General features: G+C 38.0%; 1 protein-coding gene and 1 pseudogene across 1 annotated transcript; both read left to right on the top strand.

Annotated features, from left to right (window-relative positions):
* Positions 1-47,964: 47,964 nt before the first annotated feature.
* Positions 47,965-49,398, top strand: LOC139736115 (paraneoplastic antigen Ma3-like; annotated as a pseudogene).
* A 407-nt stretch (positions 49,399-49,805) lies between these two features.
* On the top strand, positions 49,806-50,828 carry LOC139736114 (uncharacterized). Its single transcript, XM_071646844.1, has one exon. The coding sequence runs from the start codon at positions 49,806-49,808 to the stop codon at positions 50,826-50,828; it is 1,023 nt and encodes a 340-aa protein (XP_071502945.1).
* The last annotated feature ends 21,261 nt before the right edge of the window (positions 50,829-72,089 follow it).

Raw genomic sequence — 72,089 nt, 5'->3', positions numbered from 1 at the left:
ACATCTTAATTAGACCTAGACTCTACATTACCATTGTATTCACATCCGTTGGTGATGTACACGACCCTGTACTTTTCCTTTTCTTTTCTGAGACAGTCCAGTTCTTCGCTACTACATGGCACCAGTCATCTGAAAGAAAAGAAATAAATTAAGAACTTTTGATTAAAATCAAACATCATGGCACAAGATACAACTTTAATTTTGAGAAGAAAAAAAAATCAGCCAACAAAACTGAAGTTGAAATTATTTTGCTCTATTTATATTAAACATAAAACAAAATGGTAGGCCTATGCAGGATCAAAGAATGTCAAAAAATGCTGCTGTTCGTATTTGATGCATATTCAAATTGTCTCTTCATTTACACATTTTACTGATGCAAGATATTATGTTTAGCACTTGGTATGTCTCATGTAGAAATTGAATTATCATTCACATGAATATAAATCTACATGTATTTGTAAACAAGGCATTGCATTGAAATAGCTGAATACTACTACATGTACCTGCATTTGGGAAACAGTCTATGACAATAAAACCTGTTTCTTATCAGAGACTGTAACATCTTAATTAGACCTAGACTCTACATTATCATTCAGCTTTTAAAGGTATTAACCATTCACCTATAAAACACTGGCATTGTCATGTGCATCATATTTCTTTGATACTGCACATATTTTCATGAAGTCTGCACAAGAATGCAAATGAAACACGTCTGCTGTGTGGTATTTATGAGAAAAAAAATCACTAACCCGGAAGTCCTTGGCCTTAGGAATAACACGTGGCGAGTTAGTAGGAATTGACGTTAAAATAGAATAAGAATAGATCTACTAAATAGGCCTTTGCCTCATGAATGTCTGGTCTAATTATAGACTAAGTGAAGTCTAGACCTTTCACTTTTAAGTTACCAGTGGTTCTCAAAATTTATATTATAGATCTAGACTACATCTAGATCTAGACATCTAATACTATTAGATCTTGGCAACTTTTGTCTTTGTGACACGAAATTAACACGTCACGGATGATATTGCGGCGATATCCAACAGGATGACAGTACCACTATTACTGACTCAGTAAGTTGACATAGATAACTAACATCAACTTGTTAACGTACGTTAGAGATGGCACCATATACAATAACCGGTGACACTGACACTGACAGATCTAACGACTACGTTTAGACTAACGTTAAAGAGTTAGACTCGCCATCTCAGTAAGTCGGCCAAAGACAAAGTCAATACAGGGCTAAGTCAGTGTTACTGTTATGTTAGGCCTAACAAATGTTAACGGTTACTCGGTTAGGTTAGGTTTACCAGGACTCAAGAGTCCTGGTTAAATCAGTCGAGGGACATTTCTTAGAAGTCCTTCGATTCCAAGAATAAAAAGGGTGAAAGAACAAAGGGAAAAAAGGAAAGAAGAAAGGACAAAAGATTATGTATGGATGCTGTGGAAATCGACAGCGCTACTGTATCACTATCAATCACGCGTGAATATGTAAACGCCATTTGGTTGGGCCGCATTCACAAGTTTTAGGGAAAAAAAGCCCCACCGCTGTGCTTCAAAGGTACTCCACTCGAACTAACGTTAGACATAATGTCACATATCTACACACAGTACGGTACTAGGGCTGAATTCACAAGTATACTATAACACTGCACTGTACAGGAAAGCCACCTAACCTGTAGAGTACTACTCGTAGTGTTTAGGTAGTATCACTAGACCACATACTGTCATATCTACACCAACGCTGCACACTGGCACTGGTCCGACGGTCCCTGACCAGGAAAAATCACTGTTGGACACTGACCAGTAACTTTTTCAGGAATGGACAAGTAAAAATTGGGGGAAAAAATGGGTGGACTCTACCTACTATTACCACTAGTCTAGATGTAGATCTAGAGCTAGACTATAGACTCTGTGTTAATTTGACTTGGTCTTAGACTTCAGCTGATCTTAGTTTTAGTAACTGGCATTACAAGTAAAGTCTTAACTTAGACTTAATAGTTAAACTTGAAAGTTAAAGTCTAACATGTCTAACTTTATTCTTTACTCTTCCTTTGAGTTTTACTTTTAGACTTTTTACTCTTTTTTTTTAGTTTAGTAGGCCTACTTTGTCAATCTCATGATTTCATTTTCAACTCAAGTCAAGGCATAGCCATGAATGTCTTCGAGACGTTGACATCTTGCATGTCTTGCACACAGACGTTACGACTACAGTACTCAGTAGTCTCAGAAGTAACGACATAAGTTGAAAAGAAACTATAAATAATATGATTTGGGATCTAATTTGAAATTGGATGGCGTTTACAGACTAGGCTTCATAAGCATCACGCGATTGAATACATGGGACTACACTCTACCGCAATTAATGGTTATGGTAGTCCAACTGAAACTGTTATTTTGAGCATGATTTTAATAGGATTATAGCTTACCATTCACTTCACTCGTGGACAGTGGGCTGGCTTAGGTCGTCATTCATCTTTCAGATGGTTTGGTTCTCACTCTGAGATCTGGATTAGGGCCAAAACCTAATTCTAGGCCAGTAAGTTGAACAAAGCTCAAAATAATGCAACTGCGACGGTTCGTAAAACCCGCATTGCTCTTCACCCTAGCAATTCGGGTTTCACGAACCGGCGTATCTTTACTGCGTCGGTTCGTGAAACCCCTTTTTCTCAATTTCTCGATATTTCGAGTACCGTCGTTTTTTTCTTTCTTTGATAAAATTAAGAATAATTAATTTTGTGATCTAAAATTTTGGGATTTGGTAGAGTTTTGAAAGCACTTTCATTTGGTACCAATATCTCGATTTTGAAAATTTTGACCAAAATCGAAATAGCGTCGGTTCGTGAAAACGCCGACGAATTGTTTCTGGTCAGTTTTTCCTTCCTTGTTTCAATATATATATATATATATATATATATATATATATATATATATATATACGTGTGATACATACCTGATGGCATACGTGTAGAGCTGTCCACCGTTGCTTGTTATACCGGTCGAACACGAAGCCACCTCGATCACTACTGATTCTAGCTTACTATAACACGAAGCCCCCTCGATCTCCATTGGGATTGTGTTATGTGAAAGAGATTGCATAAGATTATGCTCTTGTCATGACATTTGTCATCATGAAAAAAGGGAAAAGACGGTCGCACAATCACAGATGGAAGAGGTCTTTGATTTGCTTTGTTGTTGTTGTTGTTGACAAAATTGTCTCACAGAATCACCTGATAAGCAAACAAACCAGTCCTCTTCACATTAATTTTTTTCTGCCAATTCTCTCCACAAAATTGGCCGCTAAGCAAAAACAACAACAAAAATAATACAAACAGAACCAGCACATGACTGTGGTAATCAATTCCATCAAATCACCTGCCCAAACAACAAGCAAACATGTTATACATAAAACGCATATTAGGCCCTACTAATTGTAAAAACAAACAAACAGTAAAACAACTAGAAAACATAACATTTCGGAATACGTCTTTCTTGGTCAATCAGGCCTGCGCATACTACGCTACGAAAAAAAAAAAATAAGAAAAAAATGTCCGGCATAAAATGCTACATGCCAAGCGTCAATATCCATGATAGGCCTATGCCTACTCTGATGGCAACGTTGACCATGTAGATAATCGTCATTAACAATCGGATTTTCTATATTATGTTAGTTAGCGATTTTTTTTTCTTTTTGACTAGACAGCCCATTCATTGTCAGAATGAGCAAAAAAAAAAAAAAAAGGCTGTGAAGACTTTTTTAAAAAATAATTTCTTTCATTTTTTTGTTTAAATCTTGACCTGACAGCACATATGTCGAGAGAAGTGTTTTTCTTCGATAAGCATATAAACATGGCAATTGAACATTATTCTAGAAGAACGCTACATGTATACCATCTTGCAGCACAGTTCCATTACACACTCTTTGACTGCACACAGAACACAGGTACCACGTGAATGGAGCAATGAAGCAAAAACAAACAAAAACGAAAACAAAAACCCGAAAACAATAATAATCTAAACAGGATTAGCATTTCTGTACAATCTGTCGACAAATCATCTGCTCAAACAAAAAAACATTGTCGCGTTCTGCACAAAACGCATATAGGCCCTACTAAATCTGTAAAACAACAACAACAAAATAAATAACCCGAACCTTTCGGAATCCATATAATTCTTTGACACTCAGACCTATGCTATTTACGCTAAGAAAAAATGGACAAATGGAAAAATGTCAAGCATAAATGCTACGTTGCAACTGATATACGTCGATGTAGGGCAATTTGTCAATCAGCTGCAATGAAAACATCTCGACGGAAGAATTTCATGAATTTGAATAAAATTAATGCTTCGTGCCAAGCGTCATGTACTGCACCAACTCTGGTAACGTATAGTGTATAGACGATCATCAGTAACAACCGAGCTGGGTTTGTTTTTGTTGTTGTTGGTTTGTTGTTGATGTTTTAGTTAGGTTTAGTCGGCGATTGTTTTCTTTTTTTACTTGACATCTGATTTATCGACATAATCGGCCAAAAAAAGGAAAAAAAAAGTGCAGACAATTTTTGATTTCAAACAACAAAACCCAAAATAATATTAATAGTAATCAAAACAGGATTAGTGGTCATCAATATTATTCTGTCAACAGATCGCCTGACAAAACAAAACAAAACAAAACGAAAACACAATTAAACACGTCTTCCATAAAACGCATATAGGCCCAACTAATTTGAAAAACAATCAGTAAAAGTACGCTGAGAAAAAAAGAAGAAAAGGAATGAAATTAAGAAAGAAATGCTCAGCATATACAGGCTGAAGCGTCAACTATGGCAACGTTGACCGTGTGTAGATCATCAAGCTGTTTTTACTTCTGTAGGTTTAGTTGACGATATTTAGTGCATTTTTTTTTTATTGGACTGCTCATTTAGGCTATGGACAGAGTTGGCAAAAACGATGCAAAGATTGTTATTGATTTTTTGATTTGGCTTGTCAGCACTTACGGCGAGAGAATTGCTTTTCTTTCATCATAAATGATATAGTGTAAAAACCATGGCAAATTGAACAAGACCCTGTCGCCATTACACGCCGGCCGCAGTAACTACGCACAGAACACAGGTAGGCCCTACCATGCTGGACAAACAAATCAAAAAAAAAAAACAACAACAAGAAAACCCTAAAACGACAATAACACAAACAGGATTAGCAAATTTGGTTGTCAGTTCTCTCGACAAATCACCTGACCAACAACAAACATGTCCTACAATCGCAAAACGTATCTCAACAGGCCCCACTAATTTGAAAATTACAAACAATCAGTAAAAAAACAAACAAACAGAAAAAAGGCAAAACAAAAATCCTTTCGATTTCGGATTATGTCTTTCTTTGACAATCAGGCCTATGCAACTAAAAAATTAAATAAAAAAATTAAGATTAGAAATGAACAGCATGTGGTACGTGCGGAAGCGTCAACATCTACCGACTGCATGGCAACTTTGGCTGTGTAGATGATCATCAGTAATAAATACATGAGAGCTGTTGTTCTTTCTTAGGTTTACTTGGCATTTTTTCTTTACTTGATTGTGTGATCATGTATCGTCACTAACAAAAGGATCGTTTCCCTCATTTCAGTCTTGTTTTGCAGATGTGCCTTTTTCAGACAGAAATGTCTTTGAATAGATACAGATGATGAGGAGCAGCAATACCTGAGATCATGAGAAATTTTGTGTCAATCATGCACGGCCACCTGTAGGCCTACATCTCAAAAGCGTCTCAAAGACAGTCTTAGCATGCTTTAGGGTACTGCTTTGATCCCATGATTGTCACCGCAAGCAAGCCGGGAGAAGAAAAAGATGGAGATTCGATAAATCTAAAACTATATGCGCAGAAGAAAATAACGCAGAAAAATCAAATGAAGTGAATGTGCAGTCTTGAGGTGTATGTTAGGAAATCATACCTCAAAGCAAACACTTTCGCTAGGGAAAAGCAGGCAGTTTTTAAAAGAAATGATGGAAGAATGATTGTCACTTGTGATCTCAATATTTCACTTTTCCGTAGCATATTCCAGAGCACAAAAAAAAAGAAGGGAAAAAAAAGGGATCGGTATTCGTAGAGGACAGGTATATCCTGTAGGGAAGGTATTATGCGTGTGCAAAAATGTGTACGATGAATGTCCTTGTACTAGTAGGCCTATATTAGGTCCATGGCCTGTCAACAAATCACCCGACGAACAACAAACATGTCCTTCACAAAACGTACAGGCCCACTATTGTTTACTCTTTTTTTTTTTACTTGGAAGCTCATTTATCGACAGAATAACAAAAACAAGAAAAATGGGAGGGCTACCTTTGATTGTTTGTTTCAGTTATTTTATCTGTTCTTGTCAACACATAATATGGCGAGAGAATCTTATTGTTTATTATAGCATGAAAACATGGCAATTGAACATGCATTTCGGACCGCCTCTATATAGATCTGCAGAACAGTCCACTAACACGCAGCTCGCAGCTGGTCGTATGAATACTAACAGTACCCAAGTACATAATACGTGTAATACGTTAGTAGCTTGCAACGGGGCGAACGAACGAAGCCAGCTCGCTTGCCATGGCCACGCATGTACCATCCACTAGTACAGTGATTGGCATTGTCATAGCGAACGGAAGCCAGTACGATATCGCCACGGACTACATTGTTCAGTGGACTGAATCCACTCTTTGGTGGAAGCATGACTAGCAAAAGAGTATCGACTTTTTGGTGGAAGCAGGTGGAAGGCAAAGAGTGGGGAAAGCGCGTGGGGCATGTGTACAATATGGGTACTAGATAGCATGCTCATGGCCACCCACGTGCACAGTATACGGTCGCGGTTGGCCCATCCATGCCCCCATGATACGTACACACAACATACACCGCACAGGGGTATCGTTCGATCGTACACTACTGGACGTCGGACATAAAACGCACACAGTGGCTATACACACAATGTACGCAGTTGTCGACAGCTTGCTCTGCTATAAACGGATCGCGGATCGTAGCCTCTGGGATGCGGTCGCGCTTGTGTACAGTACACTTCCTCACAGAGCTCTCTCAAGACTTCTGTAAGTAGTATAGTATCAGTAGTATCCGAAAACCGACTTTCTTCTCGGGACCGCAAGGGGGCGTTGTGAATCATGCGCTCGAGACCAAATCCTTCCGTTTTAAACGAGCCGTTATTTTGCGAGAGTCACTACTGCAGTTCTCATCTAAATTGACGTTCTAGTAATCAAACATGAGTTATAATGCTCCCTAAGCATCATACTGACTAGCAGTTATATCCTGATACTTTGAATCATGGTTTCACTCGGTGAAATGCACCTTAACAGGAACTCCATTTTATCTTTAAATTTGGCGGTTTTTTGGCATAGTTGCACTGTATATCGCCATTGACGCGCGCGCGGAATTTCAACTTTGACGGGCCCGTATGACGTCATATTGAGTCGGATTGACTTGAAATTTGATAGAAATATACCTTGGCATTTCAGACATGCGATGCGTGTGAAAAAACGGGAAATTTCTGTTGCATTTGAGCTGTGCGTGCGTATATATGCGCGCGCGTACGCGTCCGTCCGATTTTTTCAATTTTTCAAAAAATGCTCCAAATGGTCTGAAACGTGTGCAAAAAAAAATTTGAGCTCGATTTGAGCATACAAATATTTCAACGCGCGCGTACGCGCACGTTTTAAGGCATAGATGAATTTTGAGAATATGAGTAGAATGCGCCTGACTTGAAATATATGTGACGTGAATTTCATTGAAAAACTCCATTCCATTAATGAGATATGATTGAAAATGTGTTTTCATATAATGACGTCATAGTGACGTCACGGTTGACTGATCACTATGATTTTACTTGCGCTGCCGTCTTTGCGATATGATACATATATGGTATAAGTTTGACATTGATAGGCAATGCACTTTCTGAGCTAACCTCTGCACAACTTTTGTCCAGAAATAAAGAAAGAAAGAAAGAAAGAAAGAAAGAATCCGTACAGATACAATAGGTGATCCGAGAGGATACTCGGATCACCTAATAACCGAAGATACAGCATTATATACTATCATTTTATCTTGCGTCATTTTCACACATGCTTTGTTTGTAATATTATTGTTGATCATTTTATCAATATCAACTCAGTATCAATTCCAATATTATGGACATATGAAATGTGATACCAATGTAAAATATTTTATGCAATCATCATAGGTGTCACATTATTTCATTACATTGTAATGAATGGTGACCTCACAAGTTGACCTTGAGAAAACTCAACCATAACAAATAGTGAAGGTTGCTTTGCTTTTCCTTCGTGGTGAATATAAAAATTATTAATACAAAATTACAGCAGATATACTGGAGATAAGTACATATAAAGAACGAACAACACTATACCATATTTTCCATGTATTTCTCCATATAATGGTAAATAGCGCCCTCACTTGGTGACAATGAAAAATTTCGAATATTGGGTCATGTAGAGTATGAGTTGTTCTACCCATATGTTATCAAGGTGATACACAATATAAATAGAGAAGTAATACAGAGGGGCACAATGTGCCCCCACCCCTTTGGGCCTGGAAGGGGTCAAAATAGTTTGGGCTTTATAGGGTTAAGCTATTTCGTTCCTCAAGGACTGCAGAACAGTTTCATAAGGCTGCGTTCACATAGAAGTATTCGCTATTCGCTATTCGCTATTCGCTATTCGCTATTCGAGCACCGAATACACCATCACCCGCACCGTCAACTCACCATCCCAGTGAGGATTTCTTCCTGCTACATCGCAGCAAATCTTATTAACAATTTCTAAGCTGCATCAGAATGTCAGTCTACATGCTTATATTTGCTAACGGGCAAAGCTAGACCAAATTTGTCATTATTTCATAAACGAGAGACGGTATGAGCTGCAAGAAAATCGAACAAGCTCGATTCCCTCTTTGCTATACTTTTCGCAGGTATTCGGTACTTTCGAATAGTGCCCTCTTATGTGAACTGGTGTGAGGAAATCCTATCGTTCGATTCAAGCTATTCGCGTGCCCTCGAAAAACGAGCCCGAATACCCGAATAGTATACTTCTATGTGAACGCAGCCTTAACGACACACATTGGGCTAATTTTTAAGACAGATGACACCACCAAGTACCATTTACGTTTACGGAAATTTGGAATCTCCACAGGTCTATCAAATGCACTTACTTTCCTTTTCTTCGGATTCTTTCAAACCACTCACATATTCTGCAGGGTCTATGCATTTGTATTCCATACCTTCGGATTCTCTGGATCCACGAGATTTGTTTTCAAATTCCTCTGTAATTTTAACTCCAGTTTCGGACGTCAACGGGCTATTCCCGTAACAGGAAAATCATTAATATGAAAACAAAGGAGGGCAGAAGAATTGCAGGTCACGAATGTTAGATTTTTTTCTTTTGCCAAGTGATTATACAAGAAATTAAAAAAGTTACGTTAGAGAGAATATTTATAAACAAAGTGGAGCTTCATAACCTGTAGCAAGTACTTTGGTAATTTCATCATCAGTAATTCTACGAAAGAAAAAATGAATCATGATCATCATGATGTATAATATGTGTTATTCCTAGAAAAATTTGCATCAAAATTAAATATGTCACAAATTGTGTTTTGTTACAATGTTTCTCATATCTTAAGCAATTTTTATTCCTCAAATGCTGTAAAGAGTAGCAAAACAGTTTCACAAGCCACACACTTTTCCTTCATTGTGATAGTCAGATGAGTACGTGCACCACTTGCGTTTATTAGATTTGCCATCTCTGTGGTCTATATGTATTTATTTGCCTTTTTCTTTCAATTATTACACACCACTCATATCTTTTCCTGCATTGTCCAGAGTCTACACACTTATATACCTTACCTTGGGGTTCTTCGGATCCATTTGATTTTTTGTCAGATTCCTCCGTCATTTTTCGGCGATGATGAGGCTATTCACGTCAAAGAATGATAATTCATATGAAAACACAAACGCAATTATTCGGTTCTTTGAGGGGAGGGGCAGGAAGTACAGGTCACGAACATATACCTTCGCAAATCTTACATGTATCGTAATTTTCCAGTATCAACATTCAAACGTTATATAATATTTGTTTTAAAGCATTAATCATGCGTGTTTATTAGCTGCCCTCTGTCAAGTTCTGAAGCATCCGTTGGAAGGTGTTGTTGCAATACTTTTATGAAATTGTAATTAATGGTAAGACCGGCTTCAGACACATGACGCTTACGCCAGCAGCATTAGGATTTGACGCTTTGATGATTTGACTCGATGACTCGATTAAATCGTGAATAAAAACAACTAACATTCTTTTTGACAATAGATCGCTTAAATTCATTCTGCAATCATTCACTCAGATTCATTTGGAGTTCCATTTGAGGGTGTCGCTGAGGCTATTCAATTTCAAGAATAATCATTCGTATTAAAACAAAAAAACACAATTATTCGGTTGTTTAAGGGGGAGGGGGGTCGAAGGAAGTGCAGGTGACGTCCAATGAAACACATAACGGTTTCAGAACGTTTCCTAAACTTTTTTTTTAGGTTCCCTACGCATTCGTATACAATGAAAAACGTTTTTAACAAGTACATACGTCAAAGTTGGGACTTAAGCATTTACCGCAAAGCACAGGGTTTTTATTTTGAAAGAAAAAAAAACTAAAAAAAGAAAAACGTCAATGGACGTTACAAACCGTTTTTATAATGTTTGCTACGTCTTCGTACTTTATAAACGTCCAGAAAACTTTTTTTTTAATTAGGTTTGCTACGTCGACTTCATCTTTAATGGCCGTTTAAGGAAACGTTTTTGTTTTATAGTCCGCTAAGTGTTCGTTATTGGTTTCTTTATCATGAATATTCATGCACGCTGGGTTCAAACTTTGAGTGTTTAAATTGTTCCTACGTTATTGTTCAAGTATTAACAATTTTAAATTGTGTTATGAAGAGGTCTGTTCATGTTATGTTAATAGGCCTCATTAAGGTGTGTGTGATCTAATTTTAGTAACCATGCCTTTATGCATTACAAAATTAAATTCCTGATACAAAAAAGAATTATACAGATATATCAACTGGAAATAGGATGTAGTATAGGTATAGAATAGGATATAGAATACAGGATAGGATAGGAGTGTATTGGGTTAGGATTATTGTACATTAACCCCAAATTGTGCCTGTATAATCTAATAACTGTACTTCTTTTAATCCTGAATAAATAATTAACATTATACTTTCTAAAAAGATTGTCTATACCTTCTGTCTCGTGGACGTCTACAGAACGTCCACAGAACGTTTTGAATAGTCGTAAAAGGTTTTACTGACATCTACAACGTCCAGGTTTTCTGTAGGTCCTTAAAAATTCTGAAAGGTTTTGTATTGGTTTTTACAAAGTTAAAAAAAAAGTTTATCTTACGTCAATTAAAAACGATTTTAATATATCGAAAATCTTCAACAAAAACACAAAAACACATTCCGGAAACGTTTTGACAAAACTAAAAAAAAAAAAAAAAAAAACTTGTAACTTTTCCAGAACGGTCAGTAAACATCCAAATGTTAGCTGGGGCACATCACAAAACATAAATGTTCATTGTTGTTGCATGCATCGTAATTTACCAGTTTAGACATTTTACTGTTATTTAATTGTTTTCCCCTCTCCTTTCTCTAAAACAAGAAAGAAGAAAAACATGATGCAATAAATTAATTTTTGGCTTAAAAAAGGGGAAAAACACATTCCCAACCTCATAGATAAACGAGTTCTTCAAGATCCACAAATTCAATCAGTATTTTAATATGCATGTTCCAAATGAAATCTTCCACCAAAAAAAAACAAAACATAGCAGCTGTTGACCTATGTCTATCCTTTAATCGTTGATTTGCCGTTATATTTCTGTCAGTTGGTTCAAATTGGTTGAATAACATTATGTGACCGTGCACCACAGAACAACAACAAAAAATCGCACCCCTTGATTTTACGTGAGGGCTCTTAAAAGGAGACTGGGTCAATCGAGTCAATCCTAAGTTTTTCATATTGTCTGAGGGAGCTATCCTTCTTCTACATTATGCTTCTATTTGGGATCATAACAAAAATGTGAAAGTGTGTTTTCAGCAGTTTTTATACAACCCTTTTAGGGGGAGAGTAGAATGATCAGGTATGTTTTAGAGGCCCCTTGCTATTTCTTGAAATCCCTAGCACAATCTTCAATTTCAAGTTTAATAACTTTTAAGAGGATAACGCTATTACTTTGAAAGTTGGCATTAACTATGGACAGAACGTGTTCATTAAACATGCTCAATTTCAGCTCAATCTGATAATCCCTTTATTGTTGTTTCTAGGGTGGTTTACATCCTCTGTTTTGTACCTTTCATCACACAGCTAGCACAGCTTATAAAGATTCAGCGATTGAATAGACCATGTATTTCAGAACCTCTTTTCTCGTTTCATACTTTTCCAGATTGGGTACTTTCTTTCCAGTATTTAGACAGGTTAGGGGAGTCCATCTGAGTTGTATTATTCATCATTGTAAAGCTTAGAGTCTGCTCGTTCAGTATCTATCCTTAACGAACAATCCATGTCTGGCGACTTTTTGTTGGTTTTGTAATGCGGGGTAACATAATAGCCGTTCTTTATTGCAAGGTCTAGTTCTGCTTTTAAAGTCGTAATGACAGAAACTTAACCAGATACCATTTCGTCCATGGTATACTGATTCCTGAGACAACAAATCTTCATCAGGAGTAAGAAGCTAGACTACATATAATCTTTGTCCATTTAAATTCATTATTCACATCAAACCCCCCCCCCCCCAAAAAAAAAAAGAACTCAAATCATCTTTTCTTCACATAACGCTAGGTAGTTTCACAGTTCAAATTAAGAATGTTAAAGCCGGTCTGCACTGGCCATTATTTTGATGCCAGAACTTTTTGTAAAGAGCGCCATCTATCAAAACTTCCGGTGGCCGGGTTACATCCATACAACTCTAGTCAGAACTCTAGTTCTGTGGTTACATCGTTTGTGCATGCCGGTCAGCGCACGATCTCACAGCAGCTGTGCGCAGAGCCGAGAGAACACACACAAGCAGTGCATAATAAAGTGGGGTACCGAGAGCCCAGCCTGGCCCGCCCAGAGCGGCCCGCCCGGCGCGGCCTCGATCTTTCGGCCGATCGCGAGGGAACGGGTTACTTGTCGCGAGAGAGATCCGCGACAATCCACTCACTCTACAAGACCTACTCGCTATACACCAGCGCAGCGAGCAGAAAAACATCGCTGGGCGGTGAATTAGTGTAATGTGGCCGTCGGTTTCTTCGTCGGGCCAGCTGATTGAGATATGATGTGCAGTAAAATATCCCTTCAAATTTCATGCTCTTTACTGAGTTTTCATGAAGTCCAACACAATGAGTGATGAAAGCTCCAGATGCATTTACGAATATCTCTCACACATAAATCTTTGCTACTACTAACAGTTAGACGGTAAGAGTTTAATATAGATCTAAACGTTAGTAGTAATAGGAAGTCTACTACTACTAGGCCTAGTAGTACCAGAACAAATGTACATGCGGTTCCTATATCTACGTGCTGTCCCCCTGCCCTGAATATTATTATCACACATGTGAGAAATGACACCAAGCTAATATCTCGAGATTGCAATTGGGAAACAGATAACATATCTTGAATTGATCATGATTTCCCTTCCTACAAATTTCATTCGACAATTTGTTGAGACTGGGTTAGTGAGGAACAATAACCTTAAAGTAAAACGCTAAAATGAAAACGTTCATACTGATTGATAGTGATACTGATAGACAATGGCCCGTTATGGGTCTACACCGTACACGTTCACTAATTGACTTAATCAGGCCTAGGTCTAGGTCTAGTCATTAAGTCATCATAGACACTTCTTGTCGTAAGTTGGACGTCATTATTTATTGTAATAATCACTGAATAAAAAATGTGAATAGGGTTGTTTTAAATTTTGTCATCGTTCATCGCGATGTTATGAAGATCAACGGCAACGCAGCGGTAATTCGAGTAGGGCCTAACGGTAACGTTAGTCGTTACATGGATTTGGAAGGTTATAAATTCAGCGTTCAGTGAATGTCATTTGTACAAGTTGAGTTTCGCCCACCTTGGCTTATCAGAGGCTTCTGACTCAGTCTAAGTGCACGTGGAAACTTTCACGACGGGTTGATCCCGCAATCCTGGCACACAGCTTCACTGTAGGCTCGACGCCAGTGCTGATGCCCAGTGGTTGACATCCAGCAGCTAGCAGATGACCAGCAAAGTCATCCTGTGTTGAATGACTTGATGGGCCGTCAAGGGCAACATTTATCTTGTTTATTTCTTGCCGATAAACAGCTCGCATTTCCTCCCACTGGATCCAGCATTTACCAAGTCGTATCCGCGACATAAATTGTAATCGCAGATTGAGGTTCGACACAACGATCAGAATAAACGACCTGGGGGGCGTTTCATCAACGAGTTCGTCGGAGGTTTTCACCGACAAATTTGCTATCAGCCAATCAGACGCAAGGATTTCATTAGCTTTTAACAGTTGTCAGTGTAAATCCTTGCGTCTGATTGGCTGATAGCAAATTTGTCGGTGAAAACTCCGACGAACTCGTTGATGAAACGCCCCCCAGTAGTGTCGAAATGTTTGAAAGCACCGAACATACATAGTACATGCGGATCTATCGCGCATCGCGAAGTGATAAAACACCATAAGTGACAACCCATAATTGTATCGATATCTAGATATCTGTGGTACGTGAATGTATGCACTGGACTGCGCAAGATAATGCGGGAGCGAAGCGAGCCGCTGCCAGGCCATCCCCTACGGGAACCTGGTGATCTGTGTGTTAAGTCTATGGGAATATCAGAATTCAGTATGGAACGGGTTAATTTTGATGCACGCCGCTCGGCATTATGGGAGAAATGCTGGGCACCACAGAGAAAAATGAGCCTTATGATGGCGCTAGACATGTTTCTTACCAATGCAGACCCACTTTAAAGCATGAATCATGTGTGTTTTTAGCTGCCCTTTGTCAAGTTCTGTAGCATCTGTTGGAAGCTGTTGTTGCAAAACTTTTCTCAAATTGTATTTATTGGTAAGACCAGCTTCTGACACATTACGTTTAAGCTAGCAGCACCAGGATATTACTCTGATTTGCGGCCATTTACTCTAGAATGTTATGCTTTCTTCCTGTGCAAAGAGATAATGCAAGTAATGTAAAAAGCTGTGGAGAGGACAAGATTAAAACCGAAGTTGTGTTTCACCCCACGTATACCAAATTTGCAACCTCCAAGAACTATGTACTTATGTACTTATATACCTTACCTACGGGTATTTTGGATCCTCTTGATTTTCTGGGAGGTCCCTCTGTCTTTGGAGTTCCATTTTTGGGCGTCAATGAGGCTATTCAAGGTTAAGAATAATCATTCATATGACTGCTAAAAGACAATTATTCGGTTCTTTAAGGGGTGGGGGTTGACGGAACTTTAGGTCTAGTAGGCCTACACCCCAAAACATAGACGTCCGCGGTTCTTTTAAGCATCGAAATTTACCAGTTTCAACATTTTACTGTTATATAATAGTTTTCTCTCTTCCTCTCTCTAAAACGACAAGAAAAAAGAAAAACATGACGCTGGTATTTGCTGAATAAAGTGGCAAAAATTCATTGACTCATGAAGAATTTTATAAGACCCACAAATTCGAAAAGTATTTTAATCTTCCAAATGAATTCTTCGAAGTAAAATTTCTGAAGTAATAGACCTATATCTATCTATTAATTATCAATTGGCCGTGATATATCAGTCATTTGGTACAAATGGGTAAGATAATACATTTGTTAAGTCTAGCCGTTCTTTATTGCAAGGTTTGGTAATCGTTCAGCACTCTTTATTAGATTTCCGCTCACTTTTCTTTTTAGTCATTATGAATAAACAATTAATAGATAATCATTCCGTGGTGTCGATTCGTGAAACTTCAAACCTTCATCAGGAGTGAAAAGCTAGACGGCGTGTACTCTTTGTCCTTATAAATTTATCATTCCCTTTAAACAACGAAGCATTTCCCAAATCATTTTTCCTTCATATATACATTTCTGGGCAGTTCAGTAGTTGAGAACAAGAATGTTACAGCATGAATAACGTGTGTTTATTAGACACCCTCTGTCAAGTTCTGAAGCATCCACTGGAAGATGTTGTTGCAAATTTTCTTAAATTGTATTTCTTGCTAAGAGCAGCTTTTGACGCATGACGTTTGAATAAGCAGCATTGTGATTTTTCTTTGATGATTCGATTCGATTGAATCGTCAAAAAAAAAAACAAATAAAATCTTCGTTTTCGCCAACATCGCGCTGAAAGTCTTTCGGCCATTCATTATAGAATATTATGTTTTCTTTTTGTGCAAAGAGATAATGCAAGTAACGTAATACGCTATAAATTGAGGACAAAATTATAAAACAAAATTGTGTTTCAGAACCTGTTGCAAGCACAGGTCAATTTTAGTATGAGTACAGTGCACTCCCGTTATAACGAAAATTCGGGTTATAACGAAGTAAAAATTTGGGCTGCAATGTCATCCACTCTATGTATTTCTATTGTTTATTTGTTCGGTTATAACGAAATTCCGATATAACGAAAGAAAACTGCTGGTCCCGAGGACTTTGTTATAACGGGAGTCCACTGTAATTCTACGAGAAAAAAAAATGATCATCATGATTCATAATCTATGTCTTACACACAAGAAAAATACACTCAAATTAAATGGATTGTGTCTTTTTACATTTTTTTTCCAATTTCTTACGCAGTTTTTATTCGTCAAGAGCGGTTAAACAGTTTAACAGGCGTCTCACTTTCCATTAATTCTGTTCGTTCGTCAATGGGCTCCGTGTATCACCCAACGTTTACCAAATTTGCAATCTGCAAGATGTAGGGTTATGTACTTTTTCTTTCCTTTTTTTCCGAGTCTTTCAATCTCCCCATATCTTTCCCAGAGATTGCACTTGTATACCTTACCTACGGGTATTTTGGATCCTCTTGATTTTCTGGGAGGTTCTTCTGTCTGCGGACTTCCATTTTTGGGCGTCGATGAGGCTATTCACGTTTAAGAATAATCATTCATATGAAAAACAAAACGCAATTATTCGGTTCTTTAAGGGGGAGGGGTCGAAGAGACTTCAGGTCTCGTACACCCCAAAACATAGACGTACGTTGTTCTTGTGTTCGAAATCAACCAGTTTCAACATTTTAGTGGCACGTAATTGTTTTCTCTCTCCCTCTCTCTAAAACGAAATGAAAAAAGAAATGCAACTCAGATATTTGCTTTAAAAAAGTGACAAAAATTCAACACCTCATAACAAATTTTGTAAGACCCACAAATTCGAAAAGTATTTTAATCTTTCAAATAAAATTTTTCACATAAAATTCTTGCAGCAGTAGACCTTAATGTATCCTTTAATTATCAATGGGCCGTGGTACTGTAATATATAGCCGTTCTTAATTGCGAGGTCTGGTAATCATTCAGCACTATTCATCAGGTTTGTACTCATTTTTCCCCCTTTTTAAGTCATTGTGAAAATTAATTAATAGATATTGTTTCCTGGTGTCGAATCGAGAAAGCAAACCTTCACAAGGAGTAAAAAGGTAGACGGCATGTGCTGTTTCTCCTTTAAATTCCTCATTCCCAACAAACAGCTAGGCATTTCTCAAATCATCTTTTCTTGATAAACATTCTTAGGCAGTTTTGTAATTGCGATCAAAAATGTTACAGCATGAATCATGTGTGTTTAATAGCTGCCCTCTGTCAATTTCTGAAGCATCCATTGGAAGCTGTTGTTGCAAATTTTCTGAAATAGTATTTCTTGATCAGTCAAGCAGCTTTTGACGCATGACGTTTTAACAAGCAGCATAAGGATTTTTCTGATGATGATTCGACTCGAATGAATCGTGAGTAAAAACAAATAACATTTTTTTTTTTATTTCGACAACATTGCGCTTAATGTCTTTCGACCATTCACTCTTGAATATTTTATTTTCTTTTTGTGCAAAGAGATAATGCAAATAACGTAATAAACAATATAGAGGACAAGATAAATATACAAGATGGTGTTTTGTAACCTGTTACAAGCACTAGGGCAATTCCAGTATTAGTAATGATAAAACAAAAATATGAATCATCATGATTAATAATCTTTATGTTACACTTAAAAATACACTAATATGACATGTTTTACAGATTGTTTTATTTACGATTTTTTTTTTAATTTCGTAAGCAGGTTTTTTATTCGTCAAGGACAGTAAAGAATGGTAAAGCAGTTTCAGAGGCGACACACCTTCCCTTAATTCTCCTCGTCAGATGGCTCCTTGTACCACCCTACGTGCACCAAATTTGCAATCTGGAAGATACATACACTTTCTTTCCTTTTATTCCGATTCTTTCAATCTCACCTTTTCCATGGATTATGCACTTGTATACCTTACCTACGGGTATTTTGGATCCTCTTGATTTTCTGGGAGGTTCCTCTGTCTGTGGAGTTCCACTTTTGGGCGTCGATGAGGCTATTCACGTTTAAGAATAATCATTCATATGAAAACAAAGGGTGGGGGTGGAAGGAACTTCAGGTCTAGTATACCCCCAAACATAGACTTCCATTGTTCTTGTATACATCGAAATTGACCAGTTTGTACATGTAACTGTTATATCATTGTGTTCTCTCTCCCTTTCTCTAAAACGACAAGAAAAAAAGACAAACATGACGCAGATATTTGCTTAAAATAGACAAAAATTCACCACCTCATAAAGAATTCTGTATGACCCACAAATTCGAAAAGTTTCTTAAATCTTCCAAATAAAATTTCTGCAGCAGTAGACCTACATTTATCATTTAGTTATTGATTGGCCGTGATTTTCAGTCATTTGGTATAAATGGGTTAAAGACTACGTTTGTAATATAATACAACCGTTCTCTATTGCAACGTCTGGTTATCGTTCAGCACTCTTTTATAGGTTTTCACTCATTCTACTTTTTAAGTCATTGTGAAGAATAATTAATAGATATTATTTCGCGGTGTCGATTCGTGAAACAACAAACCTTCGTCAGAGATACAAATCTAGACGGCGTGTACTCTTTGTCCTTTGATGTAAGATCTATGTACTTTCTTTCCTTTTCTTCCGATTCTTTCAATATCCCCATATCTTTTCCAGGGACTATGCACTTGTATACCTTACCTACGGGTATTTTGGATCCTCTTGATTTTCTGGCAGGTTCATCCGTCTTTGGAGTTCCATTTTTGGGCGTCGATGAAGCTATTCACGTTTAAGAATAATCATTCATACGAAAACAAAAAGGCAATTATTCGGGTCTTTAAGGCTTTAAGGCTTAGGGGGTTGAAGGAATTTCAGGTCTAATATACCCCAAAACATAGACTTCCTTTGTTCTTGTATGCATCAAAATTTACCAGTTTAAAAATTGTACTATTATGTAATTGTTTTCTCTCTCCCTCCCTCTTAAACGACAAGAAAAAAGAGAAAAACATGACGCAAATATTTGCTTTAGAAAGTGACAAAAATTCACCACCTCATTAAGAATTTTGTAAGACCCACAAATTCGACAAGTTTTTAAATCTTCCGAATGAAATCTTCGAAATGAAAATTCTACAGCAGTAAACCTATATCTGAAAAGTTTGTTCGCAAAACCGATAAGTCCATATTTGCCAAATGGAGATATTTGCAATCAAAGGTCAAGAAAAATAAGAATAATAATAAAACAATTTTCGCTTCTTTTGACCATACCTCAAAAATGTACCTTTATAATGTAGTGAACGATATATCGTTAAAAAGGTATTATTTTGTACTTTATGACAGAGACCGCACTTCAAAATCTTTTCGGTTTTTGCGAACAAATTCTTCATCTATACTTTAATTATTAATTGACAATATTTCTTTTAGTCATTTCGTACAAATGGGCTAAATAATACCTTTGTAATATATAGCCGTTCTTTAATGCAAAGTCTGGTAATCATTCAGCACTCTTCTATAGTTTTGCAGTCATTTTTCTTTTTAAGTCATTGTGAAGAATAATTAATAGATATTAATCCAATGAATGCTTAAGAACTTGACTACAGACCTTCATCAAGAGTAAAAAGCTAAACAGCATGAACTCTTTGTCCTTAGATGGTGTCAATTCGTGAAACTACAAACCTTTCATCGGGAGTAAAAAGCTAGACGGCATGTACTCTTTGTCCTTTGAAATTAATCATTCCGATCGAACAACAAAGCATTTCTCAAATCATTCTTTCTTCACATTTATATTTTTAGGCAGTTTCGTAGTTGAGATCAAGAATGTTACAGCATGAATCATGTGTGTTTTATAGTTGCCCTCTGTCAAGTTCTGAAGCATCCATTTAAAGCTGTTTTTGCAAATTTTCCTAACCTAACCTATCTAAATCCTAGAAAGAAAGTACACACTCTGGAAAAGTGTAAGCTGAGAAAAGAGGCTCTGAAGTACAGAGTCTATTCAAGCGCTTAATCTTTATCAAGCCGTGCTAGCTGTGCAACGAAAGGGATAAAACATAGGATGTAAACCACAGGAGCAACAACAATGAAGGGATTATCAGATTAAGCTAAATTTAAATAGGTTCTATCAACACATTCTGTCCACGATGAATCCCAATTTGCAAAGCAGTAAAGTTATCTTTTTATAAGTTATTACACTTAAAAGTGAAGAGTGTGTAAAGCATTTCAAGAAGTAAAAAGGCACTCTAACACATACCCGATCTTTACATTCTCCCCCATAAAAGGGTTGCAGAAAAACTGCTGAAAGCATACTTTCTCATCAATGATGCGATCCCAAACTAAAAAATAGTGAAGAACAAGGATAGCCCTTTCAGAAGATAAGAAAAACTTGATATTGACTCGGTTCACCCATTTCACCATTTTTGAGTCCTCACGTAAAATCAAGGGGTGTGACTTTTGCTCGTTTTGAGTGCACGGTGACATATAGAGGAAAAGATAATTAAAAAGATGGTGTTTCAGAACCTGTTGCAAGCACTAGGGCAATTACAGTACTAGTAATTCTACCAAAAAAAGAATAACATCATGACTTACAATCTATGTGTGACACACAAGAAATACACTCAAATTAAATATGTTATAGATTGTGTTTTGTACAGTTTTTTTTTCAATTTCGTAAGCATTTTTTTATTCGTCAAGGAATGTAAAGAGTGGTAAAACAGTTTCACAGGCGTCACACTTTCCATAAATTCTGTTAGTCAGATGGCTCCGTGTACCACCCACATTTATCAAATATGCAATATGCAAGATCTGTGATGTACTTTCCTTCCCTTTCTTCCGATTCTTTCAATCTCCCCATAACTTTCTCATGGATTGTGCACTTGTATACCTTACCTACGGGTATTTTGGATCCTCTTGATTTTCTGGCAGGTTCCTCTGTCTTTGGAGTTCCATTTTTGGGCGTCGATGAGGCTATTCACGTTTAAGAATAATCATTCATATGAAAACAAAATGGCAATTATTCTTTTCTTTAAGGGAGGGGGGTTGAACAAATTTCAGGTCTACTACGCCCCTAAATATAGACGTCCGTTGTTCTTGTATGCATCGAAATTTACCAGTTTCAACATTTTACTTTTATGTAATTTGTCATGAATATACATTTGTACGAGTTGGGTGTGGCCTGTTCGTTCCAAGTGGGAAGTCAAGATGGCTCGAGGCTGGGACCATGTCGTCTTGAGTCGAGGGAAGAATAAAGTTTTCATTACTTTAAGTTTGATTAATGGTGGTGATTTGTTTCGGTGTCATAATGTGTGACATGTTGTTGTCCCACCAGGATTTCCCTCATCCGTAATGATATTGTGTAACGATTCACTAGAGATCACGAATCTTCGGTATATTATAGTAAAAGCAACGTTTCACATAATCTTTGTCGTTATCAATACCATACAGTTCTCATTCCATTAAAATGAACAACTCAATTGGTCGATCTTGGACGTATCTTTGTACAGATTTAGAACGTTGATATAACACTATGCTATACATATTAACAGTATCATATTTTGCATACAAGATAAATTCACACACCAAAAATGAAGATGAAATAAATGATAGAATAAAATAACGTCTTGGCAATTTTGCTCCACAAACACTGGAAACAGCAGCAAAACAGTTTAACTTTACCGACGCACATGGGCCTTACATGTGTTGACAGATGACATCGAGTATACTTACCATCACCGAATCTGCAATCTCGACGGTCCGTGTCTTTGCATTCCTCTCCTTCGAATTTGTTCAATCCATTTTTATCTCCTCCATTGTCTGTGTCTTTGCCTTCCTTTTCATCGGATTCATTCGATTTACTTATATTTCCTCCAAGGTCTGTGTCTATGAATTCCTCTTCCACGGATTCATTCCATTCACTTATATCTCCTTCATTGTCTGTGTCTTTGCCTTCCTTTTCATCGGATTCATTCGATTTACTTATATTTCCTCCAAGGTCTGTGTCTATGAATTCCTCTTCCACGGATTCATTCCATTCACTTATATCTCCTTCATTGTCTGTGTCTTTGCCTTCCTTTTCATCGGATTCATTCGATTTACTTATATTTCCTCCAAGGTCTGTGTCTATGAATTCCTCTTCCACGGATTCATTCCATTCACTTATATCTCCTTCATTGTCTGTGTCTTTGCCTTCCTTTTCATCGGATTCATTCGATTTACTTATATTTCCTCCAAGGTCTGTGTCTATGAATTCCTCTTCCACGGATTCATTCCATTCACTTATATCTCCTCCATTGTCTGTGTCTTTGCCTTCCTTTTCATCGGATTCATTCGATTTACTTATATTTTCTTTACGGTCCGTGTCTATGAATTCGTCGTCTTCGAATTGGTTCGATTCACTTAAATTTCCTGCATTGTCTGGTTCTTTGCCTTCCTTTTCTTTAGATTCATTCGATTGACTTATATTTCCTTTACGATCTGTGTCTACAAGTTCCTCTTCTTCGAATTGGTTCGATTCACTTAAATCTCCTTCATTGTCTGTGTCTTTGCCTTCCTTTTCTTTTGATTCATTCGATTTACTTATATTTCCTTTACGATCTGTGTCTACAAGTTCCTCTTCTTCGAATTGGTTCGATTCACTTAAATCTCCTTCATTGTCTGTGTCTTTGCCTTCCTTTTCTTTTGATTCATTCGATTTACTTATATTTCCTCCAAGGTCTGTGTCTATGAATTCCTCTTCCACGGATTCATTCGATTCACTTATATCTCCTCCATTGTCTGTGTCTTTGCCTTCCTTTTTATCGGAATCATTCGATACACTTATATCTCCTCCAGGGGCTGTGTCATTACTTTCCTCTTTTTCGGATATGTTCGATCCACTTAAACCTTCAGATTCTTCCGTCATTTCAACTCTAGTTGAAGCCATCAATGGAACTGTCATGGAAGAAAAAAATCATTCATATGAAAGCAAAGTCACAATCATTCGGTTCTCTGAGACCGTGATGGGGGAAGGAACTACTCTGTACGTTGTCCTACTTTGACAAAAGGAAGCAAGTGACATTTTTATGAATACTGACTTTTTGATTGATTTGGCTTGTTTGAGGCATGCTCTATGTAACTGAAAACTCACTTGCTTCCCTATGCCAAATTTATATTTACACACAGTCTAAAATACTTTGGCAAAAGGGAGCCAGTAACATCGTTATGATATGATTGTCCCTTCCTTCCTTTTGCCATTCTTTAAGTTTGTTACAAATTTATGATACTTTGTGAAAAGAAACAAGTACACATTCTCATGATATGATTGTCATATTTCATTTTACCATTTTTTGGGGTTTGCTACAAATTTATAATACTTTGTAAAAAGGAAGAAAGTAATATACTCATGATATGAATGTAACATGCTTCCTTTTGCCAGATTTTTCATGTTTTCTGCATATAACTTTGGGAAACAAAGCAAGTAACACACTCATGATATGATTGTCACATGCTTCCTCTTGCAAAATTTTTCATGTTTGCTAAATATCTATAATACGTAGGCAAACGGAAGCAAGTTACATAATAATGAGTTTCTATGGGAATATCACAATTCTTCGAATTATCATAAATGCATCACAATATCACTCGCACCAATACCGTCATTATTTCTCATCACAAATTACTATGTTGGAGGGTCTCCCCCCAAAACATATTATTTTCATTTGAAGCATTTGTACTCGATGTTACTTGCTTCCTTTGCCAAAGTAGGGCAGGACGGCTAACGTACATTCCTAACATACAGTTCAACCTAAACAATACAATTTTTTTCATTTTGAAAATATTATTTTGATGAAACAAGTCATTGGTACGACATTTACACGATTCTCTCTAAATAATATGAATCTAACATTAATAAAACATTTTCGGGAAGGCAAAATTTAACTTTATGTATTACGCCGATATTTTGTTTGTTCAGATTTAACGGCAAATTTAACCAATATGCAAATTCCAGGTGAGTTTATTATCAAGAAACAAACATACAAGTTTAATTTCTGAAACTTCTTCCACGGCTATACCATCCAAGGAAATGTTCCTGGGATAGTGTTCCAAAGGGATTACTATAACAAACATTTAGGGGGTTTTTTGTTGAAGATTGATAGACATTTCGTTAGCTGTTGTCCAGTGAATTAATTTATTTAACTTGATTAATCAATTACTCATTAGCTAAACTAGAAAAGAAAGATGTATTTTGAATATAATTGAATCATCAGCAAATAATAAAAAGGGAAGAATACTATATAAATTTTCTATATCATTGATATAGAGGACAAATTCTCTTTCTTTTCTGTTATTCTTCTCTCTACTTTTCCTATTCGGGTCCCCATATTATTCTGGTTTGTTTGTTTTCTTCTTCATGCATTGCACATATTGTGTTGTCCTTTTTGGTCAAATGACATAAAAGAATAAAAAAAATATTTTATTTGATGTACGTGTGTGGGTTCCGTTCCTCAGGTAAAAAAAAAAAGAAAAAATGCTACAAAACAATGTTCAGAGGTTGTTGTCCAAGTCATGCGATTTACATAATTATAACTGTCTCCCCCACATGTAAACTTAAAGATATGTAATAAAATGTACGTATTATTTCGCAGATTATATACTTGCAATGTGAAATCTCCTTTTTATTTTCATGACTTGTTCATAATATGTTTGATATCGTTATACATATTTTTGTTATGTAATAATGGTGAAATAAAACCTACAAATAGTGAAACTGAAATATAAATGGACCAAGTAAACTTCCTTGCGGTACAACACGAGTGATATCGTGCATAACAGACGTATGTCCATTGCTATAAACAAAGTGTCTGTGATAAGTCAGGTAATTCCTCAACCACATCAAGGCCGTACCTCGAATACCATAATTGGATAACGGGTTTAAGAAGGATTCAATTCAAGAAGTAATCAATGGTATCTAATGCATTGGAGACATCCCTGAATACACCTATATTACGACGAAATTTATCAATAGCTTTAGAGACTTCACTACAACGGAAAGTAAGGGCTACATAAGATGTGTTGTGTTCTTGCCAAAAACCAAATGGATTATCAGAAAATGATATTATGCATTTAAAGAAAATCCAAAAGTATGAATAAAACAATTTTTTTAAATAATTCAGAAATAATGCATAACAAAGATACTTGTGCATAATTTCAGACGTCTCCCCTATTCCCTCTCTTAAAAATTGGAATAACCTTGGATGCTTTCTCAGCCTAGGGGAACAATGTCATTGCTTTAAAGGCATAATTCACTATTTGCAGATGAAACAAAAACCCAGCATTATTGCTTTGAAATAGTTCCAAAATGTGAGTTTTGGATAGAAACAACCACTGTACAAATTCAATCCGTAAAATAAGAAATGTTAAATACGCAAAATGTGAACAATAGATATAATAAAAATATTGCCAGACTAAACCGTTTACAGTTATGGTTCAATGAGAACAAATACTGATATCTCTATATATTTTAGGCTTAATTGCACAAAAAAAAGGAAAAAAAAATACATACAGGTTGCATATATGGTAGGACGTTTTGCGATATAACAGACCTACAGATATGCATTAAATGTGATATGTTGAACTTTTTTTTTTCATTACTGGTCCCAAAGGTAAACTGAAAACATGTGCCAAAGGATCAACAATATAATTAATTGATCTTTTAAAAGAATTTTATCAATATTATCATAGCTAACACTTTTTTAACTCTTTAAATTCTGAACTATATCAGTTGGTTCGTTCCTGTGTTTCTTATCATTCCTCTCCTTATTGACACTCATTTTTGTGAGTGATATTATTATGTGCATACCAAATTTTGAAACGTATCAATGATGAAACGTGAAGTAGTCCTGAAAGTGTCATAACGCATGTACTAATTCGGCAAATTGATTTCTAGCTTCGTGCATGCCCCCACAAACTTACTCCGTTCAAAATGCATATATTCTCCGGGGAATCTTCCCAAGTATTGTTCTTGGCGACGGCAGAATCCCGATCATCTGTAAGGCTTCGGAGGAGGGTCTAAAGCACCTACTATTACCATTCTTGACCTTTGATCTATGATCGGTCAAACATAAAACTTAAAAGCCCTTCGGTTAAGTTATAACAACCCTTTAGTAAGTCTAAAGATTGTTGTACACAATAAGTGTATCAGTCGTTCAATCTTTGCAGTGTGTATGATATTCCGGTCTTTTAGTAGGACAACCTTTCACAAACTATACAAAGATATAATGGATAAGCAAGGCTATTTGCAGTGTATTGCTTACTTTCTTGTTCTGACAGTGTCCGTTGCTCATTTTGGTTGGATACGCATGGCTTTTCAACTGTCATAATGGGTAACAGCTCTTCCTCTATCTCTATTAAAAACGAAAGCAAAGGTAATAAAAAAAATCGAAATGGATGAATCTGTCAAAAGCTTTGCAATAGCAAGTGCGGTATATCATCTGTTTGAGATGTTTTAGTTTTTATTGATATATAGATATTTCCGCGGGACGTAAATGACCATCTAATGTTTGTCCATCCTGGTATTGAATAATCTCACTCTTGTTAACATTAAAAAAAAATCATGAAATAATAAAAGCTCTAGACGGGAATATCCCATCAAATACATTCCTGGTAAGTAGTATGCAAGTGTAAATGGCTGTTCTAGTCGCTACCTCTTTCGCATATTTCCGTTCTCTATACGATTTTATCATAACTCACTAGAAAAAAATATCTAGACAATAGGGTATGATACATAGTCCCCACACAAAGCAACAAAACTAATATCATTTTCCCTTCCTTCTGCAATCGTGAATTTGGCAAAGAACATTATCTGATCACAAGATCTTTTGCCTATGCCCTTTGGCTAGTACAGGAGGCAGATGCCTGATGTCTTCATTCATCTAGACTTATCCTTATGGGCGACAACCGCTTTAATGACAGCATTTTATCACAGGGTCCTATGCAATTTTTATTGAGCAACCATTTTGGAACATGTATAGACCTATTTATGTAGACATTTATTCGTATAACAAAGGTTTTTTTTGTCGGTTTTTCTATAAACGATTGAAAGACAGCTTGAGAACAAAAACCAAAGTAAGAAAAATGAACAAAAACAAACAAAAAACGAACAAAATATTGCATATCAACACTGTATATTTACTTTATATTATAAAGTAAGAGCATTTGTGACCCTGCACCTCAAAACAAACAAAAAGTCGCCAGACATGAATTTTTAGTTAAGACCATATTCTGAAAAAGCAGACTTTAAGCTTTAACCGTCCATAATTAATGCCAACTTTCAAAGCAGTAGCACTATCCTTTCAAAAGTTATTAGAGTTGAAAGTGAAGAGTGTGGACAAGGTTTTTTAGAAATGAAAAAGGGACTCTGAAGACACACATCTTCACATTATTCTACCAAAAATGTTCGAGATAAACTGCTAAAAAAAAACCACACTTTCCTGCCCGTGTTATGATAACAAATTTGAGCATAAAGTAAAAGAAGACGCTCTTTCAGAAAATATGAAAAAGTCAAGTTCGGCTAGATTGAGCCATTTCACTTATTTTCAGTCCTCACGCAAAATCAGTGTGTGCGACTTTATGTTCGTTTTGAGGTGCACAGTCACATTTAGCGTTACTGACAAAAAAGGTAATGTCTACGTTATTAATATAACCATGCAGACACTTGCGAAGGGTTGATATTAGTATCCTCCGTATTCATTCTATTATCAGCATATTCAGAATCAAACATGGGCAGGTGATGGAATTCGCAGGACGCGATCTTGCATTTTTCTTGAACTATTTTCAGAGGGCATGTATTCTTAAACGTAGATCTGATGACGTCAAATTCAATTAGTGTGCTCCAAGTTTCATCATTGATGTCAGTGCATACTTGTCTCAATAAATTATGTTGTTGTCTGTGTAAATTATTGCATTCCGTTGTATTTCTTTCAGATATAACACAATAATTAACTTCCGAAAAGTATTGTTGGTTACTTAAACATCAATTAGGACGCTATTACAATATTTTTTGAACTTTCTCATTTCATTTGATAAACGGACATAAACATCCATACCTTTCTTGCGTTCATCACCTCGTATCCTGTTGCAACCGTACCATTTGAAGAAAAGAAAACATAGGAGACCCACGACGACAGCAATCATAGGCATAACGATTATCAAGATAAGTGCAGTCGTTGAAAAGTTTTCTGTCAGGGATGACAAAAGAAAACGAAATTAAATAAGTAGGAATGTTGTATGTATTATAGGGACGTTTAGGAGAATTGACATATTAGACGCGACGATAATTATAAATACATGATGTGCTTTGGTGTGTGTGTTTGCGAGAGCTGTTTCGAGATATGTATTTGACATGTGCGATTACACACATGAAAATCTTGTAGAATGTGTCCTAGTAAAAACCAAAAACGTTTCTAAAGTCCGTTTCAGAAAAAAAGAAACAACAATCATTTAAATCAAATAACTCTCGAGTTCCAATGAAGCAGCAATAGTCAAAATTTCTCTTTTTTCAGAGAGGAGAAAGAAGTTTATTTGCAAAATCACCGAAGAAACTAGTAATACGCGCAAAATATCTAAGACAAGACCGATGTGTTATTTGCAACAAGGTGTCTTTACTCTCCTCCACCAATGTACTTTCGAACTTAAATGTGATCGTAGCCAATGCGTTCTTTACTTCATGTTGGTAAAATTGTATCTTTTTGATAAGTTCCATGTCATTTATCCAAAAAAAAAAATATTCGTTGTTCCCTCTCGTAGGCTTAAAATAAAATGCACGAACTCAAATGTGAATTGACATTGAATTCACTTTCAATTTTAGTCATATGTAAATGTATGTGTGTGTGTGTGTGTGTGTGTGTGTGTGTGTGTTTTGTTCTTTCTTACCAGATTTCACTTTCACAATTATCGTTACACTTGCAATTCCGTGCACTGCTTCTCCGGTAGCATTGCATGTAAATGTTTCGTTGCTCCTATTTGGGCTCATCGAAACTTTCGCGTGGAGAATTTGGTTGCTGGTACCATCCTCCCGTCTCTCGATGATTGCTTCAAGGAGCGTTAGATTTGAGTTCCCAGCCACTGCCATTGACATTGTAACTTCAGGTTTTGCCCCGAGCACTGTGCACGAAAGGTTGAATTCTCGGACGTTCACTTCTGTACTGCAACGAGTAAGTCCCTTACAGCCTTCAAAGGTAGGACCCTCCCCGTAAGCTGTAAGATGGTAAACAAACAGACATCATTGAATGTGAATAAAGAACGTTGTTCCTATTTTGGATTATTTTTTTTTTTGCCGAATTGACCCTATTCAATTTCTGGATCAACGAAATCTATGTCATTTATGGCATATACAACTAATTTGAATTTTGAAGAAAAACAAACTGTCGGAATAACAGGTCATTTGGATAATAAGCTCTGTTTAAACGTAACAAAATAGTAATCATTCGAAATGGCAACAACTGTTTGATTTGTGGAAATTTTGGAATAGTGCAAGTCTTCGGAAAAGACAAAAATCAAGCTCAAATTGCAATCATGGTAAAAATAAAAGCAAGAACAAAAAAAAATACTCAAAATCATACACACGGTAATTCATTGCTTATTTTAATTTTTCATGCAATGAATTAACAGTCGACAGACTGCCTGCATGACACAATGCGCAAATTATCGTTTGACAAAAATTGCAATTTTGGGGGTTATCTGATAATGAATTTGATTGGCAAGAGCTTCATACGAACAGGGAAATCAAGCACTTAAACAAACTGTGTGTTCAGAGACCCGCCGTTGTTCTCATTAAAGAAAAGAGCCGGATATCATGAAAGAAGGTTTCACTAGGTGTCCTTCTGTAAGATTTAGGATCTTAGCTTTTAATGATTGTAAACTGCTTTTGAACCAATTTGCCTTTCCCTCATATAATCTTCAAACATGGATATATTCCATTTATCTATCTTTTGTTGTTGGTTGGTATGTGGGATGAGAGCAAACATAAAATTAGATTAAACTTCCGAACTCATTTCCCACAGCACGTATCCCACAGCAAGTACATACCATTCACGGTAAGCTCCGTTAAATTTCCCCAACTCCTGGAGTCATGCGTGAATATTTCGCACTTTAATGTTGCTTCGTCCAGGACATTGACTTCCCGTATTGTCAGACTAAAATCCTCCTCCATGCTGAGTCCTCTATCTCCGTCAGAAGGGGAACTGAAGATACCATCTGTATAACTCGCTACCACCTCTCCACTGGTTTCATTAACCCACTGAGCCTGATAGGGTGTGTAAGGAAGCCCACATGGCAGTGAAGCGGTCTCCCCCTTCCACACTGTCAGTGTCGGTGTTGTCTGCATTTGAAATTCTTGTTGTTCACATGGAGGAAATATCATTGTTACATGCTTACTGTAGATTAACATACATCTATTCCAGCAAATCTATTTCACGCTTTTTGCTTCCGAAAAACTGATTTAATTCAATCCAAGATTACTCATTTTGGTATAAATCGACAGGAAATCGTAAGGAATTGCAAAGCATGCGACTAAAGTTTCCTCTTTCAACTAACATCTGAGTGTAAAGAAGGAATTCTCATACTTATTGTCGCCTACATATTATTTACGGAAAATGTAGCAACCACTGGATTTTTGATCAGGATTTTTGAAAGCGCAGTTTGAATGAGACATGTCAATCCAAAATCCCCTATAGCTCACAGATTAGTGAGTCATAATATATCACGAACCAGATACATGGATTCTACTCTACTCCCTATATTGAAGAATGATTGTATCTATATTTAACATATATGATATGGCCCCAACACAAGCATTTAACTCAGCTTCTGCCCACACACAGCCCTGACTCACATCTTCGTTTTTCGTCTGGAGCAGAATATAGCAACGGAACAAAAAGATAAAACTAGTTTTCGTGAGAGGCAAACTTGAGCTATATCCCCTATGAGGTCATCAGACCAGTCAAGCAATGTTTAAGCTGACGGTCTCCTGCTTCCTTGTTGACTCACGGTACAGTGTACTGCCTTTTCTGCATTATCTTATGCAACTATAACTGTTTCACACCGACTTTTGGTATTGTGCATAAAGTATAAACTACACTTCTACATTGTTCCTTTTTCATTTGGTTATGCTTTTGTTTAAAATTTTCACACCCATTTATATTCATTTGATTTGAAAAACAAATACGAACCAACGAACATCTCATCTGGGATTGTCACTTTTATACTACCAAAATAATATCCGATGGTAGTGACAGAGACATAACAGCAAATATAGCAGGTTTCAATGACATTATTACATGACATGATAGTGATAACAATGAACAAGTCTAAGATAGTATTTTTAACATGAACGTCAAAGCTCGAATACATAATGTTAGAAATAAACATATTTTACAAGAAGGAAACAAAACAGAGTCATTATTTTTATCTCCTGATCAAAATACGGGAAGAATGTACAAACACAGGCAAGTGTTATGTCATTTCACTATTAAACTGCGTGGCATTTGATACATGTCGGATAGGACATAAAATTGAGGTCCCGTGTGTGAGGGAATAACAACTCATGCACGTAAAAGATCCCGCTTCATTCATTCATCGCAAAGAGCAGGGTTTTAACCCAGTAAAGTGGTCCCAACTCACATATCAACTGGACCCCATTGAAGACCAGCTAAACGTAGCTGAATAATATGGGCTATTCAGCCATCTTCTCAGATGGAAATGAGCAAACAATAATAACGAAACAACATAATTAAGCAGATAAACCAGAATAATAATGAAATTAGATAAGGCAACAAACGCATAAGGATCTGTCAGATGTCAGTTTATGCACTGTATAGGAGAGATACTTTTCTGCAGCTTCTTTCTTCATTACTTCTTGTAACTTTTGATAGAACTTACCATGAACAGTTACAATGGTGTTGTTGTGGATGAGTATGCCCTCAGTGTTCACGACACTACAAATGTACTTTCCGGCGGTGCCGAGTTCGACACGTTTGAACACAAGGTCGTAGTCATCAGTTAGATCTAGAATACCTTCTTCGATACCAACACCACCCTTCACTCCATTAGAAAATGTTATCAACTCCTCTGTAGTATTAACAGATTCACCTGTAACAAATATAGATCAGGAAATTAGATTACCACAAAAATAAGCTACGGGCATCCACAAGTACAACTGACAATAATATTGTTTCATTTTGTAAGGTTTGGAATTATCAAACACTGCCAAGATGTGATTCATAATTTTCCATACTCGTCACAGCAGTAATTATGGCAAGATAAAACCAGGTATTCGCGGTTATCAGGGAGAATCTGTGTTTGTTAAAGTTATTTCTATAGATGGATCAGCTGGTGGGATTCCGAAAAAACAAACAAACAACAACAACAACAACAGCAACTTTAATTATCATTATCCTCTCCACATTTGTAATTGTAAAGATATTCATATAGACGAGATAATATTGTTATAAATGGTGATGCTCAACGCATCAGGTTTATTACAATTTATGACTGAGAGATAAAGTAAATAAAAAAAAGCCCCTCAGACATCAAAAGTTGAGCAAAGGAGAACCACCGTTAAAGAATGTTGTTGAAACGGGAAGTTTCATCATTTCCACCTAGAGCTTACATTGAAGATGTCTTTGTATGGGTTGCAAAATGCATTTGTAATGTAATGCCAGGTATGCATGGTATATGTATTCTGCATTCAGTCATTAATCAATAAGGTATTTCTACGTATAAAAAAGATAAAGCATAAACAAAGGTAACAAAACTACGAAATAAAACATATTATAAAAACAGTGAAAGAAGCATTTAAAACACAAAAATGCAAGAAGAGCCAATCAGATCGTAGTAAGATTGTTAACCATGATACGACTTTACCTTTCATCCATGAGAGCACCGATGGGCTTCCTTTAAACCTACAAGGAATGCTACTCATGTCTTGTCCTTCCCAGAAGGCAGCGTGAGGTTGAGTCAAAACGACACCTTCTGGTATCACATTTTCTGATCTTACATGGCCTGCAGCAAAGATGAACATGAATTTGGAAGTCACCAAACGTTATTCATAAACTGTAGGTTTGAAGACACTTTCTGGTTTGAAAAATCATTTCAAACTCTGGTATATAAATAAAGATATGATCATGACTATGAACATCTAGACAATGTTATCTGTAGAGAAATGAGCTGAATGTGATGAGTTCATATACATTCATTTTGTTGAATAGCCCGAAGTGCAGCGGTACGTGGAAGAAAGACCATGTTCGGGAACACCTACCACGAGATTAAGGCTGCATTTCCATCGTCAAATATATTCCTTTCCAAATGAGTTTGCAATTTGCGGGAAAAAAAAGAGGAAAGGGTTAATTTTCCGCAGTCGTGAATCGGAACACTCCAGTAATTGCCAAAAAATTTTCACTGCCACCAAATGTTTTTTTTTTTCATATCCAATTTTAACAGGAGGTGCTAAGAGCAGCTACCTCATCAAACGTGCAAAAATGCGTTTTAAGCAGCTCCTTCTGAGTCCGTTGTGTTTTTTTTTCTTTAACATCTGTCTAATTTTTGTTAGCAGTTTTTTTCTATGACTGATCAGCTAAGAACTGCAGAGACAGCAAGCTAGCCCATTTTAAACGTTTCTTTACTGATATTCATCTTTTCAAAAGATTGCTTTCCCGAAAATAATTAAATTTTGATTGATGAAAAACAATGAATAAAAAAACAAAGGCAACCTGTACACGCGCAGAATTCAGTACATCTACATATGGCATATTTTGTAAAGGCACATGCCAGGAAGTGAACTACGAAATTGTTAACAATATGCATTTGTTTTATCACAACTTCTTTTGTCTTCAGCAGCAAAAATTCGCAGGGAACGTCTCCGAGGGTGAATTTTGTTAGTGCGTGTGTTTGTTTGTGTGTGTGTGTGTGTGTGTGTGTGTGTGTGTGTTAGTGTGTTTAGGCGCTTCACCATTTAACGGCATTTTTTTTTTTTTTTTTGCTATAGACCCCATTTAAGGTGGAAGTATCCACATGATTTGCCTCCAGCCGGAAACTGCTTGCATTCCAATGAACAGAAGAACTGCCACGTACCTAGTACATGGTGACAATCAAAGAAAACAGCTTAGTACAAAATAATATAAAGTAACGGCTGCTCACACGAAATTGCTTCTACACATGCGGCAACATTCACATTAATTGGCGGTTATCAAAAAAAAATGTGTGTAAAACACCACGTCTTGACTACTTACCGTGGTACATAGCTGATATGATGACCAGAAACGTGATTATGGTAAACTCCATTATTGCAACGAAGGTAGCTTTTAGAACTGGATTTGACTAAAATATGGAAGAATATTGGACAAGACATGTGGCAACAAGTCAATGTGGTTGGTAAAATCAACTCCTTTTACCCTCAAGCAGCAAACCGATGCGGTTGCGTGAATGGCCTATGATTTTAATCAGTTAGAGCGTACATATTACTCAGCACATTAGCATTGTAACTGCATTGGCGTCGTGTCATTTGATATTGTTTGAACTGATGAGTAGAAGTCTGCGATCAAGGTCCAAAAGGTTTTATGTGAAACCTTTGCTCTCTGTACTTTGTATTAACATCTATTTTTATATGTACCTACACACATACAAACAGACGCAAATACACACACACACACACACACACACACACACACACACACACACAGCAAGACACGTCACGCACGAACATTGAATAGACCTACGTGTATGTTTTGTGTCATGTCTTTTTGAAAACACGAATGATACGTGCAGTATTGTTCCTTTCTATTTTTTTACGCTCACAATTGCCAAACAATAATTGCCTGCGCTTACAAATGCATGAAAAGAAGTGAAATATTATGAATGCTCTACTTAAGACATGCCTGGTTACATTGTGTAACTAAATAATTTTGATCTCTGAAGTACATTGTGGATCAGCCATACAGAACTCAGTATAAGAGGTCGCCCGATGTACAGTACTCTGTTCTTTATTACTTTCCTCCTATTGCTTTTAGTTTGTCCAACACAAACAAGCAACTAAAGTGTTATCTAGCCGTCGTTTTTATGACAGCATTCGTGCATATTGTATTTGAAAAAAGGCTGCCCTTTGCAGACGAATGAACGACTTCTACCGCTTTGAATAATGTCGTCTTTTTCTTTTTTGTATAGTGGAAATAAATCAACTATGGAATCGAATTGAATTGAATTGAAAAGTGGTAATCAGACTGAGGTGATCAAGCTCCTATATGTTACATGAAAGGAAGGTGCCTGTTGCAAATCCGGTATAAAGTCACCGGCACGGCCAAGAAGTCACCACTCTTTCACCCATGCTGGTAACTCATACAAGTTTTTATCAACAGCTTCATCCTTACACAATTTTTATTTAAAAAAAGACAACGAACACAAATATGAGAAACATCTCAGCTCGTCAATAGATTAAGCTCTCATTTGTTTATATATATATATATATATATATATATATATATATATATATATAAACATGTTGCGAATTCACGTATTGGCTCCAATTTAACGAAGAATAAACCGGTAATGCAATATTTCGCCAATATAGAGTTTATTGAGCAACTCAAATTTTCGGTGGCTTCCATCCACCTTCTTCCATCCACCTTCTTCCATCCACCTTCTTCTTCTTCTTCCGCGTCGAGACTCCTGAAGAAGGTGGATGGAAGCCACCGAAAACTTGAGTTGCTCAATAAACTCTATATTGGCGAAATATTGCATTACCGGTTTATTCTTCGTTATATATATATATATATATATATATATATATATATATATATATATGTATATAATGTATATACCTGATAATAATGTATCAATATTAAACATAATTCATTGAAATGCATAACAGAGTATGCAATAACAGTCCTCTGAAGACAGTAAAACTTGATCAAACTGGGCTATCGCAATTATGCTATCATTTCCATATAACAACAAAATATGATTTTATTAATAAATTTGGAGCAATTATATCAAAGGAGGTAGAAGGAACTGGGGGCCTTTCAATGATGATGTAAGAGGGAAAGAAAGATAAGTGTGCGCTTTGAAAGAATTGTTATTTCGTTCGTTTCTGTGAGAAACTTCTCTACAGCTAGTCTTATGTGGATGACAGGTTCCTCAGAAGAAAAAAGAGGAAGAGGAGACAAACTGAATTAAAACATGGGGGGGGGGGGAATGGAATCAAAGTGTTCATAATTATACACACAAAAACATCTCCAGATGAAGAGTTTGTTCGAAAAAACCGATAAGTCCATATTTGCCAAGTGGAGATATTTGCGATTAAAGGTCAAGAAAAGTAAAGAGAATAATAAGAAAGTTTTTGCTTCTTTTGACCATAACTTCAAAAATGTACCTTTAAATGTAGTGACCGATAATATATCATTTAAAATGTACTTACTTTGTACTTTATGACAGAGACCGTACTTCAAAATCTTCAAAAATGGACTTATCGGTTTTTGCAAACAAACCCTTAAGATGCAGAGAGAGAGAGTTCACAAGTTTTTACAAGTACAAACATATGTGACCCTGCACCTCAAAACAAACAAAAAGTCGCCAGACATGAATTTTTAGTTAAGACCATATTCTGAAAGAGCAGACTTTAAGCTTTAAAATGATGTATAACTCAAATCAAATGGATTCTCCTAACCTATCTAAATATTGGAAAGAAAGCACAAACTCAGGAAAAGTGTGAACTGAGAAAAGAGGCTCTGAAGTACAGTGTCTATTCAAGCGCTTAATCTTTACCAAACCGTGCTGGCTGTGCGATGAATGGGACAAACAACAGGAAGTAAACCACCAGAGTAACAACAATGAAGGGATTATCAGATTGAATTGAAATTACGCATGCCTCATTAACACATTCTGTTCAAAATTAATGCCAACTTTCAAAGCAGTAGCACTATCCTTTCAAAAGTTTTTAGAGTTGAAAGTGAAGAGTGTGGACAAGGTTTTTCAGAAATGAAAAAGGGATTCTAAAGACACACCTAATCACACTATTCTACCAAAAATGTTCGAGATAAACTGCTAAAAAAACACACTTTCCTGCCCGTTTTATGATGCAAAAATTTAGCATGATGTAAAAGAAGATCCGCTCTTTCAGAAAAGATGAAAAAGTCAAGTTCGGCTAGGTTGACCCATTTCACTTATTTTCAGTCCTCACGCAAAACCAGTGTGTGCGACTTTATGTTCGTTTTGAGGTGCACGGTCACATATTATTTCCTTAAAGGTAATGCTATATGACACATGACTTGGCTTCCAAAAGCAAAAACGACCTAAAATTACCACAAAAAAGAAAGGTTTCATTGAGAGATTCATTTCATTTCATTTCACTTATTTCATTCTTTCTTTCTTTTCGGCAAACATAACACGAAATGAATCAGAAGATATAACAAAGGCGTGTATTGGACTTTACATGGTATATAATAGTTAACAAATACAAAATTACACATGCATACTGGCAAAATACAAAAAAAAAAGAAAAGAAAGAATTGAGAGGTCCACTAAAAGGCATGCTTGTAAATTGTGGACCACTCAAAGGATTCTTCATGTGAACATTATTTGTGACCCTGCACCTCAAAACAAACAAAAAGTCGCCAGATATGAATTTGTAGTTAAAAACATATTCTGAAAGAGCAGACCTTAAGCTTTAAAATGATGTATAACTCAAATCAAATGGACTCTCCTAACCTATCTAAATATTGGAAAGAAAGCACAAACTCAGGAAAAGTGTGAACTGAGAAAAGAGGCTCTGAAGTACAGTGTCTATTCAAGCAATTAATCCTTACCAAACCGTGCTGGCTGTGCGATGAATGGGACAAAAAAACAGGAAGTAAACCACCAGAGTAACAACAATGAAGGGATTATCAAATTAAAATAAAATTAAGCATGCCTCATTAACACATTCTGTCCATAATTAATTCCAACTTTCAAAGCAGTAGCTCTATCCTTTCAAAAGTTATTAGAGTTGAAAGTGAAGACTGTTGACATGGTTTTTCAGAAATGAAAAAGGGAACTCTAAAAACACACCTAATCTCACTATTCTACCAAAAATGTTCGAGATAAACTGCTAAAAAAACACACTTTCCTGCTCGTTTTATGATACCAAATTTTAGCATAATGTAAAAGAAGACCTCCTCTTTCAGAAAATATGAAAAAGTCAAATTCGGCTAGGTTGACCCATTTCACTTATTTTCAGTCCTCACGCAAAATCAATGTGTGCGACTTTATGTTCGTTTTGAGGTGCACAGTCACATTTGTTTACAAAGACAGGATAGAACAAAAGAGAACAGAACAAGACAGGAGAAACATACGACATTACATGACTTGACAGAAGGGTAAACCATTGAAAGTAATAAAGCACAAAATAAAAATGGGAAAAAAAAGAAAGAAAGAAAAAGAAACATGAAAGGAAAAGCCAACACGCTGAATATCGGGATTGAAAGAGGTAATTGAGGTGCTTCAGAGCTGCAGCTGAGCAAAGTTTGTACAAATAAGATAATGTAAAAAATACACAATGATAAATTAAATGATTGACGAATTAAATGATTGACGATGAACCCTTAGTTTGAAGAGACCAGCTAAGTAATGAATAGTATATTATCTTAGTATGAATTCAACAAGAAAAGATTTAGTCCTACAGCAAATACTCCAAAATTAAAAAAAAAAGGAAAATAAATTACGCGAAAAGTGCAGGTGTTTTGTCCTTTACTTTTGCTCTATATTATACGAAATGCATCGAAAATCATATCAAAAGTCGACAATGCTGTATATACACAGAGAACTACACTAACACCATGTATAGTGGCATATTTTAATAACTATCCGTGATTTACAAAGATTGTGTGGAAACAATAATTTAGTGATAATGAATTGTGTTAAATCAAATCGTCATTCATTAAGCGATAAATATATTAAGCAATTCAATACCACGGTAATGCCTCTACAGTGACAAAAAATGAGAATTGGATTGGTTTGAGCAGTATTCATTATTTGCCCATTATGCTGGATCAAGACAAACAATAAGAATCAATCAATTGGCATACACCACGTACACTATTCCGAAGTTGCATGTGTGCACGCAGGATTATAAGAGAGCTGCTTCGCCCTTCTCACTTCATTTCTGAAGTGATCTGTTTGTCTCGATATCGTCATCCGAAAATAGGACAGCGGTTTCTAGAGAGACTACTAGTAGGCCTATATTCATCAAATTAGACACGAATTCTAGCATCCTCTTCCGTCAAGGTTCAAGAGGTGGAAAAAAAAGAAAAATAGAGTGATGTACTATTTTTATGGGCAGATAATACCATAAAATAATTATAAGTAGACACTTCAACATTTAATAGATGTACAAAACAAAACGGCATTGGTGCATTGAATTGAACCAACATTCTCATGGTCTAGACCACTCTGAAGAAGTAATGTATGATGTGTAGGTGCAGTAAATTGAACCGACATTTCCATCATCTAGACCACTCTGAACATGTATGTATGATGTTTACATATGTACGATATGTATGTAGCATAATTATCATAGTTATACAGATCTATATTAGTACACGCGTACATAAATGTTCAAATGCACACATCAAGACACAAATTAAGTATAAAGAGTACAATAGCAAAGAGTTTTCTGAGACAAATATCATTTTCATAAGTTAAACATTTTACTTTGATTGAAAGACCTTTAAGAAAACAACCAAGATGTAACAATGTCAAAGATGTGTATAACACACTGATGATATTTTTTTTGAATTCAACTTCCGTCTGGTATGCCTACCAAACATTATCACTATATCTTTTTTTCAAAATTCTTAGCCCTCCATGCATAATTTTATCATCTCCATGTCAACATAATACAAACTCGAAGCATTCACCCATAATCTTTTTTAGTTTTATTTCTGACCATTTCTCTCGTAAACATTACCATAAGCAATAACTATGTCTTGTCAGCTTAACGCAAATCAATGATATTGTCGTAGATGAACAAGCCAACCAGTGTGAATGTCTGACATGAAGTTATCATTCGAAATTTGTATGATTTTTGGAAGGAAATTTGAAGAGAGAAACAAAAGCTGCAACAATTAAAAGAAACAAAAGGAATAGGTTCTAAATTCAATTTACATTTATCCCCCCTACTAGATGCAGTTCGGAAATAAAAGTGATTAAGCGAATTATAGGGCTAAACATTAAAAAACAATCCCTGGGCAGGTCACTATCTACATACAGTGCATGGAAAAGCGTATGACCTTGTATAGGATAACATACTGGGGTTGTGTGCCTCCTCAGTGTTGAAGGAAACTGCATCATCGCATAAACAATATGCCTAGGGATTTGATGATAACAATAATTATCAGTGGTGGCAAAGTAACAGTAATAGGGTCCTATATGTTTTGTTTATACTTTTTGCTATACTCTTTGTTTCTTCTTCTGTTTCTTCTTCTTCCTCTTACATGTGCAAGAGCTCCACACTCTGAATTTCATCTAGCATTGTCACGAGTGTCCCGGAAATTCTTTGTCTTTGGAAGAACATGGTTAAATCGAACAAACTTTTAAAAATACTTTCTTAAAAGAATTTCACTCAAGGATATCCTCGTATCTTTTCTTGTATTGGCTGTTTTTATTTTCCATCTGAGAAGACAGCTGTTGAATAGTCCATGTTCAACTGCATTAGCTGGTCTTCCACGGGGTCCTGTTGGATGTGAGGCGGACCCTTTCATCTGATTATATGCACCCTGCTCTGTAGATAGGATTACACATCGTCTTTAATTCGAATGCACAAATCCTATATCAACGGTAATAAAAGGGCGGCGAATATAGCTTCATCTCATGCACTCACGGTAACATGTTAATCAAGAGTTCCACTCCTTCTTTCCTTGTTCCTTCTTTTGCTCTCTTATATTTTCCTTTCCTCTCCTGATTTATCGTCTAGCTTTTCTTACATTCCATCTATTTGATGTTACGTTCACCTCTCTCGAGACAGCTCCAGATGAACTTCAGTAGCTCTGTGCTTCTCTCCACATCTTCCTCATGGTTCTCGTGCGTGTAATTTTCAACTACGAGCATGTCCTCCTCGGGAATACTTTGGAACAATTCCCGTAGATCCCGCCCCATCCATATCATGTCGGCTTTACGCGTGAAGACGTATTTTAACTTCGCACCTTAACAAAACAATGAATAATCAGAGAGTGAGAGAAAAGGAAAATGTCAACTATAGAAACAGAGAATACAAGATAAAATGTGTTTATACCAGTACTTGAAAACTGAAGTTACGTAAATAGAGAGAAACACCACTTCAAGTTCAATTTGACTGAATTAAATATCAAACCATTATCGTTCGGGTGTAGATGGTATCAGTAAAAATAACTAGTCTGAAAAATATGGAAACTTAATTTAACATTCTTGCGACAAACAGTGTGGTAACTCAGAAAACCTTTGTGTGATAATGTCATTGTCACGTGAATTCCATTTGGCGTTTACATGATGATAGCGTAAAAACACATTTGAGGCTTTGTAACTTACTATACGTACTTTCTTTTTTTCCTCTCTCTCTCTCTCTCTCTCTCTCTCTTCTTTCTTTAAAACACAACAACTTCCTGTTCTCCGTTAAAGAAATCCATCAGCGTTTAGCCATTTTCTTCCCTTCCAGCATAATGTCCTGAAATTATTATCTTTTTTTCTGGTTTTATTCATATTAAAACCAGAAATGTATAGTCTAACACTAATTTGTTCAATAGGAGGATTTTGGGGGAATGTCATCAAACGGAGTTAAAAATGCATTACCGGTATTGCGAATGTCATCAGTGCAAGTGGTAAAATTGGAAAAATGTGGAATTTTTGATTTTCTTGGTGAACTTTTTTTTGTCAGACTTTGCCAAACGAAGATGCCTCCCTCTCTCCTCTCTCTCCCCCCTCTCTCTCTCTGCTCTCTCTCTCTCTCTCTCTCTCTCTCTCTCTCTCTCTCTCTCTCTTACTATTGCGAAAACCTAAATATCATACTTTCGTCTTAATACTTCGTGTAATCCCCATAGTAATGCTGCTCCATAATTATAAAGCGATGAAGCACCTTCTTTTTATGTGCGGTACATATTTATTTGTATACCACCTAGCAATGGTGTTGTGACAACTCCTACCCACCCATCCCCCCATCCCCACCCCATATCCGATTCTCCGGCCATGGAGATGTGAGATCTACCTGTCTGCAGAATGTCACCGAACTGCATTTATTAAATCACTGCGGAGGGCGTTCTTTCCTTCCACCTAATCATCACTAGGTCGTGTGGTATATGTCATGTAATATGTGCTTATAATATAGTTTGCCTTTGTAGGGGGAAAATAACAATTGTTATGTCAAATGACATATTGAGCTGTAAGCAGTGACGAGGTGTTCATTCACAGGCTGTGAAATTACGTGGAAATTGGATTTTTATTTAATAGTTTTGAACTTCTGAAATAATGAATACACGTAATTTCATGCGCTGGGAACTCTACCAGAAGTTTTAGAGTAGCTACTGTTAGTAGAACTATGGGGAGGAAAAATTAAAGAGTTTTAAGAAGTTCAGTTCATTTTCAGTTTTTCTTAAACAGCATTTTAGCATAATTCTTCTTGTTTACCTGACTCATTCAGATTTCACGAGAATATTAATTTTCCCGGAACATAACATGCACCTAACAGGTCAATAAAAAAGGCCCACCGTCTTATTTTTTTTTCTTCAACATTCAGCGCCAAATGTTTATGAATATATTATGCAAACAAACTTACATAATGGTGTGTGCAGACGTAGGGTTTTCGTTTGTGTAATAATACAGTTCAATATTTCTCTCGTGGAGGGAAAATTGATATCAGGACGTTCCTGTACATGTAATATTTCCATCTCCAACATTCATATCAATGATTCATGTATTGAAATGCTCTATCAGGTGTGCTACTCTGTCATCCAAACAACAAATATATTTGTTTAATAAAAGTTCATTAGAACTTGTCCTTCACCAAACTCCTGAGGAAACCTCAAGAAAGTATACTTACCTCCCAACTTTTCTATCTCTGAGCAAGCGCCATTTAAAAATCTTTTCATGTCGTTGGTAGCACGTTCATCGCTGTTGCAGGAAAATAAAAATGGCATGTAAATAGGTAGTGCCAATGCAAGATAAAACAAAATAGGCCCTACACCATGTTATATGGAACAAAGTTCAATTTCATTTTACTTTTTTTTTTTCATTTCGACCGTGTTTTCAGAATACAGTGGGTTTTATTTTGTTTTGTTTTGTTCTGAATTCTTGGAACTCGTTCTAATAACACTTATACCTGCAAATTGGACAGTACAAGGAAATGTTAGAAACTCACTGCATTCCTTTTTATTCTTATCACTTACTTCAGTGGTTTCGCCAAAAAAAAAATAAAACAAAGTTTTATTCAAGGGTCCTTGTAGTAGATCAAAACGTGTTTCCCTGTAAGTGCATTGAAGGCAAAATTTGGTCTTACCTTGCGTCGACAACAAATACAGGACAATGTATCCTTATTCCGCCCTCAACATCGTTCACTGGAAAAGGAAAAGGAAAAGTATAGTGGTCATTTTGCAAGTTATGTAACTTTATGCGCATGGAAGCAGTAACTATATTTCAACTTCTATAGTAGGCCTACAACATTGTAGATGTGCATCCTCTGACGTACCTTCAATTTCTCTTATTTTTTTTTTTTGCCTCAGGCAAATCATCATGTAGTTTACCAGCGAATCTACTTTTCAATGTTTGTTTATCATTCTCGATATGCGTCTTTTTTTTTGTTGTTTTGTTTTCTTACCCATCTCCATTAAGCTGAAATCTATAATTAGGACCATGCTTTTCTTTAGCTACCCTAATCGCGTTATATGGTGTAAAACTAATTTACACTTATTAAAGCAGGAGATTATAAACAGAAAGACCCCAAGTTATGAAACAAACATTAAAAACCCGGCAAGGTGGGGAGATAGGGTGTATGGTCTGATTGGATCCATCTTCATTCGCCATATTGTCTTCCGGGGTACATTCGAAATTCATGCATGATTAGCGTAGTTCTGCAACAAACTTGCCAGTCAGCGAATTATGCACACCGAAGCGTTATATCTTTAGGGATATTATGTAACCCCACCAAAATTTGGGTTACTAAGATTTCTCCAGAATGTCGTCAGACTAGATTCCTACTTCCTTGGAAAACCCATGGTCACTGTTATCACCACCCCCTCCATTCATCCCTCCTCTGACGTCCGTACCCCACCAGTTTTCCAACAACCCCTCGACCAGTGTACTAGTAACCCCCAAGATTAGTCTTAAGATTTCCCCTCCAGCCTTTGACCCCAGTAGCCAATGTCCAATTGTAAGCCTGTGTGTATTGAGACTGGTCAAGCCCTGTGAAATGCCCCTGCTGGTGTTAGACTATGTAGGTGTAATAAAACTCAAGGATGGAGCAAGCTAGCCAGTCTAGGGATATTGTTTTAAGCACCCCTCCCTTTTGTTGGTGTGTAGGCACATCAAGAGAAACAAAAGGACCATGTCTCAGAAGAGGAAGGTCGTTCTTGCTAGGACAAAATAGTAGTTGCTTTGGGATTTAGAGACAGTGTCCTACCATGGGCAAAGCCTATACAGAGTGGACTGGTTCTAACTGTAGACCAACATTTTCTGCGACAATGACGTAGAGTGCATGTCTAGCCCAAATTCTGTCCTCTTATTCCTTTCCCCTCCCATTTCTCTGCCCCCCTAATTTCCAATGAACTGTTTAGGCTAGCTTTGCGTGTGCCTTAAAGTAGAGTAACTCCATACATTACTAGATTTACTTTGCTCGTGTTACATTTTATATTACAGATACTGTTGTGCTATATACAATGGCTGTAAGGGTATGACTGTTTGCAAGATTATTATTTGATATGTCATATGTTCAGAACAAAGTGTGATCCACGCACTTCAGCATAAGAGATATGTGTGCAGTGGTTATGTTCAATACATCATTTATGCAAATGAGGTATAATTATGTCTCTATATCCTAATTGAGTGATTTTATGACATATATGATATATGATTTGTCTAGTATGTTAACTAGATCAGTGTTTGCATGAGCATAAACAATGTGTTATATAGCTATACTGGTTAGGCAGCAGCTCTAGTGACCGAGGTCACAGGAGTGCAACTTTAAAGCCCTGTAGCCAGAAGGCTTGAGAGTGACTGGAAAGCCTGTCGTTACTGCCCTTGGTCAATGTTAAGACTTTGTCTGGCCAAGTGGATGGTCAGTACGTCAGTAATGTTCCTGGAAGTCAAGGGGAATGAGTGACCTCTAGCCAATGAGGCAGACTTTGAATGATGTCATAGAAACATGAACCAATGAAATGTCTGCTGGTCAGTTTTCTTCCTGGAAGTTTCTGATTTTCTAGAGAAAGATTGTAATTTCAATATTTTACATAGAGATAGAAAGGTATGAAAGCCCATAGCTTTGGAGCAAATAGGTATATCTGCTTCCTGCCAGCGCTTTGAGGCCTGCACCCACTTTGCTTGTTACATCGACTGTGTGATCCAGAAAGTTTTCTCACACATATATTATCTGCTGAGAGGTTTACCACAAAACACTGGTAAAACCTTACAAGCATCAGCTGTACTGTTATATAGAAGTTTTATGTGCCTGTGATACAACTGGTTGTGGCACGTACATCCACTGACTGCCGTGTGGAGCAACTTGTAGTGAAAACGAGTGTTGGCTCTTTTGACTAGGTAAGTCATTGTATTTCTCATGTTATGTATTGCATTGGAGAGTGTTTGTAATTATGAACCCCAATCAATAGACATGGAGGTTGCTTGTTAAGAAGAAGACTCTGATATCATGTATATAAATTCCGAAGTTATCATATGTTATGCCAAAAGTATTGATGATTGATGATTGTTGCTTGTATATTATTTGAAGATATATTGCAATGCACTTCAAGGTATTTGCGCTTCGGATGTTTTATGAATGGACATGATTGGGCATACACTCAAGTTCATTATTAGACAGATGAAATTGGGAAACTAACTTGGAATTTGAAGTCAGATGTTAGTTTGATTGCATACATGTTGAAATGCCCTGTAGACCCTCACACTCAAAGAAAGTGAGGCTATGCTCGTAAATATTCAGGTCTACAATGTGCAGCACCCCCCCCCCCTCGTCTGAACTGGCAGATTTATGTCCACTGACCGTTCCCTGTGAGTGGCGGAGGTCACTGCACTATTGAATTGTGGAATGTTCAACTCTAGAGGGGAAGGACTAGCCACCAGATATGGAGAACCTTGCGAAGAACTAAATGCGAGGAATAGTTGTGCTATTGTGATTATGAAAGTTATATATTCATGCTCTTTATAAAGTATACATGTCAACAGTACATGCGTGGTATAGTGTACAACTGCTCAGTGTAATTATTGTATGCATGGAGCATTATTTCCACTCAAACTATAATATTTGAATCGGAGTCACAATATTTGTCGACCCCAGATGAAGCAACTATACTGCCAGTCGATCAGATAGATCAAAGCTTTATTTGTGGCAGCAGTGTTGGATATAATTCAGGATGCTGAAAATGTTTAACTGAAGAGAAGTTATTCTGACCGTATTTAGCACCTGTATGTCAAAATGAATTGACAAACATTTGAATGTATGTGACTGGAATTTGTATCTGTATTGTCTAATGCGCTCATATATGTTTATGAGGCATGTATATGTAGAGACAATGTATCAGATCAGATATTGGAGTGGACTTCCATACTCCTGAAGAAATATTATTGATCAGAAAGACACAATATTAGGAAAGTCCTGTGTCTTGTAAACTCTTTTGACTAGATACATATTTGGATGAGAGCTTTGGCCCGCCTTTGCTTGGTTCAGCGTGACTGACAGCTACTGAGCATTGCATCAGCTACCGTGTACGACTGGTTTGTGACTGCTCTGGGCTCGTCGACAGGATAACCGGCGAGAGGGACAAAGAGACAGCAACGAGTCGAATTATCGTCATACACTGGCAAATATATTGTTATGCTAATGTAACAAAGGTTACAATTGAGTCTGTGAATGAATATTGAATTGAAGGATGTACTTTGTTGAACGACAAACAAGCTAATAAAGTTTGTCATTGGATTATTTTGTCAAAACTTAATCCCAGGTGTGATATTCTTTATTTATGAACTCGGGAGTGTAACATTCGGGTTACATAAATTGGGGGCTTGTCCGGGAACTATAATTGTTTCTTAATTGTATAATTGCATTTGTTTGGTGACACATGTTACCGAAACTGAGTCTTGGTTATCATTGTTGATTGTTACTGTTACATTCACCATTTTCGTTCTATTGTACCAAAGAGCCAACACTCGTGTGCAGGAAACAAAGCGATGGCAGGTAAAAGTTTGAAGCAGATTGGTCAGGATTGGTGCAAGAAGGAGGAGATTAGAGTAGAGAATGCCCTCCTACTTGCAACAGGTATAAAGACTGTGCCAACAGAGGTGTTTGCACTGGCACTGTCAGAGTTATATCCCACATTACTTGAGGTGTTAAGACGGGATGATCCCGATACAGGGGAAACATTGCTCCTGTGTGAATTTGAAAATGCAGTCGCTATGTTAGGATTACAGGCACAGATTGTCATTCCAGTAGATGGCGAGACTATGTGCAGAGTAGTGAGGTTAGACGGATTAGAACCAGTCAGAGGAAATAGGGTCAGTGTCAAGGACCTGAGGGAGAGAGGTTTAGTTAGGGAATGGAGAAAAGCAGGACGTAGAGCTCAGGAAGTCCAGTCTCAAGACATCCCTACTACTAACAACCTTCCACCCCCTTCCCCTGGTATCAGTGAACCATCCATGTCCTTCCCTGATCGAGACATCCCAATTTTAGCAGCTTCACTAGCACGGTGTGGGCTGACCACAGGGTATCGGAAACTGCGATGCTTCTCTGGTGCAAAGACAGCAGCACGTGATGAGGATAGCTACCTCATCTGGATAGAGCATGTTGAGAGCCAGATGGAGGAGTGGCAGACTCTGGATGATGCTGAGCGGCGCAAGCGCATTCGTGAGTCATTGCGTCCGCCTGCGTCAAGCATCATTACAGACCTTAGGCGTGAGAATCCCCAGGCCTGCTCTGTAGACTACCTCAGGGCTCTGGATCTGGCTTTTGGCGATACTGACACAGATGATGAACTGTTTGTCAGATTTCATCAGACAGTCCAGGCTGAAGGTGAGTCTCCCTCTGAGTATCTTTCTCGCTTACAGGAAGTCATGCGCCATGTGGTTAGGTGAGGAGTTGTCAAGCCACATGACGCCAACAAGGTGAGACTGCGACAATTCATCAGGGGCATCCTCTACCATGAAATGCTCCTAGTAAACCTACAGCTCAGGGAGCGCCTGGAGAAACCACCATCCTTCCTGGAACTCCTGTCTTCAGTGAGGAAGCAGGAAGAAGAGGAAAGGGTGAAGAAATCTCTGTCTGCCCCAAGACCCCCGGTCAGCACAAAGCCAAAGCAGGCTGCCCACCGTAAGGTAGAGCCCTCTATTCTGCCACCACAAACAGCCCCTCAACCCAATGTTCTTCCCCAGCCAGTACCTCCACCAGCACCCCAACCCACCAAAAATCTCCCCAAATCTCAGTCGTCCCAGCAGAGTAATACTGGTGTTGTTTGCTTCAAGTGTGGAGAGGAGGGCCATATCAGTAGAAATTGCCAAAATTCTGTTCCCCCTGACGTACTGAGTAAAAGACTTGTCAGCTACATCCTTGGCAACCAGGGAAACGAGAAAGGGCGCCTGGGAAGGGGAAACCAGGGGTCCCAAAATTAGATTCTCCCCCACTTGTTTCTAAAGTTGAGGTTTCCAAGAACGATGTTCCTGAAGGTTTAGTAGGAGATGCTATCAACCCAAAATGCTGGATAGATGGAAAGGAGACAAAATGCCTTCTTGATAGTGGGTCTCAAGTCACTCTTATACACAAGAGCCTTTTCGACACACTAGATAGGGAATTGCATGAACTGAGTGACCTAGTCCTGTACCATGGAGGAGATGGAACTATGCCCTATCTGGGTTGGGCTTACGTCAACATAGGCTTTGAACGGTCATTTGCTGGCACAGGGACTGAGTTTAGTACATTGGCTCTTGTAGTACCAGACCCCCAGCGTCCCTGTGACCATAGAGTGATTATTGGCACTAATTCAGGACTTTTCAGGCACTGTTTTGAATCTTGTAGGAGGATGGCTGGAGCACGCTTCGCCCAGTCATTGCAGATTAGTGCGACTTGCAGGGATATCTATGCCAGTATATCAAAACAAGAGAAGGTATCCCCTGATGGCAAATTGGGCACTGCTAGGACCAAGAAAGGACATAGCACGCAAATACCTCCCCACTCCAAATTGATAATGACTGCCCAAATTAGGAATCCCCTGAAGGAAGAAATGACTGTTTTCGTAGAGTCTAATCCCCACAGCAAACTTCCAAGTGGGTTACACATAGCCCCAGGAGTACAGAAATTGTCAGGTGGTGCGATTGTAAAGGTAAGGGTGCTGGTGACCAATAGTAGCCCTGAGTCTATCACTGTCCCTGGCAACTGCCCAATAGTAGATGCCTATGTCCCCGACAAGTGTTTCCCTACCCCTAGTAGTTTTCCTACCCAGCCTCACAGTTACACCGAGGCAACCCATTCCCAAGTAAGTGCTAATGTAGGCGATAACACCCCTTCCCCTCAAGTTGACGTTAGTGAGCTGCCCATCAATTGGGGCCCGATTTCCCCGGAGTGGAAAGAAAGGCTGCTCAATCAGTGCAGGCAGAGGAGTGATGTGTTCTCCAGGCATGAATTTGACCTAGGCAGTACAGGCTATGCGGAGCATCAGATTCGTGTTAACGATGACACACCATTCCGTGAGAGGTCTCGGAGGGTGCCTCCCTCTGATCTTAGGGACTTGCAGCAACATCTTCAACAGCTGTTGGAGAACAACATAATTAAGGAGTCTAAGAGTCCCTATGCCTCTCCAATTGTGCTGGTTCGGAAAAAGAATGGTACTTTGAGAATGTGCGTCGACTACCGTACACTCAATTCTCGTACCATTCCCGACCAGTACACAGTGCCCCTGATACAGGAGGCCATTGATTCCCTGAGTGGCAGTAAATGGTTTTCTGTTATCGACTTAAAGTCGGGATTCTATCAAATCCCGATGCGTGAATGGCTTTCACTTGTCCTTTGGGGTTTTACCAGTTCGAGCGTATGCCCCAAGGGGTGAAGGGAGCACCAGCAACCTTCCAGAGGCTAATGGAGAAGTGCATGTCGGGTCTGAACATGTTAGAGGTGTTGGTGTACATGGATGACCTGATAATCTTCTCCAAAACGCTGGAGGAAATGGAGGAGCGCCTGGCTAGGGTACTGGATAGGCTGCAGCAATTTGGCTTGAAGGTATCACCAGAAAAATGCCAATTTTGCTGTCAGTCGGTTAGGTACCTTGGTCATGTAGTCTCCGAGGCTGGGGTACAGACAGATCCAGACAAAGTGGCCGATGTAAGAACCTGGCCCAGGCCACAGACAGTGAGGCATGTCAAGTCTTTCTTAGGATTTGCTGGCTATTACCGGCGATTCATAAAGGACTATGCCAAGATTTCCCGCCCTTTGAACGCACTCACAAGTGGGTGCGTTTACCCCAGGAGGCGAGGACAGCCACCTCCAAAGAAAGTTCCGAGCCCGGATGCCCGAAAGGCAAGTGACCCCCTTGGTGATGCTTGGACTGAGGAGTGTGAGAGGGCTTTTCAGGCTTTGAAGCATTGTCTGGTCACAGCCCCAGTCTTAGCCTTCGCAGACCTGTCAAAGCCTTTTGTGCTCCATGTTGATGCCAGCCGTGATGGACTTGGTGGTGTCCTGTATCAAGATCATGGAGGTAAGCTTCGTCCAGTGGCATATGGAAGTCGGGGACTGTCCCACAGTGAGAAGAACTATCCAGCCCACAAGCTGGAATTTCTTGCTCTTAAGTGGGCAGTCACCGACAAATTCAGGGATTACTTGTATGCAGCAAAAGGTACACGGGTTACGACAGATAATAACCCACTAACATATGTCCTGACGTCGGCAAAACTCGATGCCACAGGACATAGATGGCTTGCTGCACTTTCCTGCTTTGATTTTTCCATCCATTATAAGCCAGGAAAGACGAACATTGAAGCAGATGCGCTGTCAAGGAAACCACATCCTCCCAGCCTGGACAAGGAGTTTGAGGATCGCCAGCAGTGCAAGATCAGTGATCTGGAAGCAAGGCTGCATGAGACGTCGGACTCAGGTGAGAAAGTGTCCACACTCTCTGCCTTCTGTCAGACGCATTATGTTTCAGCCAACTCTCCTCATAGAAGTCAGCCATACGTTGAGACCCTGTGTGCCAGTGCAGAGTCTATCCCAGGTCTGTATGCAAAGGGCTCAGACCTGAATGTAGTAGACTGGGCACAGGCTCAAAAGGCAGATCCCCAACTGAAACTAGTCAGGGATTATGTTGAACGTGGGGAGAGGCCGCAGTCTTATACCGGCCTTTCAAGAGAGGTTGCCCTGATACTCCGCGAGTTCGACAGGCTAGTTCTGTGCAAAGGAGTCCTCTACAGAACATTCACTGACTCCTTAGGGAACCGCCATCACCAGTTAGTATTGCCTGCCCAGCGCCGTGTCGAGGCAATGAGGGGCATACACGACAGTGTTGGCCACCTTGGAATTGAGAAGTCCATAGCGTTGGCTAGAGACAGGTTCTACTGGCCAAAGATGAGTGCTGACATTACGGAGTGGGTCAAGCATTGCCCTCGTTGTATAGCAAGAAAGACTCCTCCAAAGCCAGCAGCCCCATTGGTGAGTATTCACACAACCAGCCCCCTGGAGCTGGTCTGCATGGACTTTCTCTCCCTAGAACCAGACCGCTCGAATAAGAAGTCTATCTTGGTAGTGACGGATCACTACACACGATACGCACAAGCTTTCCCCACGAAGGACCAGACTGCTGCCACTGTCGCCAAGGTCCTGTGGGAAAACTTTTTTGTACATTATGGTCTGCCCCAGCGCCTTCATTCTGATCAAGGTAGGGACTTTGAGAGCAAAGTGATCCATGAGCTGTCAAGGCTCCTTGGCATTAAGAAATCAAGGACAACTCCTTACCATCCCCAGGGAGACCCTCAGCCTGAGCGTTTCAACAGAACGCTACTGGACATGCTAGGGACCCTGGAGGAGGAGAAGAAAGCAAATTGGAGCAAGTACGTAAGTGCACTTGTACACGCTTACAATTGTTCAAGGAATGACAGTACTGGTTTCTCACCTTATTTCCTCATGTTCGGTAGGGAAGCTAGGCTGCCTGTTGATCTGCGATTTGGCACTAGCCCTGACAACTTCACTGGGACTGACCACGTGAAGTATGTCAGCGGGTTGCGTGATCAGCTTACGCGAGCTTACAAACTTGCGTCAGCTGCATCCGGCAAGTCTGCCAGTGCCAACAAGGTCCGCTATGATGCGAAAGTGCGAGCCAATGGTCTGAAACCTGGCGATCGCGTCCTAGTTAGGAACGTTGGACTGACTGGTAAGCAGAAATTAGCTGATAGATGGTATGCGAACCCTTATGTCATCACAAAGCGACTCAACCCTGATATGCCGGTTTACGAAGTTGCACCTGAAGACGGGATTGGTAGGACACGCACCCTACACCGCAACCTTCTCCTACCCATAGAGTATTTGAATGAAGCCCCAGCCCATAACTCAGAGACCCAGAGACCAGGTAAGAAAAGGAGTCCAGCTGATCGGACCCGTTCCAAAAAGTCTATTGCCCCTCCGAGTGAGGAAGAGTCTGATAGTTCAGACTCAAGTGACGAAGAAATCACTCTGCTTTTCGATGTACGCAAGCACATTAACCGCCCACATTCAGGACTTAACATAAATGCATCAGAGTTTGTCCCCTCCCAACCTCCCAGTATTCCCTCTGAGACTGCCAGCGAGACCCCTGAACAGGTCAACACAGCTGATGTGGTGAGTGACACAGGTGTTTCCGGCGGTTCCGTTTTATCCCCTGACCCCACTACTGAGGAGACATCAACTGATTCAGACTTAGAGAACCAGGCTGGCAGTGACATCAGCATAGATGCCACAAGTGCATCCAGTGGTTCTGGTAGAGCAACACCGGATGATGCAGTCCCCGATTTGAGAGGGGAGAGCATGGAGGAAGAGAGTAGACACACTAGCCCTTTACCCCCAGACGCAGAGTCCAGAGGTAACACCCCTCATACTCTAGCAGAGCCCGAGGCTGAGCAAGCGCAAAATGCAAAGCAAGCAATCGATTCAGAGCCTGCCCCGCAATCCATCAGGCGCTCAACTCGCTCTTCAAGGCCGCCGCTACGCATGCAGTACGATACCCTTGGTGAACCCTCTGGTGCTAGGCAAGCAACATCATCAGGATTCTTTGCTGACCTTAAGCGTAAGATCTTTGGCTTTGATTAATCTAAGGTTCACAGGAGTGAACCCTGGTTTGAAAGGGGAGGATGTAACCCCACCAAAATTTGGGTTACTAAGATTTCTCCAGAATGTCGTCAGACTAGATTCCTACTTCCTTGGAAAACCCATGGTCACTGTTATCACCACCCCCTCCATTCATCCCTCCTCTGACGTCCGTACCCCACCAGTTTTCCAACAACCCCTCGACCAGTGTACTAGTAACCCCCAAGATTAGTCTTAAGATTTCCCCTCCAACCTTTGACCCCAGTAGCCAATGTCCAATTGTAAGCCTGTGTGTATTGAGACTGGTCAAGCCCTGTGAAATGCCCCTGCTGGTGTTAGACTATGTAGGTGTAATAAAACTCAAGGATGGAGCAAGCTAGCCAGTCTAGGGATATTGTTTTAAGCACCCCTCCCTTTTGTTGGTGTGTAGGCACATCAAGAGAAACAAAAGGACCATGTCTCAGAAGAGGAAGGTCGTTCTTGCTAGGACAAAATAGTAGTTGCTTTGGGATTTAGAGACAGTGTCCTACCATGGGCAAAGCCTATACAGAGTGGACTGGTTCTAACTGTAGACCAACATTTTCTGCGACAATGACGTAGAGTGCATGTCTAGCCCAAATTCTGTCCTCTTATTCCTTTCCCCTCCCATTTCTCTGCCCCCCTAATTTCCAATGAACTGTTTAGGCTAGCTTTGCGTGTGCCTTAAAGTAGAGTAACTCCATACATTACTAGATTTACTTTGCTCGTGTTACATTTTATATTACAGATACTGTTGTGCTATATACAATGGCTGTAAGGGTATGACTGTTTGCAAGATTATTATTTGATATGCATATGGAAAACTTGCGCGCATTTGCTCCGGAGCGAGAGCACCGGTGCTTATAACACGTGAAAAGACGCGTCATATCCCCCTCCTTTGGGACAAAAATAGCTCTGCACAAAAAACATGGCTATGAATTCAAAACCCTCGCACTCCAAATGAAACTAGAATGTACCCTCTTTCTACTCTGTGTATTTCACCAAAAATAGGTTTGGGGAAATTAGGGCACTTTTCCCCTGAAATTCTGCTTCAAATCACCAAATCTTGAGTTTGTCTATGGCGGCGTACCCAAAATAAGCCATAATTTTCGGACATGCCCATATAAATCACAGGCTGTACCACGGAAGCTTAGTGGAATTGTTTACCCTCGCACTTCAAAATGAAGTAGAATGTTTGGGCTCTTCAGTGATGTATAACTTGTTTTGATTGGTCAGAGAGAAATTAGGGCACTTTTCTTGTCAAATCAAAGAATGTTTTACAAAACTGCTTGTGACTTTGCTAAAGCGTGCGAGCTTTTGTGCTGTCCATTGTACACAATTCCCCTAATGCTTACGGACAACGGACGAGTGTGCGTAAACGAACAATTGTATTTGTGCTGTGAAACGAAGGCGGGAGAGTTCAAGTTACTCACAATTTTCGCTGGATATCATGCCTTTTGAATCGTCTTTCGTCCACATTATAACAGATTAGTCTTTATTAATATTCTGACAATCCTGCAGAGTGTATTACCACTTCTTTCAGAGCTAAATATTGCCAAATTCAAGGATCATCATGCGTATTTTGCTCTGCCGAGATGACTTGAGGTTGCAACAAGCCGTGCTTGAACAGACCATGGTTCAGTCCCATTAAATCAACGGGGGTTAGTGAACCCATTATGTAGATACTGTACGCGTTGGTGTGTGTGCTCGTGAATGATCAACTTGTGTGGTGAAATGGAAATGCCGTTGTAGGAAATCTAGATTCCCGGTACTAAAAATACTAATATCATTTCATTATTAGCTGTCAGATAAAAAAAAAAAATGGCTTCCATGTTCATGCATGCATTTCTTCTAAAGCGTATTCTGTCCCTCCAGTAAGCACACGCACGGTTCTCCCGATTCCCGTACAATGGACGAGTCCGCTCCTTCCCATATTATGCTCGAGTGCAACTCGGCTGTTGGCTCTCGGCGACTACGTGCACTCTGGTCTGTCAACCCTAAATGTAGTCGGGTTCCTTATGTAATTTCGCCGGATTTTTTTGGAGAGTATCAAAATTATACATTTTTGGAAAGGTCTTTGCATAAGCAATCAGGAAAACAATGTTTCCATTTGCGCCGAAATCTATTTGGCAGCCATCTTGGATTTTTCCAAAATGGCCGCCGTAAAACATGTTTTCTTCAATAAATCGGCTTCTAAATAACCCAGAAATTTGATTTTGACAGCAAAACTATCATTTTCAAGGCCAAGAAATCCAATGGTAGCAAAATGGATAAGCTAAATTTAACAATAACCTCACATAACTGACATTATCAATTTTATCAGTTGTTTTACAAGTGACCAGGCATAAACATTGCAATAAGTTAGTGTCCATGGCTATGGGACCTATATGCTCCTCATATAAAGAGAAATGGATTTAATGTCTTAGGCATCTAAGAAGAATTCCAATGGCAGAGGAAACTGCATTGAAAAAAAAAGAATCAGATTCAACTCTGAACTTGCCTGACTGTAATTTCCTATTTAATTGCCTGTATTAAGTAATCAGATATAAATGTTCCACTACTCGAAATCGGTCGAGGCGTTTTAGGCTGTGCTAAAACTGCCCCCCCCCCCAAATTCTTGGCCATCAGTAGCATCATTGCGAAGTAATTTGGCATGCATGACACCAGTAATCTACACGAATGTGTCATTAGATTTTTTGAAACAATAAATTTTCAGTCTTTGATTATTAATTAATTATGCAAATTAATCCCAAAAATCATACTTAGTCTAATTAGATAATTGAGAGTCCACTTTTTGGTTCGTATATTTGTTGTAGCATATTCAACAATTGTACATCATAACAAATTTCTGAAAGTCATTTCATTTCAAATGTATTTTATTATCTTTTTATTTTCTTACATAATTTATATTTTCCTTTTGCGTTTTGTTTTTCTTTTTATTGCAAATTGACACTGACCATTTTTCTAAAGTAATCAGCATAAAATTAATAATCAAGGTGATTAATTGTATCGGGTTTTATAAGTTGTGTCTAACCAAAGAAAAAGCATGATCCTCCTGACAGAATTGGTTTAATCTCTGAGGCAGCCAACGTTCTTTCCATCTCATCTCAATCATTGTCATCGTCAGTTTAATTTTTGGTCTCAATCATTATTTGACACTCGCTGTACAGAAACAGAATGGTTTAAAAATCTTTGCTGTAGATTCAACCATAAACTGACATGTTCTATTTCATTAACTGTTCTACAAGTAATCAGACTTAAATGTCCACTTTTGTAGTTAGTGTCTATTACAAACCAATATATACCCCTAATGACAAATATAGGTTTATTCTTTGAAGCAACGACTTTCTCCTCATTAATCATAATCTCCATTATTGCCACCCTTCAGTCCATACATTAATTGTGCTTGCTTGTTCTCGTCATTGTGACACTCAGTGCCGCACCAGCAAAGACATCGAGGGGAAACAAATAATAAGCTAGAATCAATCATAAACTCTCACCTGAATTACTGTTTTCCGATTCATTGATTATTGTACAAATCCTGCGTAAATGTTCCACCGAGGAGAAAACATGCTCTTCATGATAGAAATTGTTTAAATCTTAGAGGAAACCATTTTTTTACATCAAAAAGAAATCCAATGGTAAAAGCTGATAGCCATACTGCAGAGGATCAAACTGAGGATCCTGCAGAGCAATGCTGGTGGGTCCTTTCACTCTGGATTGGATATGGACTCTTAGGATAATGATGTCTCACAGCTCCAAGGGTGGGAGGTTGCTTGTCAATTTCTCCCCTATGCTTGCAGAAGAGATGCCATCACAGTTCCGAGATAGTCCTGATGTAGATGCATTTGGGTTAGTAAGCTGCACAGACAAGGCTTGTTATAGAGAAGCCAGCAATCCAATTTCAGTCCCGTCGTCCCCTGTGAAAAGCATCTACAGAGAACTGATTACATCTCTTCTGCCTTCATATAAACTTGCAGCCAGGTTGCTATTCTTATCATATTCCAGTGTTGTCAGCACCAGTGAACGCATAGAAGATTGGCCCTATGGCTCTCCAAGGTTCTATATCCATAGCTCAGAGGACATGAATATGGACGTGTTCGACAGGATGAGCTCGAAGTTTGCTATTAATAAACACCAGTGACTATTATTGCTATGACTTTCAGGACACTAACAGTGTGCAAGAATCTTCAGTTAATTGATTGAGGCACACTTAATCAGAAGAAGATGGGAAGAAGAAGAAGAAGGAGGAGGAGGATATTCTGTGTCTGTAGAGAAGAAAACCTCTGCATTTAATGAGTTTCGCTGTGATGCTAAGACAGCATGGACGATCAACAGTGTGTCTAATTTTCATTATTCTTATCCTCGAAAATAAGTCTTTTGTTGCTCCTGGTATGCACTGAAGAAGAGACGATGACGTGTTTATGTGTTGTACTGTAGTACCCTAGAGTCGTGAAGCAAGATAGTTGGTCAGGTCATCCTTTGACTTGCTTTGTGAAAGAAATCCAGCTGCTCGTTCATCATCAATGCCAAGAGGCACCAACAGCGCATACTGTAGCATAGACAACATGAAGTTCTCCCAGTCATGGGACAACTGGGCATTTAAGGTTATGTCTGGTTGGTATGGTTCCTGCCTGTGTCAGTAGCTTGCTTTCAGACATGTTTGAATCGCTCAGCCTGGAATATTGATTGACGTTTCCTCTACTTCCATGAAGTTGCAACAATCAATCTGTAGTTCTTTCAGCTGGTAGCATTCTGAGAAGCCTTTACATCAGGTAACAATGTTGGTCTCCTCTCTTTGCAAGTTGTGGTCTTGACTTGACAAAATGTAGTATATCTACATGGTGTGGAGTGGTAGATAGACTCTAGGCTATGCCAATCGATGAGGATGGTGCAACCGGTACTCCAGTAAACTCTGCCTTCAGCATGTTCAGGCTGTTATACCATTAATCGTGCCATGGGTGGTTCCTTTCTCATCAGCCAATGTCAGCAGTGTCCTCTGACAAGTCTGTGTAATCTATGTTGTGAAGAACGCACGGCACCCTTGAAGAATGGTGGTATATACAGACCATGGAACATTCTGGTGATTTGTACAAAACCATTGGCAAAGCGCTGTTCCAATTAACAGAATACAGCGATAAGACACAAGATCTACGCAGGTGTATGTAAATCCTATTTTTTGAGGAGATCCATCAGCATTGATGTTATTATCCCTCTTGTCACACCACACCCCCTTTGGTCTGTCCCATACACGGAAGAAAACTTTTACGCAGTGATTCCTACATAACACTTTAGCGACCTATATCACAAGTTGCCCCAACATCACCATAAATTCAGCTCAGTGCTACCTGCCTACAACATCTCATGGCATTCAAATCAAAGACAAATTTAACCGTAACTAGGCCGCGACGTTTCATGACTTTTTTCTTTCAAGTCTCCCGCATCTTTTGACACCAAATTTGCGATGCCCGGGCGCGTGGTTCCGAAGTTGCGAATAAATATGTATGTGCATGTCAGACCGAAAATTGCTCAAAAACGTGAATTTGTGTACAATTTCAATGCAAAATGTGCTTTCAGGCAAATTTCATAAAAGCATGATTATTTTGGGGTTTCATTGATTAAAATCAATTAATTACATGTTTTCTTGTTCGGAACAAGTTTCATCGAAAAAACAACGAAAAACATAAAGTTGAAAAAACAAGGAAATACATAAGAAATTTAAAAAACAATAAAATACTTAAGAAATTTCTCCTGATGGCACATTTTTTTTGTTTTATATTTGCTCAAGACACTAAAAAGCATATTTACACAAAAAATGTGCCCATTTTGAGCTTTATTTAGTAATTTATACCAAATTATCTGATTTCATGCACTGATATTACGTAATCTGTTCAAAATTAGTAAGTATTTGCAAAAAATGCTATAGGAAATGTCTCAACACACATGAAACTGGGATCATTGGAATCTCTGACCCTGAAAATGGTAGTTTAGCTGTCAAAATAAAAGCCCTATGTCACTTAGAAGTCGAGATATATTAACAAAAATATTGTTTATGGCGGCCATTTTGTAAAATCCAAGATGGCGGCCATAAAAAGTTCGGTGCAAATGGAAACATTGTTTTTCTGATTGCTTATACTATAACGATTCCAAAAATGTATAGTTTTCATACTCTCCACAAAAATCCGACGAAAGTTAAAATTGTAACATAAGGAACCCGACTAATGCGCGAAATCGTGCGAAAGTTTTCCATATGCATATGTTCAGAACAAAGTGTGATCCACGCACTTCAGCATAAGAGATATGTGTGCAGTGGTTATGTTCAATACATCATTTATGCAAATGAGGTATAATTATGTCTCTATATCCTAATTGAGTGATTTTATGACATATATGATATATGATTTGTCTAGTATGTTAACTAGATCAGTGTTTGCATGAGTATAAACAATGTGTTATATAGCTATGCTGGTTAGGCAGCAGCTCTAGTGACCGAGGTCACAGGAGTGCAACTTTAAAGCCCTGTAGCCAGAAGGCTTGAGAGTGACTGGAAAGCCTGTCGTTACTGCCCTTGGTCAATGTTAAGACTTTGTCTGGCCAAGTGGATGGTCAGTACGTCAGTAATGTTCCTGGAAGTCAAGGGGAATGAGTGACCTCTAGCCAATGAGGCAGACTTTGAATGATGTCATAGAAACATGAACCAATGAAATGTCTGCTGGTCAGTTTTCTTCCTGGAAGTTTCTGATTTTCTAGAGAAAGATTGTAATTTCAATATTTTACATAGAGATAGAAAGGTATAAAAGCCCATAGCTTTGGAGCAAATAGGTATATCTGCTTCCTGCCAGCGCTTTGAGGCCTGCACCCACTTTGCTTGTTACATCGACTGTGTGATCCAGAAAGTTTTCTCACACATATATTATCTGCTGAGAGGTTTACCACAAAACACTGGTAAAACCTTACAAGCATCAGCTGTACTGTTATATAGAAGTTTTATGTGCCTGTGATACAACTGGTTGTGGCACGTACATCCACTGACTGCCGTGTGGAGCAACTTGTAGTGAAAACGAGTGTTGGCTCTTTTGACTAGGTAAGTCATTGTATTTCTCATGTTATGTATTGCATTGGAGAGTGTTTGTAATTATGAACCCCAATCAATAGACATGGAGGTTGCTTGTTAAGAAGAAGACTCTGATATCATGTATATAAATTCCGAAGTTATCATATGTTATGCCAAAAGTATTGATGATTGATGATTGCTGCTTGTATATTATTTGAAGATATATTGCAATGCACTTCAAGGTATTTGCGCTTCGGATGTTTTATGAATGGACATGATTAGGCATACACTCAAGTTCATTATTAGACAGATGAAATTGGGAAACTAACTTGGAATTTGAAGTCAGATTTTAGTTTGATTGCATACATGTTGAAATGCCCTGTAGACCCTCACACTCAAAGAAAGTGAGGCTATGCTCGTAAATATTCAGGTCTACAATGTGCAGCACCCCCCCCCCCTCGTCTGAACTGACAGATTTATGTCCACTGACCGTTCCCTGTGAGTGGCGGAGGTCACTGCACTATTGAATTGTGGAATGTTCAACTCTAGAGGGGAAGGACTAGCCACCAGATATGGAGAACCTTGCGAAGAACTAAATGCGAGGAATAGTTGTGCTATTGTGATTATGAAAGTTATATATTCATGCTCTTTATAAAGTATACATGTCAACAGTACATGCGTGGTATAGTGTACAACTGCTCAGTGTAATTATTGTATGCATGGAGCATTATTTCCACTCAAACTATAATATTTGAATCGGAGTCACAATATTTGTCGACCCCAGATGAAGCAACTATACTGCCAGTCGATCAGATAGATCAAAGCTTTATTTGTGGCAGCAGTGTTGGATATAATTCAGGATGCTGAAAATGTTTAACTGAAGAGAAGTTATTCTGACCGTATTTAGCACCTGTATGTCAAAATGAATTGACAAACATTTGAATGTATGTGACTGGAATTTGTATCTGTATTGTCTAATGCGCTCATATATGTTTATGAGGCATGTATATGTAGAGACAATGTATCAGATCAGATATTGGAGTGGACTTCCATACTCCTGAAGAAATATTATTGATCAGAAAGACACAATATTAGGAAAGTCCTGTGTCTTGTAAACTCTTTTGACTAGATACATATTTGGATGAGAGCTTTGGCCCGCCTTTGCTTGGTTCAGCGTGACTGACAGCTACTGAGCATTGCATCAGCTACCGTGTACGACTGGTTTGTGACTGCTCTGGGCTCGTCGACAGGATAACCGGCGAGAGGGACAAAGAGACAGCAACGAGTCGAATTATCGTCATACACTGGCAAATATATTGTTATGCTAATGTAACAAAGGTTACAATTGAGTCTGTGAATGAATATTGAATTGAAGGATGTACTTTGTTGAACGACAAACAAGCTAATAAAGTTTGTCATTGGATTATTTTGTCAAAACTTAATCCCAGGTGTGATATTCTTTATTTATGAACTCGGGAGTGTAACATTCGGGTTACAATTATGATAGAACATGAACTTCTAGTCATCTTGCGAATAAATACATGTGAGCATAAAGCCCCATTTAAGCACTCATCTCTGACCTTGTTGATGTTACTGTTAATATACATTTTGCAGATGTAATGTTTCATTGGAGTTCATATGTATCTTTTTTTTAATGTTGTGACAGAAAGAAAAAAAAATCCCAGATGCCATAAAGACAGGAGAAAAGTAGGTGCTAATAAGTTATTTTTGCATTCTGTTTTTGCTTTGCTTTGTTTAAATACACAATAAGGTGACTTCATTTCGTATGACCATACTGCACATTGCTTCGGAGAAGTAGTTTGCTTCCAGGGGCTTGATAAGAAAGTAAACGCCTTTTAACCCTATTGTCTTTAATACAGTCAGTGTGTGCTCTCCACACATTTTTGGCATCAAGGACTAGAAAGCTTAGGGATCGACAAGAACTTGTTTTTTCTCCGGTGGCCTTTGGGTCACTGCAATGACATTAAATGTGTGTGTGTGTTTTTTTTTAATGTAGGTCCGAAAAGGAAGTGTGGTGGCGATATATTATAAAGGAAACATAAATAGCTGTGACTACAAATTATAGCTTTCATTTGCCCAATCGGGCTACTGAAAGGTAGATTTTCGAAAGTTTGGTGTCCCGACATATCAATTTTAGTGGTCACATAGTTATACGTATTGGTTACTACAATGTACTTGAAAAGTATTGCTTGGAAAGTATGGCATTAAAAAAAAATAGCCTGCTAGCACAGCTAGAAGTTGATGACCACTAGACTGGTTTGACTGGTGTCTGTCTGTGGAGAAACCGCGTTTAAAAACTACAATCTTATAGAAAGAAGATAATTGACTACATTCTTACGCAATTGATCGATATATGCACTGGTATCAGCCGAGTAATCCGTCAGGCCTCTGTTGTCGACGAGCGTGATGTGGTCAGTCAGGTGATATGGTGCTCGCCTGAGTGTACAATGGCCACCCGACATACCCGATGAGTCTTCGAATACAGCTGAGTGTATCCTGTACTCACCTGCAATGTGATGATTATGACCAGGAAATTATGATTTACCGTGTGATACCAAAGGGCAATACTGACTTATACATAACATTGAATATATCGAACACAATATACATCTCCCTATGAATTTGCTTGAAGCAAAACGCGCACAAATTCAGAGGTATGCACGAATCTGCATAATTTGATGCAATACAATGTTTACTTTGTTCAGTTGTTATGGTTGTTAAAGGGACATCGTACGTGTTGAACTTGTGAATTAACCCTACAAAAGTCCGGGGGGGGGGCGGAGCACATTGTGCGGCCCTACCAATATTTTCATTTGCCACTCCTTCGCCCTTTATCCGATTTCAACCAAATTTGGTGACTTTTCCTCAAGTTTAATTGCTAACATTTTGATATATAATTTACCTATGTCCGATGTTGCTGGTTGTAATGGCAACCGTAAACTAACAGCCATGTCCATCATTTTTTTTTATGTTTTTTTTTTTCTGTTCCAATACTGACAACATAATGGATGAAATGGGGTTTTCTTGGCTGTAATTTGCTGAAGAACTAAAATGTGAAATAATTATGGGCATGACATACCCTGAAATTGTCTTCTTATTCTTTACTTTATTTTCCTATGACGTATACGTATCAAACAATATATTTAACCTAAATAATCGAAGTTCCAGCATTTTCTAAAGCCTACCGCGTTGTTTTGTGTCATCTTCACACAACATTCGGATGAAGTATGCATTTATCTATCATATCATCAATCTGCAAATTCAAAATTTCAATATTATTGAAATACAAAATGTGATACCAAGATAGTTACTATGTAGGGCCCAACCTATCCAAAGCTGTACATCATACGTCTCATATATGTCTTTATAATCATTGTTTAATTAATAGCATTCCCACCTGTTATGACCTTGAGAAATATCAACCATAACGAAAAACAAAGATTAACTTGCTTTTATTTTGTTGCAAATGATTGGAATAAAATAAATGCATGTAGAGTCGGATAAAGAAATATAATAACTAGACTTGGAATTTGTCAACACTGACAAATTAGGTGATCCGATCTTTTCGAAAATCAATGATTTGAGTCCTGATCCCAATAGGCATGACCGTAAAGGTTTCATCTGTGTTTATGGACATTGGCCGTGTGATGTTTGGATTCTCATTTAGAAAAAAGGGAGTCAGGTTTGCCATCTTTGGTATCATATTCCGTATACACTATAACGAAGATACAGAATGAAGTAAATCTATATTTGACCATTGACCCCACTTTGCACAGCCAAGATGGCATCTGAGAAAAAAACTGGTTATTTTGTGAAATGATCCTTGTAACATGGTCTTTGTGTGTGCAATATATTGGAAAGATAGGACATGTATTCACCAAGATACAGGATGATTCATTTATGACCTTTCACCATAATTTACCTACCCAAGATGGTGTTCGATCAAGTAGTTGTTACCTTATAAAATAATGTACGTCACATGAACTAAACATGTGAAAAATATGGGGGTACTAGGGAATGTCTTTAATGTGTTATTGCAAAGAAATTTGCAAAAAGAAAGAAATATGAAAATACATCGAAGCTAAGCTTTGATATAAGCGAAGTTTTTCGACGTGATTTGCGACGTCGTATGAAAAAAAACGAAGGACACATATCCGATAGCGCAAAGTCTCAGCTAACACATATTATACTCTGGGAGAAATTCACCGTAGGATAAGTGAGATAGTGCTCGATAAAGACAGTCATGTTAAATTTCATTTCAAGAAAAACTGCACTCCTATAGAGATAACTCGCAAATGTGTCAAATTTGACAAGGTTACCTTCAATCTATTTTTACGGGGTGAAGACTTCATCCAGCGAAATATTTGATGTATTAAAACTGATAGAGCATTAAATAAGGTACAGCATACTGAAATCTGGGTGAAAATTGGCCAATATTAAGTGAGATACGCTCGAGTAAACTTGAAATTTGATGACGTCATTTTGAAAATATACTTTTTTTATTGTATTAAGAAATTTGATATCTTTTCATCATTTTTCCAGCATCGCCAACCCATGGAATGACATGTACAACTCATCAGCTTTCAAAATATGTAAAGAAAATGGGGGGTCATTGTCCATCCTGGCGAGTAAATTCGGATTGAAAATTGGCGGTTTTTTGGCATAGTTGCACTGTATATCGCCATTGACGCGCGCGCGGAATTTCAACTTTGACGGGCCCGTATGACGTCATATTGAGTCGGATTGACTTGAAACTTGATAGAAATATTCCTTGACATTTCAGGCATTCGATAAGTGGACAAAACTGGGACATTTCTATTGCATATGAGCTGTGCGTGCGCATATGTGCGCACGCGTACGCGTCGGTCCAATTTTTTCAATTTTTCAAAAAATGCTCCAAATGGTCTGAAACGTGTGCAAAAAAAAATTGAGCTCGATTTGAGCATACAAATATTTCAACGCGCGCGTACGCACACGTTTCAAGAGAAAATATGCATTTTGAGAATATGAGTAGAATGCGCATAACTTGAAATATATGTGACGTAAATTTCATTGAAAAACTCCATTCCATTTAATGAGATATGATTGAGAATGTGTTTTCATATAATGACGTCATAGTGACGTCACGATTGACCAATCACAATGATATTTTAGATTTGTCGTCTTTGGGACATGATACATATATGGTATGAGTTTGAAATTTATACTCTGAGAACTTTCTGAGTAAGTAGATACACAACTTTTGTCCAGAAATAAAGAAAGAAGAAGAAGAAGAAGAAGACGAAGAACAAAGAATCCGTACAGATACAGAAGGTGATCCGAAGGATAATCGATCACCTAAATACATGATTTTAGCATATTAACTATGTATTTCTTCATATTTTGATGAATAGCGCCCTCAATGGGTGACATTAAAAAATCTAATGTTGGATCATGCAAAGTATGAGGCTCTCTACACATGCACCACAATTATGATGATGACACCAATAGTGTGCCCTCCTTCCCTCGCCTTTGGCTTAGAATCGGTCAAACTAGCTTGGGCTTTATAGCTGCTAGGCCTGCTACCAGCGGCTGGCTTTCTGCATGAGTGTGCTTATTCGATATCATCTGATTATGCAATCCACATAAAGATACTGATTTCGTTAGTGTTGTATATCCAAAGTGTTTTACCTGAGCAGTCATCAGTCGATATACGGGACAGACTATTAACCCTCATACAGTTACTGACAGAATACTTAAGTATACCTATCTTTAATCGATGGAGTGTGTTTTATTATGTCCAGCGACTACTGCATGTCCAATGAACAAAATAGCATTTTGTTAATATGATATTTTGACGATATGTCTCTTTGATCGATTCTTTATGGCTTAGCCGAAATTGACTTACAAAGAATACCATTATTATTATTTTTTTAATGATTGGTACAAACTCATCCTTTATTTTTTCAGTGGGGAGGACGTTGAGTTGACAAAGCGGGTATGGGAAAATGCTGTTATTAATCTCCCCCTAGAAAAAAAATAGTTGCTGAAGTCCAGTTTTTGTTTTTTTTTTAAAGAAGTTACGTGCAAATTTGCTATCGTTTAGGTCTAATGTATGTTACAATTTTATAAAAAACATATTTGCTTGAAATCCCCCCTACAACCCCCCCCCCCTTCCCCGGAAAACAAAAGTTGAATTATACTAGTAACACATGTATTTACAATGATGCAAAAATATGTTTAAAAAAAGAAGAAAATATGAAGTGGTATATAAAATATGGACAATGACAAGAATTATTGATTAAAAAATATTGAATGTACTACTTAGTGAACGATTAAAAGACTTAATGCGTTGATCAGGTTTAAATGTTGATAGAATATTTTCTTTCAGTTTCTTTTAGTTTTCAGTAAAATCGTGTGAAACTTAATCAATGTGACATTGATAAACCCGTCACAAATCCATACTTGACTATACGTGTGTAGCACATATGGAAAACAAAGTGTAATGACATCTTTCATCATTTTTGTTTATTTACTTTATTATGTCTCTTCTGGTTAACTTCTATGTATGCAGAATTTCAATCATTTCATTTTATGCTCCATGGTGCGGTAAATATTAGTGAATAATGTGACAACCCAGCGCACTTATCTTACCTGTCAGGGCGAAAAATACAGAATTGATGAAGGTCGACTTGCCAGCTGCCATCACTCCAAATATCCCGAGATTCACCTTGTCTATAGTGATTTTACTTTTCGTTCCATCTCCAGGCTTGTACTCTTGTATCTGTTTCCTCAGTTTTTCCAGTGATTCTCGTGAGGCGACTACGAAGGAAGGCAATCAAATATTTTTGCGACAAGATGATTCAAGATGAAGTTAAATTGTCTGCTTTTTAGGCAATCATTAATATCAGTGATCTTAAGACTGCCCCAGTCATCCCGACGCACATCTTGTCCCCCAACAACACTGTAGTAATTTGCCATCAAGCAACATATCATTTTCGCGGTTTTATTTTTTGTTTTTTGCTTTTCTTTTTTTTTTTTTTGGTTTTTGCTATTGCTTTTGTTTTTGTTTTGTTGTTTGTTTGTTTGTTTGTTTGTTTGTTTGTTTGTTTGGTTTTTTTTTTTGGGGGGGGGGTTGTTGGTTTTTTGTTCCCCCAACAACAGGGTTGACAGTATTCATTCATCTGAATTTTCCAAATTACTCTTACCTTCTAAAATACATTGTGAATTACTAGTTTGTACAATCACGACAATGTAAAGCTGCTTCTCTCGAACAGGTCGCTAAGGCGGCTATAATTAGGCAGTTTCAAAATATCTTACAGTGGTCCCTGTTTGTTTTATACTCTCCCAATTAAAACTGGACCCAGGACTTTTCCATCTATGCTATCTCTTCTAAAGCAACTTGAGAGCTGTGTTCCTCGAGCGACTTTTGCATCATTATTTGCACAATACAGATCCTTCACTGTTCATATAAATCTTCTTTCTAGATATTTCTATCCCTGGATCTCCCTTTCATAGAGCAGCGTTTGTAGTTTCGTGCACTGATTTCACATCGTTGTCACATAGATGAGTGTAATTATGTTGTTTTCGTCGTTGTTGCTGATGTTGTGGTGATGTAATTTCCTTGTTTTTTATCCCTTGACTTTTCCTTGTGTGATTATTTTTCTTCTGCTTCTCCTTTTTTTTCTTCATCACAATTAAAAGGGACTCATAATTTGAACTTGAGTCTGTGATTTATACGGATATACTCATGTCCAGAGTTAAATATGCAACGTGGACAAACCGAGGGGGACTGTGTTTCCTTCGCAGTCTGCTGGGTTGTCTTTGTTATCTGTGAAAGGAGAACAAGTGAATCGTACCATGCTGCAGTCTTTAAATACATGTTGTACATCATGAAAATGTTACAGTACAGGAAAAAAGAGCAGTCAAAGTTGAAATAAAAGTCGAATCCTCCATTCTTATGCAAACATAACAACGTTGAGCTAACTTTCGAAGAAACTGTTTTCAAATATCATTGGGACGTATTTAAAAGCTAAAAGAAAAAGGAAGAATTTGTAATGTACAAAACTATTTTTGTACCCTCTCTCTCTTTCACACATACACACACACTCATGTGAAAAGAGTGATAGATGAATGGATAGAGAGAGAGAGAGAGAGAGAGAGAGAGAGGAATAGAAGAGGGAAAGGGGGAAACAACTCAGTTGCCAGTGTCCACTTATTTTATAGTAAACAGGCAAATGCATGGACAGTCCTTGTGATAAATAGGCATGTGCATTGGTAATATTTTTGCATCACTTGGAAAAGAACAAAAAAACGTTTATTTTAGTACGTAATATCCTTTGAAAAATGCTTATTTCTGTGAAGCATATGGAATTATGACGAACTTTTGTATCTATCTTTTGGGAAATACAATATGTAATATGAATTTTGACGTATTTTTGGACTGTAGATTTAGATTTTGATATCTGTGTAATTCTCACAATGACTGGGGGAAAGTTTTCAAGTTATGAAAAGTAATGCCGAAGCTACCTAGCGTTACTTTACAATACATGTAATTAAAAGGTATAATATATACTTTTTCGTGTCCATCACCTTGTTTTCTGCAGAATCGTTTATGCACAAGAAATCCCATTAGACTCAACCCAATCGCAATCGGCACAGTGATTATGACGATGATTGCGGCCACTGGAATTCCTGTGCAAGGATAAAAACCAACAAATAACAGACAAACGCTTATGAGTTTTTACATTCAGATGCTCTAAAAAAATTATGTATGTGGTTGGTGTGAGTGTGTGTGAGTGTGTGTGTGAGTATGCATGTGTTTGTTATAGAGGTCGCACTTTATTACGTATTATAAACTTATTTTATTGTATCGATTCCCTAGATAATACGTGATTATCAAAATTTTCACGTCTTGGTATCATTCATATAATTTGTACGGATCATTCAATGCACATAGCAAGTTATTAATCGTGCTAATGTTACTTTGATCGTAAATGTATTGCCTCATGTTATCATTTATTGATTTATTACATCTTTTCTCTCGTTCTCTCTCCTTTTTTGTTTTGTTGTTGTTGTTTGCAGTTTTGTTTTGTTGATTATCTCAATTATACATATAAGTTGAATTGAAATGTGCTGCAAGGGAATATGGCTTATATGGATTCTTTTAAAATTGCATTGTGCATTAATTGTATGCATTTATAAGCGCTGCCCAACACGTTGCACCCATAACTCTCCATCATCCATTGTAAGTTCTGATTCTGACTAATGCAATATTGATATTTGTAACTGAAAACCGAAACAAATAATACTAATGATAATAGTAAGATAGTAGTAATAATATTAATAATAACAGAAATAATAATAACATTGAGTGAAATGCATGTCTATTAAGGTCTCTGTGCAATAGACCACCTACGATGAGCTTAGCATTCACAGACATCTAGTAATATTAACACACTCTTCTTCATTAAAGGTCAGAGAAGAGCAGGTCCCGTGAGGATCTGGATCATCATACACTCTTGGTATAGTTCAAACTCCCACACTCCTTCCTGCAGCAGCACTACCTCAATGGTTTTGCCCCAAGCTGGGAATCCCGTCTCATATTACTTTCCTTTGCATTATTGCTTTTGTTTTCTATTATGACATTTAAAGTTGGATGTAGAATCTTCTTGGCAAGTAATAAGTAACGTAGTCCTTATTCTTCTTCATGGAAATGACAGTGTTATTAAATATTGTTTTAGAAGGCAAGCATTTATCAGATTACGGGAAATTACGGAAACATGTCATTGTCAGTCCGAATTTGGCTCGCAACATTCTACATGTATATATCCTTCAATTAATGTTTAACTACATTCCAGTCCACATTATTCATACCCCAGACCTTCATTTACTTGAATTAAAAGTTTTAGATATTGCCTGACCCCCCCCCCCCCAGAGTGTAAGTCAGGATGTTGTTGTTGTTGTTGTTGTTGTTGTTGTTGCTGTTGTTGTTTCTCTAAATATCTAAATAAATGTATTGTGGATAATGCTAGTCATTACAAAATTGTGTCCTTATTAACTGGGAGAGCGCCCAATAAAATAAAATCTGCTGAAGTCGCACTCAGTTACACAAAGGGTAAAGAGGATGAGTAAGGAAATTATCACCTAAAAATTATTGTCCTCCTTTTCCACAAGGACTTGAGAATGTGGCTTATATTCGCTGGATTATATTCATACTTGAATATGGAATTTTACTTGATACACGTACTCAATTCGATTTAAGCTCACACGCACACACACACACACACACACACAATCAAATATGCAACCACTCTTACCATATTATCACAAGTTCAGAAAGCTGCGAAAGCTATCATAATCACCAAGTGGCATTTGGTGGGCTCCTGGACCACTTTCTTGTTCACGGCCTTTGGCACGATAGCTTAAGAAATTCTTTTGGACAAACTGCTGCTGTACATGAATATGATGCTCGTGGAAGGGCAGTGGAGTGATTACCTGCTTATCTTACTTTTTCTCTATTGATGATTATAATCTTTACCTGATTTCACTTTCACAGCTATAGTTGCGCTTGCATCCCCGTGAACAGGTGCTCCCCTGGCAGTGCAGATATATGTTTCGCTGCTACTCTGGAGATTCATTGATACGTTTGCGTAGAGGATCTGGTCGCGGGTACCATCCTCCCGTCTCTCGAAGTACTCTGACCGGAGTCTTAGATTGGAGTTCCCAGCCATTGTCAATGCCATTGTGACGTTTGGTTTTATCCCGCGAACTGAACACGATAGTATGAATTCTCGGCTGTTCACCTCCTTAGTGCAGCTCTTTTCCCCCCGACATCTGTCAAAGCTAGGACCCTCCCCATAGGCTTTTGTGTCGAAAATAAAGACAGAAAACACGGAAAACGACTAATCTTAATTAAGCATTTGATGTACAATGTATTATCCGGTCTATCTGATTACCATATTTTATACC

Source organism: Diadema antillarum, unplaced genomic scaffold (assembly GCF_040938485.1).
Source record: "Diadema antillarum isolate AM-2024a unplaced genomic scaffold, OU_Dant_1.0 seq00000622_RagTag, whole genome shotgun sequence".
Classification (NCBI taxonomy): Eukaryota; Metazoa; Echinodermata; class Echinoidea; order Diadematoida; family Diadematidae; genus Diadema; species Diadema antillarum.
Note: the sequence above shows the minus strand (reverse complement) of the source record. Positions and strands in the feature narration are given on the sequence as shown.

Coding starts and splice junctions, on each gene's coding strand:
- LOC139736114 (XM_071646844.1), top strand. CDS start 49,806: ATGGCTGGAGCACGCTTCGCCCAGTCATTGCAGATTAGTGCGACTTGC.